Source organism: Salmo salar, chromosome ssa14, assembly GCF_905237065.1.
Source record: "Salmo salar chromosome ssa14, Ssal_v3.1, whole genome shotgun sequence".
NCBI classification, from domain to species: Eukaryota; Metazoa; Chordata; class Actinopteri; order Salmoniformes; family Salmonidae; genus Salmo; species Salmo salar.
This window is the reverse complement of record NC_059455.1, coordinates 54,927,343-54,999,431: the sequence shown is the minus strand read 5'-3', so window position 1 is coordinate 54,999,431 and position 72,089 is coordinate 54,927,343. Positions and strand designations below refer to the sequence as shown.

At 41.7% G+C, this 72,089-nt stretch overlaps 1 protein-coding gene across 1 annotated transcript; it reads left to right on the top strand.

Moving 5' to 3' along the window:
* Positions 1–17,593: 17,593 nt before the first annotated feature.
* LOC106569782 (low-density lipoprotein receptor-related protein 12) lies at positions 17,594–64,140 on the top strand. The gene is made up of 10 exons (XM_045694584.1): positions 17,594–18,804; positions 28,061–28,117; positions 29,710–29,845; positions 31,688–31,890; positions 32,428–32,606; positions 34,952–35,182; positions 50,933–51,154; positions 57,939–58,408; positions 58,748–58,880; positions 62,110–64,140. Exons 1-10 carry the CDS (start codon positions 18,726–18,728, stop codon positions 63,046–63,048), a joined length of 2,649 nt encoding a protein of 882 aa, XP_045550540.1. The 5' UTR covers positions 17,594–18,725; the 3' UTR covers positions 63,049–64,140.
* The last annotated feature ends 7,949 nt before the right edge of the window (positions 64,141–72,089 follow it).

Genomic DNA, 72,089 nt, shown 5'->3' with positions numbered 1-72,089 from the left:
ACACCACTCTACCGAGGTCGACCTGCCCCAGGAATTAAAGGGACAGTTCGGCACCTCGCAGCATAGAGACCCAGACCTAAGGGAGGCCATGAGGAAGGTGAAGGTGATCGACGGGAGGAACGTCGACGGATCAGGTGAGCCCCCTCTTCCTTACTCTTCCTTACTATGCAATCAGGCTTATGCAATCAGGCCCCCTCTTATATTGGGTCGTGCAACGAAGGGGGAAATCCAGGAATTACTAATGGTGCCTAGAACATACAGGGATACAGTCCTATAGTTAGCCCATTCCCACGTCCTAGGAGGACACCTGGCACGGGACAAGACTATCGACAGAATCATGCAGAGATTCTATTGGCCCCGTGTCACCCGGGATGTGGTAGAGTGACACAAAATGACTTGGTCCGCTCACAGGTATCTCAAAAAGCCTTGCTGTTCATCAGTCCATGGTAAGACAACTTGTCTATAAATGTAGAAAGTTCAGTACTGTTGCTACTCTGCCTATGACTGGTCGTCCTGCAACGATGACTGCAAGGAGTGGCCGTCCTGCAAAGATGACTGCAAGAGCACAGCGCAGAATGCTAAGTGAGATTAAAACCTGTTTGGGATAGGGGGCAGTATTTTCACGGCCGGATAAAAAATTTACCCGATTTAATCTGGTTACTACTCCTACCCAGAAACTAGAATATGCATATAATTAGTAGATTTGGATAAAAAACACTCTAAAGTTTCTAAAACTGTTTGAATGGTGTCTGTGAGTATAAAATAAATCATATGGCAGGCCAAAACCTGAGAAGATTCCATACAGGAAGTGCCCTGTCTGACAATTTGTTCTCCTTCTGTGGCATCTCTATCAAAAATACAGCATCTCTGCTGTAACGTGAAATTTTCTAAGGCTTCCATTGGCTCTCAGAAGGCGCCAGAAAGTGGAATGACGTCTCTGCAGTCTCTGGGCGAAAAACAGCAGGAGTTTTTGTGAGTGGTCAGGCTGAGAACAGTGACACTGGAGATGCGCGTCCACGAGACGACTCCATTTTTTTCTTTCAGTCTTTGAATGAATACAACTTCGCCCGGTTGGAATATTATCGCTATTTTATGAGAAAAATAGCATAAAAATTGATTTTAAACAGCGTTTGACATACTTCGAAGTACAGTAATGGAATATTTTGAAATTCTTTGTCACGAAATGCGCTCGCGCGTCACCCTTCGGATAGTGACTTGAACACACGAACAAAACGGAGCTATTTGAATATAACTATGGATTATTTGGAACCAAAACAACATTTGTTGTTGAAGTAGAAGTCCTGCGAGTGCATTCTGACGAAGAACAGCAAAGGTAATCCAATTTTTCTTATAGTAATTCTGAGTTTGGTGAGGGCCAAACTTGGTGCGTGTCAAATTAGCTAGCCATGAAGGCCGGGCTATGTACTCACAATATTGCAAAATGTGCTATTTTAAAATCGGACATAGCGATTGCATAAAGGAGTTCTGTATCTATAATTCTTAAAATAATTGTTATGTTTTTTGTGAAGGTTTATCGTGAGTAATTTAGTAAATTCACCGGAGGTTTTCGGTGGGTATGCTAGTTCTGAACATCACATGCTAATGTAAAAAGCTGTTTTTTGATACAAATATGAACTTGATTGAACAAAACATGCATGTATTGTATAACATAATGTCCTAGGAGTGTCATCTGATGAAGATCATCAAAGGTTAGTGCTGCATTTAGCTGCGGTTTTGGTTTTTGTGACATATATGCTTGCTTAGAAAATGACTGCGATTATTTTTGGCAGGGTACTCTCCTGACATAATCTAATGTTTTGCTTTCGCTGTAAAGCCTTTTTGAAATCGGACAGTGTGGTTAGATTAATGAGAGTCTTGTCTTTAAAATGGTGTAAAATAGTCATATGTTTGAGAAATTGAAGTTATAGCATTTTTGAGGTATTTGTATTTCGCGCCACGCTCTACCGTTGGATATTGGTGAGGCATTCCGCTAGCGGATCGTCTGTCCCTGACTGGTTTTAAGAAGAATCCTGGTGTGTCAGCTAAAGACTTACAGAAATCTCTGGAACATGCTAACATCTCTATACAAGAATGGTGTTCATGGGAGGACACCATGGAAGAAGCCATGGTTTGGGGCTGCATTGTTGCCTAAGGGCCTGGACAGCTTGCTATCATCGACGAAAAAATGAATTCCAAAGTTTATCAAGACATTTTACAGGAGATTGTAAACCTCTCTGTCCTCCAAATTGAAGCTCAACAGAAGTTGGGTGATGCAACAGGACAACAACCCAAAACACAGAAGTAAATTAACAAAAGAATGGCTTCAACAGAAGAAAATACGCCTTCTGGAGTGGCCCAGTCAGAGTCCTGACCTAAACCCGATTTGGGATGCTGTGGCATGACCTTGAGAGCGGTTCACAACAGACTTCCCAAGAATTTTGCTAATCTGAAACAGTTTTGTAAAGAGGAATTGTCCAAAATTCCTCCTGACTGTTGTGCAGCTCTGATCTGCAACTACAGAAAACGTTTGGTTGAGGTTATTGCTGCCAAAGGAGGGTCAACCAGTTATAAATCCAAGGGTTCACATACAATTTCCACCCCACACTGTGAATGTTTACATGGTGTGTTCAATAAAGACATGAAAACGTCTAATTGTTTGTGTGTTATACATTAAGCAGACTGTATATGTCTATTGTTGTGACTTCGATGAAGATCAGATCACATTTTATGACCAATTTATGCAGAAATCCAGGTAATTCCAAAGGGTTCACATACTTTTTCTTGCCACTGTACGTAATTGATCAGATATATCATGAAACATATTTACAATTAAACATTTCAGGTTTTAATGTAGTTATTAATGCTAGCACACACTGAGGAATCAGTCTTAACTTACAATGACAATGCAAGTCCAGATATTTCCCTCAACCTTAAAGCCAAGGTAACTTATGACCTGCCCTGCTGGTACTTAGTGGTCATCATCCAACCCTGCCTATAATAAGTAGGCCTAGTTTTCTTACCATATCTGCTCTTATACTTCTTATACCTGTAGCTATGTCGAGTAATTATATAGCATGCCTACCTGCAACAGGACATGAAACACTATTTAACAATGTGGAGCTGTGTGTTAAGCAGTGGAGTCAAGCCCAACACTTACAAACCCTCCAGTGTATTAGTCCTCATAGTGTTAGCTGGGACAGAAGCCTGCTTGCCCTGTGGCTCTCCAGGAACATAGTTGGTGAGCAATGCATATATGCCACGACAGGTCAGGAAAGACTGATCTGGACTAACCCTAGTATAGGCAGGCTTACTATACTTAATAGCACAGATAGTATCATGTTATTGTGGTGTTGGCCATTAGACCAAATGCACTGTTGATCTGGGACTAGACTCCGAGCCCAGGGTCTTGGTCCATTGGCACTAATCCCTGAAACCAAAATAAACCCATAGCCCTTGGAGCTACACAAGAAGTTTCTATCTTGACCTCTGATAGGCCAGGTGGGATTAAGGAAATGTCCTGTAGTGGTGTGTTGTTTTTGTATGGGTATTGGTACACACCGTTAGCTAAACAATCGCCAGCAGATCTCTATCTGAATAGGACTCATGTGCATTGCATTCAGATTAAGAGATATAAAAAAAATATGTTTTGTTGTAAACTAAGTAGATATACACTTAACTATCTATATGTAGCAGTTTATGATGATCCATAGATCTCATACAAGTATTTAATTTTTTCACCTTTATTTAACCAGGTAGGCTAGTTGAGAACAAGTTCTCATTTGCAACTGCGACCTGGCCAAGATAAAGCGTAGCAATTTGACACATACGACACAGAGTTACACATGGAATAAACAAAACATAAGGTCAATAATACAGTAGAACAAAAGAAAACAAAACGTCTATATACAGTGAGTGCAAAAGAGGTAAGCTAATAAAGTAATAAATAGGCCATAGTGGCGAAGTAATTACAATATAGCAATTAAACACTGGAATGGTAGATGTACAGAAGATGAATGTGCAAGTAGAGATACTGGGGTGTAAAGGAGCAAGATAAATAAATAAACACAGTATGGGGATAAGGTAGGTAGATAGATGGATGGGCTGTTTACAGATGGGCTATGTTCAAGAGCAGTGACCTGTGAGCTGCTCTGACAGATGGTGCTTAAAGCTAGTGAGGGAGATATGAGTCTCCAGCTTCAGAGATTTTTGCAGTTCGTTCCAGTCATTGGCAGCAAAGAACTGGAAGGAAAGGCGGCCAAAGGAGGAATTGGCTTTGGGGTGACCAGTGAGATATACCTGCTGGAGTGCATGCTACGAGTGGGTGCTGCTATGGTGACCAGTAAGCTGAGATAAGGTGGGGCTTTACCTAGCAGAGACTTGTGGATAACCTGTAGCCAGTGGGTTTGACGACGAGTATGAAGCGAAGGCCAACCAACAAGAGCGTACAGGTCGCAATGGTGGGTAGTGTATGGGGCTTTGGTGACAAAACGGATGGCAATGTGATAGACTGCATCCAGTTTGTTGAGTAGAGTGTTGGAGGCTATTTGTAGATGACATCACCGAAGTTGAGGATCGGTAGGATGGTCAGTTTTACGAGGGTGTGTTTGGCTGCATGAGTGAAGGATGCTTTGTTGCGATATAGGAAGCCGATTCTAGATTTAATTTTGGATTGGAGATGCTTAATGTGAGTCTGGAAGGAGAGTTTACAGTCTAACCAGACACCCAGGTATTTGTAGTTGTCCACGTATTCTAAGTCAGAGCCGTCCAGAGTAGTGATGCTAAACGGGCGAGCAGGTGTGGGCAGTGATCGATTGAATAGCATGCATTTAGTTTTGCCTGCATTTAAGAGCAGTTGGAGGCCACGGAAGGAGAGTTGTATGGCATTGAAGCTCGTCTGGAGGTTAGTTAACCTCTATGGGGCAGGCGGGACGAATTCGTCCCACCTACGTAACAGCCAGTTGAATCCTGTGGCGCGATTTTCAAATACCTTAAAAATCCTATTACTTCAATTTCTCAAACATATGACTATTTTACAGCTATTTAAAGACAAGACTCTCGTTAATCTAACCACACTGTCCGATTTCAAAAAGGCTTTACAACGAAAGCAAAACATTAGATTATGTCAGCAGAGTACCAAGCCAGAAATAATCAGACACCCATTTTTCAAGCTAGCATATAATGTCACAAAAACCCAGAAGACAGCTAAATGCAGCACTAACCTTTGATGATCTTCATCAGATGACACACCTAGGACATTATGTTATACAATACATGCATGTTTTGTTCAATCAAGTTCATATTTATATCAAAAACCAGCTTTTTACATTGGCATGTGACGTTCAGAACTAGCAAACTTCCGGGGAATTTACTAACAATTTACTAAATTACTCACGATAAACGTTCACAAAAAGCATAACAATTATTTTAAGAATTATAGATACAGAACTCCTCTATGCACTCGATATGTCCAATTTTAAAATAGCTTTTTGGTGAAAGCACATTTTGCAATATTCTAAGTACATAGCCCAGCCATCACGGGCTAGCTATTTAGACACCCGGCAAGTTTAGCACTCACCAATATCAGATTTACTATTACAAAAGTTTGATTACCTTTTGTTGTCTTCGTCAGAATGCACTCCCAGGACTGCTACTTCAATAACAAATGTTGGTTTGGTCCAAAATAATCCATCGTTATATCCGAATAGCGGCGTTTTGTTCGTGCGTTCCAGAAACTATCCGAAATGGTAAATCAGGGTCGTGCGCATGGCGCAATTCGTGACAAAAAAAATCTAAATATTCCATTACCGTACTTCGAAGCATGTCAACCGCTGTTTAAAATCCATTTTTATGCCATTTTTCTCTTAAAAAAGCGATAATATTCCGAACGGGAATCTCCATTTAGCTAAACAGAGGAAAGAAAACAAAGCTTTCGGTCGACGCGGGCACGAGCCTGAGTCTCACAGTACTGTAACCAGCCACTACCCAAACGCGCTACTTTGTTTCAGCCAGAGCCTGCAAAGCCACGATTCAGCATTTTGCCGCCTTCTGAGAGCCTATGGAAGCCGTAGGAAGTGTCACGGTACAGCTAAGATCCTCACTCTTCAATAAACAGAGACAAGAAGAACGACACCTTGTCAGACAGGCCACTTCCTGCATGAAATCTTCTTAGGTTTTTGCCTGCCATATGAGTTCTGTTATACTCACAGACACCATTCAAACAGTTTTAGAAACTTTAGGGTGTTTTCTATCCAAAGCCAATAATTATATGCATATTCTAGTTACCGTTCACGAGTAGTAACCAGATTAAATCGGGTACGTTTTTTATCCAGCCGTGTCAATACTGCCCCCTAGCCCTAACAGGTTAAGAATTATAGATACAGAACTCCTTTATGCAATCGATGGCTGAAACACATTATCGCCTTTCTCAAGTGGCCGATCAAGGGACTGTGGGCTTAGGCGCGTGCACTGGCCGCCCCTGTCTTTGTGATTTTTCCTCTGTTTGCCGAAAAGGAGATTCCCGGTCGGAATATTATCGCTTTTTTACGAGATAAATTGCATAAAAATTGATTTTAAACAGCGGTTGACATGCTTCGAAGTACGGTAATGGAATATTTAGAATTTTTTTGTCACGAATTGCGCCATCCAAATTATCAATGAACCTACCATGTTCAACCCCAAATCCGTAAACACGGGCACCCTCATAGATATCATCCTAACTAACTCGCCCTCCAAATACACCTCTGCTGTTTTCAATCTAGATCTCAGCGATCACTGCCTCATTGCCTGCATCCGTAATGGGTCTGCGATCAAACGACCACCCCTCATCACTGTCAAACGCTCCCTAAAACACTTCTGCGAGCAGGCCTTTCTAATCCACCTGGCCGGGGTATCCTGGAATGATATTGACCTCATCCCGTCAGTAGAGGATGCCTGGTTATTCTTTAAAAGTGCCTTCCTCACCAACTTAAATAAGCATGCTCCATTCAAAAAATGTAGAACCAGGAATAGATATAGTGCTTGGTTCACTCCAGACCTGTCTGCCCTTGACCAGCACAAAAAACATCCTGTGGAATTCTGCATTAGCATCAAATAGCCCCCGTGATATGCAACATTTCAGGGAAGTGTCATGACGTTGCCCTCTCTCTGGGTACAGAGAACACAGTTGACCCCCTCCCCCTTGCACCATCCCCCTACCTACCTCTCCCTACCCAGGCCCTGTGAAGGCGGTCGTAAAATTCTAAAGGAGAATGTCCTGCCGCGTGGCCCAGTTGAGACAGAGGGGTTTCATAGAGAGACAAAGGAAATTCTTCCAACTCACAGAATTGGGGAACCGAACGACATTTATGTTCTGGAGAAGGTATAAAAGATCGGTGAAGAATCCAGCTATGAACTGGTCCACTTGGTACAATTTTGTGATACCCATTGGAGACAATAGTACCATATTACCATACTAAGGTTTATATAATAGCCTCAGCTATGGGACTTGCATCTAAATGGTTGTATACAATGATTTAATGAATGTCACTTTGAAAGATCCATTCTAACCGAGAGAGAGAGAGAGAGAGAGAACGCGGACAAAACTCTCCAACAGAACTCTCCAACAAGGATCCCGACACACACTGAGCGTAAATATATATTGATTGCAATTGTTCCCGAATGAGTGAGCATTCATGTGCAAAGGTTTAGCATATCAATTGTTAATATTAATGAACTCTGTGTGCCTCCTCAGCTGCCCTTTATGACCCTTTGTAAAATACAGTAACGCTGCCATGCCGGTTTAGCCCACTAAGGCACATTTCTCTACCAATTCTTTGTAACGATACCAACTGTTTTGTATGCTTTCTGTGAATTACTTAGTTTAGTAAATAAATGATTTTAAGACAATTGATGTATGGATGATTTAGTAAAGACTGGGTTCGTGCAGATACAACAATTTTCGACGTTTGGAATGAGAAGGACGTGAGGTAAAATACACCATTTAAACCAGAAGATAATCGGCCTATACTATACTATAATATAATATATAATGTTATAATATAGGAAAGTTATATTAGGAAAATGATAACTTTGTAATCTGAATATTTTCCTTGGTGCCCCAATCTCCTAGTTAATTACAGTTACACGATTAATCAGTTTAATCGTGTAATAATAATAACAGGGAGTTATTTTGATAAACATGTCTTCAGTTTAATGGTGCCCAAAGACACGACAGAAGTTAGGAACAAATATACACAGGCTGTTAGGAAAGCTAAGGCTAGCTTTTTCAAACAGAAATTTGCATCCTGTAGAACAAACTCAAAAAAGTTCTGGGACACTAAAGTCCATGGAGAATAAGAGAACCTCCTCCCAGCTGTCAACTGCTCTGAGGCTAGGAAACACTGTTACCACTGATAAACCCACTATAATTGAGAATTTCAATAAGCATTTCTCTACAGCTGGCCATGCTTTCCACCTGGCTACCCCTACCCCGGTCAACTGCCCGGCACCCTCCACAGCAACCCGCCCAAGCCCCCACCATTTCTTCTTCACCCAAATCCAGATAGCTGATGTTCTGAAAAAGCTGCAAAATATGGACCCCTACAAATCAGTCGAGCTAGACAATCTGAACCCTATCTTTCTAAAATTATCTGCCGAAATTGTTGCAACCCCTATTTCTAGCCTGTTCAACCTCTCTTTCGTATCGTCTGAGATTCCCAAAGATTGGAAAGCTGCCGCGGTCATCCCTCTCTTCAAAGGAGGTGACAGTCTAGACCCAAACTGCTACAGACCTATATCTATCCTACCCAGTCTTTCTAAGGTCTTCGAATGCCAAGTTAACAAACAGATTACCGACCATTTCGAATCCCACCGTACCTTCTCCGCTATGCAATCTGGTTTCAGAGTTGGTCATGGGTGCACCTCAGCCACGCTCAAGGTCCTAAACGATATCATAACCGCCATCGATAAGAGACATTACTGTGCAGCCGTATTCATTGACCTGGCCAAGGCTTTCGACTCTGTCAATCATCACATTCTTATTGGCAGACTCGACAGCCTTGGTTTCTCAAATGATTGCCTCACCTGGTTTACCAACTACTTCTCTGATAGAGTTCAGTGTGTCAAATCGGAGGGCCTCTCGCAGTCTTTATGGGTGTGCCACAGGGTTCAATTCTCGGGCCGACTCTCTTCTCTGTATACATCAGCTCTTGCTGCTGGTGGTTCTCTTATCCACCTCTACGCAGACGACACCATTCTGTATACTTCTGGCCCCTCTTTGGACACTGTGTTAACTAACCTCCAGACGAGCTTCAATGCCATAGAACTCTCCTTCCGTGGCCTCCAACTGCTCTTAAATGCAAGTAAAACTAAACGCATGCTATTCAATCGATCACTGCCCGCACCTGCCCGCCCGTCCAGCATCACTACTCTGGACGGCTCTGACTTAGAATACGTGGACAACTACAAATACCTAGGTGTCTGGTTAGACTGTAAACTCTCCTTCCAGACTCACATTAAGCATCTCCAATCCAAATTTAAATCTAGAATCGGCTTCCTATATCGCAACAAAGCATCATTCACTCATGCTGCCAAACACACCCTCGCAAAACTACCGATCCTCAACTTCGGCGATGTCATCTATAAAATAGCCTCCAACACTCTACTCAATAAATTGGATGCAGTCTATCACAGTGCCATCCGTTTTGTCACCAAAGCCCCATACACTACCCACCACTGTGACCTGTATGCTCTCGTTGGTTGCCCTCGCTTCATACTCGTCGCCAAACCCACTGGCTCCAGGTCATCTACAAGTCTCTGCTAGGTAAAGCCCCGCTTTATCTCAGCTCACTGGTCACCATAGCAGCACCCACTCGTAGCACGCGCTCCAGCAGGTATATCTCACTAGCCACCCCCAAAGGCAATTCCTCTTTTGGTCCTCCTTCCTTCCAGTTCTCTGCTGCCAATGACTGGAACGAACTGCAAAAATCTCTGAAGCTGGAGACTCATATCTCCCTCACTAGTTTAAGCACCAGCTGTCAGAGCAGCTCACAGATCACTGCACCTGTACATAGCCCATCTGTAAACAGCCCATCTATCTACCTACCTTATCCCCATACTGTGTTTATTTATTTATCTTGCTCCTTTGCACCTCTACTTGCACATTCATCTTCTACACATCTACCATTCCAGTGTTTAATTTCTATATTGTAATTACTTCGCCACCATGACCTACTTATTGCCTTAACTCCCTTATCTTACCTCATTTGCACTCACTGTATATAGACTTTTTGTTTTCTTTTTTTCTACTGTATTATTGACTGTATGTTTTGTTTATTCCATGTTTACCTCTGTGTTGTTGTATGTGTCGAATTGCTATGCTTTATCTTGGCCAGGTCGCAGTTGCAAATGAGAACTTGTTCTCAACTAGCCTACCTGGTTATATAAAGGTGAAATAAACAAATAAAAAAACACAATGCCTGAATGCATAAACTTGCCTTTGTGACAACTGAAAATATTTATTTATCATAAAAAAATAAGATATTTCCAGTCAACCTTTTTGTGAGATTATGATAACAACCATATTATTTCCCTATCTAAAACAAATCAATCAATGTAAATTATACATAATATACTAATTTAGCTAAAAAAATATGGGTGTGGTGGAAATGACAAGGTGTGGTGGAAATTACATCTATTTAAAAAAAACTTATGAAAACAGTATTTTATTGCATACATTTTGAAGAACAACCATTATTAAACATTTAAGGGGCATGTCCCCCCCCTTCCCCAGTGAAAGTTGCACCCCTGAGTTCTCTGCAAAGTCAATATGCACGATGATCTCTTTTTGCAGATTCTCTTTTAATTCTCTCAGTTTGGAGTATTGCTGTCGAATGTTGTACATGTGTTTCCCCAACTTCTTCTCTTTCAATCCTGTGGAGAAGTTCTCCAGCAGAATATGCAGTGTGCCACACACCTTTTTTATACTGTCAAATGTACAGTGAACCTCTCCATGTTTCCCTCTTTGCTTTGTTTCAAGACTCAATAAGGTTCTCATTGTTGCTGCAGCTGATCACTTTGAGATGCTGTAGTTTGTCCACCATGAACTGGAGGTTGGTGTGGGTTTTGCAGAAGCATGTGTCCCTATCCTGGAGTGTTGGCTTGACAACCCAAAAATACATATTTTGCAGAATTCATAGTAGGACATTTTAATCTCTGAATATTCCCTCTTAAAATCCTGATCAAGGTTCTGAATTGTGCCATTCAAGAAGCGCTTCTGCATTTTGTTCTTTTTTCCCTGTTGTTGCTCTACTGTTGACATCATGTTCATAGAATATAGTGATTTTCTCTTCTGTGGCGGTTATCTTACACTGCTTTTTCCTGGGGTATTGAAGAATTGTTGGCTTGTTTTCATTTGCCCTAAAAGCTTTTGCTGAAAATCCAAATTCTCTGTTTGCAGGTTTGACCAGGCCATACTTTCTCAGGATGTTGCCTCTGAGCATTTTTGAAGCCACTTGTTTATCCTTGGCACTACGCATTTTTTGATACTTTTGCTTTTGCTCTGCAATGATGGCATTTTGAAACAATAAAATTCTTCTCAAGTTCTTCGGAGTTCCCTTCATTTTCTGTTTTGTCTTTATCTTTGGGGAATCTTGTCTCTCCATTTTCTTCATCAGTTGATCATACCTTTTTTGTATTTTTCCATTTTCCATTAAGCTTTATCAAGTTTGACATTTGTCATGCAAAGATCTCTATGTTTTTGAGCTACTTCTTCCAACCTTTTCCCTTCCAGCAAGTATTAGACTTCTCAATCCTGTTGCAGATGATGAAGAAGGGGTATCAGGGTGTGCATCAGGGCAGGTAAGTTAGGGGCAGGTATGATGGCCTCATGTTCTGGCTACAAGGTGTTGTGTTGCCTGACAGGTAGCTCTCCATTGCAACTGTTCTCTTTAATCTATCTCTGAGCTTACAAAGCAAGAATAAAGAAGCAAGAGATGGCAATGGAAATGCAACCAACGGAATAGAAGACAGCTTCTATTCCGTTGGTTGCATTTCCATTGCCATATCCTGCTTCTTTGTTATTGCTTTGTAAGCTCAGAGATAGATATCACTTCTCCCTTCTCTTTTTTCTTCCAGTATCTCTCCCTGTCTTTTTGCAGATGTTCGTTTAGGTATCGTTTAGGATTCTTTTTTATTTTGTTTCTATGTCTGTGACCTCTGTGCTGTTTTATGTGGCATCTTCTAAAAACAAAGAAAAATGCTACTTAAGTTTTCCAATTGTACACACCTTGGAGTATTTTCTAGATTAAATTAATTTAAAACAATATTAAATAAGCCTAACTTTAAAAAAAAATGTAAAAGTAATAACATAAAGGATTTTTGTCATTTCCACCACGGTTAAGTTTCTGATGGAAATTACTGTGATGGAAATGACGCTTCTCCTGTTTTTGGAGAAAAATGACAGACTGCTTAGCATGCTTTCCGGAACTCCAATTTGAGCAGCAGCAGCTGAAAAATGAGCTCCTACAAATATTGAAATTTACATGGTTTTTAGAGTGAAGTACATCGGAAAAAAGCAAAAGAAAACTGCAAGACTGAATAGGAGAAAAAACAAGCAACAAACAAAGAAGATAGGCTTTTGAAAAATAACTATTTTTCATAAAATTGTAGTTATCTTAGCAAGCTGAATTGTTTACCAGTTGCTAAGCAGTTGCTAGGGACTCTTTTGGAAGAAGCTAGCTAGCTAACGAAGAACAACAAAGAATATCTAGTTAACAGAAGAAAAGAAAGAGAAAATCAGGACAGAAGAAAAAGGATATCAAAGTGAAACAGTTCTCTAAAGACACAGGAGACAATAATACAAGAAACAACACTTCTGTAGCTTGTCAACTATGTGTCTGTCTATCCCTGTTCTCTCCTCTCTGCACAGGCCATACAAACGCTTCACACCGCGTGGCCGCTGCCACTCTAACCTGGTGGTCCCAGCGCGCACGACCCACGTGGAGTTCCAGGTCTCCGGCAGCCTCTGGAACTGCCGGTCTGCAGCCAACAAGGCTGAGTTCATCTCAGCCTATGCTACCCTCCAGTCCCTTGACTTCCTGGCGCTGACGGAAACATGGATTACCACAGATAACACTGCTACTCCTACTGCTCTCTCTTCGTCTGCCCACGTGTTCTCGCATACCCCTAGAGCATCGAGCCAGCGGGGTGGTGGCACTGGAATCCTCATCTCTCCCAAGTGGACATTCTCTCTTTCTCCCCTGACCCATCTGTCTATCTCCTCATTTGAATTCCATGCTGTCACAGTTACCAGCCCTTTCAAGCTTAACATCCTTATCATTTATCGCCCTCCAGGTTCCCTTGGAGAGTTCATCAATGAGCTTGACGCCTTGATAAGTTCCTTTCCTGAGGATGGCTCACCTCTCACAGTTCTGGGTGACTTTAACCTCCCCACGTCTACCTTTGACTCATTCCTCTCTGCCTCCTTCTTTCCACTCCTCTCCTCTTTTGACCTCACCCTCTCACCTTCCCCCCCTACTCACAAGGCAGGCAATACGCTTGACCTCATCTTTACTAGATGCTGTTCTTCCACTAATCTCATTGCAACACCCCTCCAAATCGCCGACCACTACCTTGTATCCTTTTCCCTCTTGCTCTCATCCAACACTTCTCACTCTGCCCCTACTCGGATGGTATTGCGCCGTCCCAACCTTCGCTCTCTCTCTCCCGCTACTCTCTCCTCTTCCATCCTATCATCTCTTCCCTCTGCTCAAACCTTCTCCAACCTATCTCCTGATTCTGCCTCCTCAACCCTCCTCTCCTCCCTTTCTGCATCCTTTGATTTTCTCTGTCCCCTATCCTCCAGGCCGGCTCGGTCCTCCCCTCCTGCTCCGTGGCTCGACGACTCACTACGAGCTCACAGAACAAGGCTCCGGGCAGCCGAGCGGAAATGGAGGAAAACTCGCCTCCCCTGCGGACCTGGCATCCTTTCACTCACTCCTCTCTACATTCTCCTCTTCTGTCTCTGCTGCTAAAGCCACTTTCTACCACTCTAAATTCCAAGCATCTGCCTCTAACCCTAGGAAGCTCTTTGCTACCTTCTCCTCCCTCCTGAATCCTCCTCCCCCTCCCCCCCTCCTCCCTCTCTGCGGATGACTTCGTCAACCATTTTGAAAAGAAGGTTGACGATATCCGATCCTCGTTTGCTAAGTCAAACGACACCGCTGGTCCTGCTCACACTGCCCTACCCTGTGCTTTGACCTCTTTCTCCCCTCTCTCTCCAGATGAAATCTCGCGTCTTGTGACGGCCGGCCGCCCAACAACCTGCCCACTTGACCCTATCCCCTCCTCTCTTCTCCAGACCATTTCCGGAGACCTTCTCCCCTTCCTCACCTCGCTCATCAACTCATCCTTGACCGCTGGCTACGTCCCTTCCGTCTTCAAGAGAGCGAGAGTTGCACCCCTTCTGAAAAAACCTACACTCGATCCCTCCGATGTCAACAACTACAGACCAATATCCCTTCTTTCTTTTCTCTCCCAAACTTCTTGACCTGCCGTCCTTGGCCAGCTCTCCTGCTATCTCTCTCAGAATGACCTTCTTGATCCTAATCAGTCAGGTTTCAAGACTGGGCATTCAACTGAGACTGCTCTTCTCTGTGTCACGGAGGCTCTCCGCACTGCTAAAGCTAACTCTCTCTCCTCTGCTCTCATCCTTCTAGACCTATCTGCTGCCTTTGATACTGTGAACCATCAGATCCTCCTCTCCACCCTCTCCGAGTTGGGCATCTCCGGCGCGGCCCACGCTTGGATTGCGTCCTACCTGACAGGTCGCTCCTACCAGGTGGCGTGGCGAGAATCTGTCTCCGCACCATGCGCTCTTACCACTGGTGTCCCCCAGGGCTCTGTTCTAGGCCCTCTCCTATTCTCGCTATACACCAAGTCACTTGGCTCTGTCATATCCTCACATGGTCTCTCCTATCATTGCTATGCAGACGACACACAATTAATCTTCTCCTTTCCCCCTTCTGATAACCAGGCGGCGAATCGCATCTCTGCATGTCTGTCAGACATATCAGTGTGGATGACGGATCACCAGCTCAAGCTGAACCTCGGCAAGACGGAGCTGCTCTTCCTCCCGGGGAAGGACTGCCCCTTCCATGATCTCGCCATCACGGTTGACAACTCCCTTGTGTCCTCCTCCCAGAGTGCTAAGAACCTTGGCGTGATCCTGGACAACACCCTGTCGTTCTCCACTAACATCAAGGCGGTGACCCGATCCTGTAGGTTCATGCTCTACAACATTCGCAGAGTACGACCCTGCCTCACACAGGAAGCGGCGCAGGTCCTAATCCAGGCACTTGTCATCTCCCGTCTGGATTACTGCAACTCGCTGTTGGCTGGGCTCCCTGCCTGTGCCATTAAACCCCTACAACTCATCCAGAACGCCGCAGCCCGTCTGGTGTTCAACCTTCCCAAGTTCTCTCACGTCACCCCGCTCCTCCGCTCTCTCCACTGGCTTCCAGTTGAAGCTCGCATCCGCTACAAGACCATGGTGATTGCCTACGGAGCTGTGAAGGGAACGGCACCTCCATACCTTCAGCCTCTGATCAGGCCCTACACCCAAACAAGGGCACTGCATTCATCCACCACTGGCCTGCTGGCCCCCCTACCTCTGAGGAAGCACAGTTCCCGCTCAGCCCAGTCAAAACTGTTTGCTGCTCTGGCAGCCCAATGGTGGAACAAGCTCCCTCACGACGCCAGGACAGCGGAGTCAATCACCACCTTCCGGAGACACCTGAAACCCCACCTCTTTAAGGAATACCTAGGATAGGATAAAGTAATCCTTCTACCCCCCCCCCCTTAAAAGATTTAGATGCACTATTGTAAAGTGGTTGTTCCACTGGATATCATAAGGTGAATGCACCATTTTGTAAGTCGCTCTGGATAAGAGCGTCTGCTAAATGACTTAAATGTAATGTAAATGTAATGCTTTGGCTGGTATTACAGCTAGCATATAGTTTACACTAAATACATCAAATATATTTAAAAAATGTAAATTCTACCACAAATTAAAGAAATTGTAGCCTGTTTGGAAATTACTGACAATACAAATATCCTCTATGCAAGCAATATTTACCTAGATTTTTCTTCAACTTCTGGGCATCACTTCAGGAACAACTGTCCTCTGCAGCCATGTGCTTCAGTGTCACAATAAGTTTCCATGGTAACTAAGTTAACATTCTATTGACAAAACTGTATTAATGAGGAATTTGCCCTCAGTGGTGGAAATGACACTACCAAAGGACAGGTATATTTTGTGTAAATAACAATATAAAGGGCATACTCACAATAAAAATTGATATAGATTTTATTTAATTGACTCTTTCTCTAGAAGATAACATTACATAATGTGTAATTATTCATGTTTTCTCATAGAAAAACATAGTAGAAGTTCAAAAGTCTACGTCAGGGACAAGGGCAAAACAATGGCATTGAGGTATAAAATGCATATGAAAAGTAGCTAAAATACTTGATAGAGAGGTGTTAAAAAGAATATGGGGTGACTGTAGTGTGAACGTAACATATAAAGAATAAATACATATATTTTTTAATAAAATCCCCCAAATTGACCCTGAGGACATAGAAGTTCCCATAGTTGCAGAATCACCCTGTTATAGGTGTCAAGCTTATGGGCATGTGGCAGCCGTGTGTAGGAGGGAGGAACCTAGGTGTGAGAAGTGTATGAGACAAAGGAATGTGTAGCATTGGGGAAAGTAGTGGTATATGTTAATTGTAGGGGTGCCCATGGGACTGGGGATCAGAAATGTCCCATGCGAGAGAGGCAGGTTCCAGGGTTAGAGTAGTGCAGAAGTTGTCATATGCTGAGGCAGTGAAGAAAGTAGAGGAAGGATCCTGAGAGGAGTGGTGTGAGTAGTAGATCTGTACTAGTACAGAGGGATAGGCCAACAAGTGGGAAAGGGAGTCAGTTGTACAACAATGCCTTCAACTGATATGTGTCTTCCACATTTTAACCCAACCACTCTAAATCAGAGAAGTGCAGGAGGCTGCCATAATCAACATCCACGTCTCAGCGCCCAGGGAACAGTGGGTTAACTGCCTTGCTCAGAATGACAGATTTTTACCTTGTCAGATTGGGAATTTGATCCAGCAACCTTTTGGTTACCGGTCCCAACTCTCTAAACACTAGGCTACCTGCCGCCCAAGTGACATACATTTCAGTAAGATTGGATTTTTAGCACTTATAGCAATGGTTATCAACTGTACTGCAGGGATGGAACGTAAGTTGCAGAAAATTGAGGTTGTGGTGGCAGCTGCAGAGGTATTTCGGTGTGCGAGACTTGACATCAGAAGAGTTACAGGGTGTGTTAAGTGGTGGTGTTCCATCCTTTCAGGTTGTTGGCCTGAGGTAGGACTAAATATATTTAAATAGTGGAGTAGGGTGGTGTACTTTTTTTATTTATTTTTTATTTTTGTGAGTGTAGTGTTAGATGATTTGTTTATTTATTATTATTTATTTTTTTCAAGCAAAGTATATGGGAGTTGTACTCCAGTCTAGTAGGTGGCGGTAATGCAACATGTATTGGATTCCAACCGCCGTTAAACCTCGTCAAAGAAGGAGTGTTTACGATACCCTGTCCGTAACAACATTCAGCCGATGTAAAGCTAGTTGTGGCTACACGGGGTGTAGTTTAGGCCCGGAGTATGTATTACGGACTTATGCTTTAGAACATTTTAGCCACTTTCATTAGAAGAAGCCAGTGGTGACATTTCAAGGATACCACAGGAATATTTTCGTTCTGTTCTGCCATTGCTTTGGAAGCTAGCTAACGGTGGCAGGCTAGCTAGCTCATTAGCGAGACCAGAGGTTGTTTCGGCGTTAAAACGAGAGAATAGACACTTGCAACGCTCGTTTGAGTTTTTTTAGTTCACCGATTTTTTCGGTTATATTGTATTTATTTAGTTTATATTTGGTGACATTTATTTTCGATGTCAATGTTGGTAATGAAACGTAATTGTGTTAACGCAGCTAGCTACCTAACTTTGTTAACGATGCCTAACGTTGCGTTGATCACTAACGGTATCTAGCTAACACAAAGGGTTAGGGTTAGCTGGAGTTCTAGCTGGTTAACTAAACCGGAAAGTTGACTATTGCTAGTAATGCCTTTGTCGTTTCCTTTGTTCTGGCACAATGCTTAACACGAAGGTTCATCTCATACTAGGAGATGGAGATCCACTCAGACTAATATATACACATGTAAATATATATTAATAGTGACTATGAATAGATAGATGGCTTACGTTAGCGTAATATTTAGCTAGCATTTTGGTTAGCGATAATTCAATTTTGCTCATTTGTTGTGCTAGCTAACTTGCCAGACAGTTTCAACGCACTGTTTTGTTTAACCGTTTGATTGAAGTATTTTGCCAAGACAGCTATTGCTTCTTCATTGTCATCTAGCTAGCATGATAACTTGATCTGTGTTGGCTCTGTAATTGATTGTCAATCACTGTCAGTTGTCTGACCAGAAAGGAATTGGCTAAAGTTAGCTAGAATAACTTTTTTTAATCCATATTCATCTCTTTTGTTGTTTTTGTTTTTGACACTGCTTATGTGTTTTTGGGACACCAAAGAGCGCTTGTTTAGTTACATTTTTGGGAACAGTGTAACAATCTGAAGCGAGTAACCAAGTAGCAACAAATATATAATTAGGGCTAGTTCATTAGCGATAATGGCCTACTACTACACTTTGGGCTCAAATGGGATCTCATCATGGATATGTCGACACATGGTTCTCCTCATATTCACTGGTAAGTATTTGGTAATGGCTAAATATTTGTTTCAACTCACATACAATCTATACCACAGCAACTCGAACACACTCAAGCACACAGCAGGATATGGTCATTTCCATCTAAAAGTACCCATGAGCACCAACATGAAGTTTATAGGAGCATATAACATTTGGTGTCAAATGAAAGCTGAGTCTATATTTTTGTATTGTGATTTGATGTTCCAAACATATTGCTCACTCTGTCTGCTGCAGAGAGATGAGAGAGCATGAGAAAATTAGTTTTGTATCAAGTCATGGAAATAAAAGTGCTAAAAACATGTTGGCTCACTATTTACAAAGAAGATGGAGAACATGCTATAGGATGAAAACTACTAGACTTTCGAAGCAGGGACAGCCGACTAGCGCTAGCTAATGTTACTTGCCAAAATGTTATTTATTTTTTACAACTCGATATTTGGAGTCCCGGTATCGATATATCATCCAAAATAATATTGCAATATGTAACTGTGTCAATCCCCCCCATGTTGATATTGCAATTTTATTGCCATTTGATGTTCCAAACATATTGCTCACAATATGTCTGCTGCAGATAGACAAGACATTGTCTTACAGGCACCAAAACATCTAACTGGAGTTCTCTTTGCAATTCATTCCATGAGTGTGGAGCATGATATTCAAGTGCCGTTTTGCCTAACTCAGTGAATCCGGGGTATCTCTAGTACTAGCATGTCCTGTGACTGAGTCTGATAAATACTGTTTGACCACTGGATTTTTGAATTAAGATAATTAGGAAGTTTCTGTAAGACGGCTTTATAAACAAATGTCAACCAGTGTCTGGCCCTTATAAAAGTCAGAGAGTCCCAGCCAACCGAAGTGTACAAAAGGCAATGAAAAAAGCAACCTGTAACAGCGCAACACTGCATGATACACTGCATCCAATTTCTTCAGTACTGATGCTGATCCATGGATATATAAAATATCACCATAATCAAGCACTGACATAAAAGTGGACAAGAAAGAGACAAGAAAGAGTGCAGCTGTACATTTTACCAATGACTCGAACGTTTTTGCAAGACAAGACAGCTTAGCGATTGGTCGATAACTATCAAGGTCACCAGTATCCCCACCGTTGTGCAGAGGCAGCACATAGGCAGTTTTCCAAATTTTAGGTATGACCCCAGAGGTCAGCGTGAGGTTAAAAATATGAGTAAGAGCACCAGAGATGAGTGGTGCAGCTCGAGCCAGCAACCCTCGGTAAAAGTTTGTCAGCCCCTGTAGCTTTCTTAGTGTCTATGGCTAGCAATGAATCAATAACTTTCTCCTCTGAAGAGGCTTAGTGAGAAACCCTGACCATCAGCATACTCATGGACAATCCCTTCATATATATATTTTCTTCCTTCATGTGTGGTTGACATTTTCTCAAAAAGATTGCCTGCTGCAATGAAGTGATTGTTGAAGGCATTAGCAATGGTGTTCTTATCAGTAATGAGTCCAGTATCCAGCCCTATCTGATTTGGGAGTGTGGAGTGCATATTGTTCTTTAATGTTTTAACTAATTTCCAGAATTTGGCTGGATTCCCATAAGTCATTTAAACTTGTCACATAGTAATCCGATTTTGTTCTTCTAACAAGTCTGACGCACAGGTTTCTCAGCTGCCTAGAAGTCAGCCAGTCAGAGCTAGAAGTTTCTCTAGCCCTAGCCCATGCTACATCTCTTTTACGAATAGCATCAGAAATGTCAGAATTAAACCATGGGTTTGATCTATTCTTTACTCTAACCTTAGTGTATGGAGCGTGTTTATCAGCAATAGAAATGAAAACACTAGTACATTTTTCTAACGCCAACTCGGCTCCAGAAGGTGGGTGGGCAATATTGCAGAAGGTGGGAGATGTATTCCAACAATTGTAACTTTACAGTTGTTATCTAATGTTAGACTTAGGGCTAACACTTCAAATTGATTTGGAATGGAGACAGATTTAGTTTGTGCAATGGAGAGGTAATTTTTTGCATAGATAGCTGCTCCCTCCTCCTCTCATCATCCTGTCAGCTCTAAAGACATTGTCCCATCCAGTGCAATATCTGCATCATTAGAATTCCTTAATAACCAAGTTTCAGATAAAACAAAGAAATCAGGACTAGCCTGAGAAACTAAAATCTTAACAAAATCAAAGTTTGACAATATATATATTCAAAGTAAAAACCCAAGTCCCTTACAGTTAAAAAAAAATGTGGATTGTTGATATCAACCGGGGTACTTGAGGTGTTCACACAAGTATTAATCGCCAGTGTGAACCAAGAGAATGGGGACAACATTACTAAGTACATTACCCCTACGCTTATGAAAACGTGGTTAACCTCTATGGGACCGGCGGGACGAATTCGTCCCACCTACGTAACATCCACTGCCAGCCTGTGGCGCGATTTTCAAAATCTTCAAAATCCTATTACTTCAATTTCTCAAACATATGACTATTTTACAGCCATTTAAAGATAAGACTCTCGTTAATCTAACCACACTGTCCGATTTCAAAAAGGCTTTACAACGAAAGCAAAACATTAGATTATGTCAGCAGAGTACCAAGCCAGAAATAATCAGACACCCATTTTTCAAGCCAGCATATAATGTCACCAAAACCCAGAAGACAGCTAAATGCAGCACTCACCTTTGATGATCTTCATCAGATGACAACCCTAGGACATTATGTTATACAATACATGCATGTTTTGTTCAATCAAGTTCATATTTATATCAAAAACCAGCTTTTTACATTAGCATGTGACGTTCAGAACTAGCATACCCCCGCAAACTTACGGGGAATTCGCTAACATTTTACTAAATTACTCACGATAAACGTTCACAAAAAGCATAACAATTATTTTAAGAATTATAGATACAGACCTCCTCTATGCACTCGATATGTCCGATTTTAAAATAGCTTTTTGGTGAAAGCACATTTTGCAATATTCTAAGTACATAGCCCAGGCATCACGGGCTCGCTATTTAGACACCCGGCAAGTTTAGCACTCACCATAATCATATTTACTATTATAAAAATGTCATTACCTTTTGTTGTCTTCGTCAGAATGCACACCCAGGACGTCTACTTCAATAACAAATGTTGGTTTGGTCCAAAATAATCCATCGTTATATCCGAATAGCGGCGTTTTGTTCGATGCGTTCCAGACACTATCCGAAATAGTAAAGAAGTGTCGCGCTTGGCGCAATTCCTGACAATAAAATTCAAAGTATTCCATTGCCGTACGTCGAAGCATGTCAACCGCTGTTTAAAATCAATTTTTACGTCATTTTTCTCGTAGAAAAGCGATAAAATTCCGACAGGGAATCTCCTTTTCGGCAAACAGAGGAAAAAATCCCAAAGGCGGGGCGGTCGGGGTCACGCGCATAAGCTAGTGTCTCTTGATGGGCCACTTGAGAAAGGCGATAATGTGTTTCAGCCTGGGGCTGGAATGACGACATTCTCTTTTTTCCCGGGCTATGAGAGCCTATGGACGACGTGGGAAGTGTCACGTTAGAGCAGAGATCCTTAGTAAATGATAGAGATGGCAAAGAAGTTCCAGAAATGGTCAGACAGGCCACTTCCTGTAAAGGAATCTCTCAGGTTTTGACCTGCCATTTGAGTTCTGTTATACTCACAGACACCATTCAAACAGTTTTAGAAAATTTAGGGTGTTTTCTATCCATATGTAATAAGTATATGCATATTCTAGTTACTGAGTAGGAGTGGTAACCAGATTAAATCGGGTATGTTTTTTATCCAGCCGTGTCAATGCTGCCCCCTAGCCCTAACAGGTTAAACGATAGTCTGATACAATGCTTGCTATAGCAAAACTGCGACTAGCCCTATATAATTTTGATTGTTTAAGTACCTTTTCAATGTTGAATGATAGCAGGCGGACGTCATTTTCACCCAGATGAAATTCATCATTGACGAAGTACCTCGGTTTTTGGAAAATGCAATCAAAATTGTAAACAAATGATGTGCCCATGTCTTTAGAAAGACACATTAGCCATAGATGAAAAGACCACATACGACTAAAACTCTCAGTCCCACAACGGCAAGGAGATGGGATTGGTCCTGAGATAACAATTTTTCCCGCAAGGCTTTGAGCTGTTTCCAAGAGCAACAAGTTGTTGTTTCTGAGTCTCTCAGACTTCACTCCCATAATGTAATTCGAACCAACGTGCAACACAACTGCGATCATTCGCAAATGGAAGAAACACAAAAGAACTGTCAATATCCCTCGGCCTGGGGCTCCATGCAAGATCTCACCTCGTGGAGTTGCAATGATCATGAGAACGGTGAGGAATCAGCCCAGAACTACACGGGAGGATCTTGTCAATGATCTCAAGGCAGCTGGGACCATAGTCACCAAGAAAACAATTGTTAACCTGTTATGGCTAGGGGGCAGTATTTTCACGGCTGGATAAAAAACGTACCCGATTTAATCTGGTTACTACTCCTGCCCAGTAACTAGAATATGCATATAATTATTGGCTTTGGATAGAAAACACTCCAACGTTTCTAAAACTGTTTGAATGGTGTCTGTGAGTATAACAGAACTCAAATGGCAGGTCAAAACCTGAGAGATTCCTTTACAGGAAGTGGCCTGTCTGACCATTTCTTGAACTTCTTTGCCATCTCTATCTTTTACAAAGGATCTCTGCTCTAACGTGACACTTCCTACGTCTTCCATGGGCGCTCAGAGCCCGGGAAAAACCTGAATGTCGTCATCCCAGCCCCAGGCTGAAACACATTATCGCCTTTCTCAAGTGGCCGATCAAGGGACTGTGGGCTGAGGCGCGTGCCCTGGCCGCCCCCGTCTTTGTGATTATCCTCTGTTTGCCGAAAAGGAGTTTCCCGGTCGGAATATTATTGCTTTTTTTACGAGATAAATTGCATAAAAATTGATTTTAAACAGCGGTTGACATGCTTCGAAGTACGGTAATGGAATATTTAGAATTTTTTTGTCACGAATTGCACCATGCGCGCGACCCTGATTTACCATTTTGGAACGAACAAAACGCCGCTATTCGGATATAACGATGGATTATTTTGGACCAAACCAACATTTGTTATTGAAGTAGTAGTCCTGGGAGTGCATTCTGACGAAGACAACAAAAGGTAATCAAACTTTTATAATAGTAAATCTGATTTTGGTGAAGGCTAAACTTGCCGGGTGTCTAAATAGCTAGCCCGTGATGGCTGGGCTATGTACTTAGAATATTGCAAAATGTGCTTTCACCAAAAAGCTATTTTAAAATCGGACATATCGAGTGCATAGAGGATTTCTGTATCTATAATTCTTAAAATAATTGTTATGCTTTTTGTGAACGTTTATCGTGAGTAATTTAGTAAATTGTTAGCAAATTCCCCGGAAGCTAGTTCTGAACGTCACATGCTAATGTAAAAAGCTGTTTTTTTTATATAAATATGAACTTGATTTAACAAAACATGCATGTATTGTATAACATAATGTCCTAGGTGTGTCATCTGATGAAGATCATCAAAGGTTAGTGCTGCATTTAGCTGTCTTCTGGGTTTTTGTGACATTATATGCTAGCTTGAAAAATGGGTGTCTGATTATTTCTGGCTTGGTACTCTGCTGACATAATCTAATGTTTTGCTTTCGCTGTAAAGCCTTTTTGAAATCGGACAGTGTGGTTAGATAAAGGAGAGTCTTGTCTTTAAAATGCTGTGAAATAGTCATATTTTTGAAAAATTTAAGTTTTTGTATTTTTGAGGAATTTGTAATTCGCGCCACGCCTATCATTGGATATTGGAGCAGGTGTTCCGCTAGCGGAACGTCTAGATGTAAGAGGTTAACCTCTTGACGGTCGCCTAGTATAGGGGGCGCTACAGCGATTTTTGAAAAAAAATGGTGTCCATTTTAAACGGCCTCCTACTCAAACTCAGAAGCTAGGATATGCATATAATTAATACTTGTGGATAGAAAACACCCTAAAGTTTCTAAAACTGTTTGAATGGTGTCTGTGAGTATAACAGAACTCATATGGCAGTCAAAACCCCGAGACCGATCGTAACAGGATGTGGAATTCTGAATTGCGGACTCAACTTCACCACTTTGCCTGTAATTCACACAGTGAGCAATGGTTCATTGAGCACTTCCTATTGCTTCCACTAGATGTCCCCAGTCTTTACAAAGTAATTTGAGCCTTCTACTGTGAAAACTGAATGAATGAGACACAGTGGAACGTGTTCACATGAGGAGGGCCATCACCATTATGACGCCGGCGCCCCTGGCTACCCTCCCCTTTCGAAACGTTTTGAAAGAGCGCTGTGTACTACTCCCTTCACAGAACAGCTCAAACTGTCTCTAACCAGAATAGAAAGTGGGAGGCCCCGGTGCACAACTGAGCAAGAGGACAAGTACATTAGTGTGTCTAGTTTGAGAAACAGATGCCTCACAAGTCCTCAACTGGCAGCTTCGTTGTTCTAGGCAGAGTTGCAAAGAAAAATATATCTGACTGGCCAATAAAAAAATACCTGTTTTGCGTTGTCATTATGGGGTGTTGTATGTAGACTGATGAGGGAAATAAACAACTTAATCCATTTTAGAATAAGGCTGTAACGTAACAAAATGTAAAAGTCAAGGGGTCTAAATACTTTCTGTAAGCACTGTAGACCTAGCCATTGGCCTTAGTTCAAAGAGTTGATTGATGAGGCATGAGCCATGAAGTTTTCAAAATAGCATGCCGTAGGCTTATACCTCTAAGTACTTTTTCTCGTCAAGAGATTCAGTCCTTCAAAAGCCTTGTCTTCTTTGCATTTAGTCAGTTCCTAGGCTAAACGGGTAAGGAGCAGAGGTTCTGTAATCAAACTAGTCATTTCCCAACATTGTTTTTTTTGTTGGGTCACTTTGGAGGGTTTATCTTAAGATTATTGATGCTCTCTCATAACTGTTCTCAAGCTGCACACACAGCAACACACACCCGACATTGCCTAGATAGCCTCAGCTCACAGCTTGTCTAATAACAAGGCATAAGCCTTGGGCCAGGCAGCCATAGCTGGACAGAAATCATTTCAACTATTAGTAGGATGCAGGTCAGAAGAAGCCGCCAAGGACTTCAAGCCTTCCATTAGCCTCCCCTATTCAGTTATACAGTTGAAGTCAGAAGTTTACATACGCCTTAGCCAAATACATTTAAACTCAGTTTTTCACAATTCCAGACATTTAATCCAAGTAAAAATTCCCTGTCTTAGGTCAGTTAGGATCACCAGTTTATTTTAAGAATGTGAATGTCAGAATAATAGTAGAGTGATTTATTTCAGCTTTTATTTCTTTCATCACATTCCCAGTGGGTCAGAAGTTTACATACTCAATTAGTATTTGGTAGCGTTGCCTTTAAATTGTTTAACATGGGTCAAACGTTTCGGGTAGCCTGCCACAAGTTTCCCACAACAAGTTGGATGCCTTTTGTCCCATTCCTCCTGACAGCTGGTGTAACTGAGTCAGGTTTGTAGGCCTCCTTGCTCGCACACGCTTTTTCAGTTCTGCCCACACATTTTCTATAGGATTGAGGTCAGGGCTTTGTGATGGTCACTCAAATACCTTGACTTTGTTGTCCTTAAGCCATTTTGCCACAACTTTGGAAGTATGCTTGGGGTCATTGTCCATTTGGAAGACCTATTTGCGACCAAGCTTTAACTTCCTTACTGATGTCTTGAGATGTTGCTTCAATATATCCATATAATGTTCCTTCCTCATGATGCCATCTATTTTGTGAAGTGCACCAGGCCCTCCTGCAGCAAAGCATCCCCACAACATGATGCTGCCACCCCCGTGTTTCACGGTTGGGATGGTGTTCTTCGGCTTGCAAGCCTCCCCCTTTTTCCTCCAAACATAACGCTGGTCATTATGGCCAAACAGTTCTATTTTTGTTTCATCAGACCAGAGGACATTTCTCCAAAAAGTAAGATATTTGTCCCCATGTGCAATTGCAAACCGTAGTCTGGCTTTTTTTCTTCCTTGCTGAGCGGCCTTTCAGGTTATGTCGATATAGGACTCGTTTTACTGTGGATATAGATACTTTAGTACCTGTTTCCTCCAGCATCTTCACAAGGTCCTTTGCTGTTGTTCTGAGATGGATTTGCACTGTTCTGAGATGGATTTGCACTGTTCTGGGATTGATTTGCACTGTTCTGGGATTGATTTGCACTGTTCTTGGATTGAGTTGCACTTTTCGCACCAAAGCACGTTCATCTCTAGGAGACAGAACGCGTCTCCTTCCTGAGCGGTATGACGGCTGCGTGGTCCCATGGTGTTTATACTTGCGTACTATTGTTTGTACGCACAGATGAACGTGGTGCCTTCTGGCGTTTGGAAATTGTTCCCAAGGATGAACCAGACTTGTGGAGGTCTACAATGTGTTTTTCTGAGGTCTTGGCTGATTTCTTTTGGTTTTCCCATGATGTCAAGCAGAGGCACTGAGTTTGAAGGTAGGCCTTGAAATACATTCACCGGTACACCTCCAATTGACTCAAATTATGTCAATTAGCCTATCAGGAGCTTCTAAAGCAATGACATCATTTTCTGGAATTATCCAAGCTGTTTAAAGGCGCAGTCAACTTAGTGTATGTAAACTTCTGGCCCACTGGTATTGTGATACAGTGAATTATTTCACTTATAATCTATCTGTAAACAATTGTTCGAAAAATGACTTGTCATGCACAAAGTAGATGTCCTAACCGAATTGGCAAAAACAATAGTTTGTTAACAAGAAATTTGTGGAGTGGTTGAAAACAAGTTTTAATTACTACAACCCTAGTGTATGTAAACTTCCAACTTCACCTGTACGTATGTCTCTAGGCATATCTTTTCAACTAGTTCTTTCAGTCATATTATATATTTTTTTATCATTTTGTATGATCCTCGTAACCTACAAGAATGTTTAGCCTAGTTTTCCATTTTCCACTTTTTTTCACTCAGTTGTTGACTGAAGTTTACGTGTGACATTTTGGGCTAGTGTAATCATCCTCTGTAACTGCCCCTTGTTCTTACACATCAGCCTACACACTGTATCAAAGCTTCTCAAATTCTCCTGCTGCAAGACTACAGATGTAATTGCCCTAGAACCAGTGGACTTGTCTCCGAGGGGCCAGAGTTGTTATGAATAAGCCCCAGTTCCAAATCATGTTTACACAAAAGATATGAGTCCAAAGCTCCATCTTCTGATCCCACGGTCATTCATAAGAAAAAAAATGTGTTTTTTTTGTCTCATCTTTTCTAGGAAATGCAGTTTTCTCCCAGCACAATGACAATGTTTACGTGTCAGGGATTTCTAATGGTAAGTTGGTTTCATCAAAAATAATCTGATCTCTCAGCTCGTTATGTTGGCAGGAACTACAACTCAGCCCATGTTTTTGTTTTGCGAAGAACCAAACTGTACATTTGTTGCCCACAGCAGACTTTCAGAATAGCATTTTTGCATGAACAGAACACTGTTCATTTCCTATACCACTGGGACACTAGAAATGGAATACGTTGACACATAGTATTGTGTGTCAGTGGTGAGTTACTACTGTGTTTTTAGCCAGGAGAGTGGGATAAGCCTACTCTCTTAGCTTGCTGTGCACTCTTCCAATGCACATTACGGAAGCCTGAAAATGACTTATGTATTTTTTTTTTTTTAAACCTCCCGTTTTCGTTGCAATGTATTTTATACATTTTTCTTAGTGTTTTAACGGAAAAACGATTTAAAATAAAAAATTGTCTGTTTAAATGCTAAAAACAATTGTCCATTTGTCACATCCCTAGACTGGACCGTGCTTCTACACCTGCATTACTTGCTGTTTGGGGTTTTAGGCTGGGTTTCTGTACAGCACTTTGAGATATCAGCTGATGTAAGAAGGGCTAATAAATACATTTGATTTGATTTGGACCAGAAATAACAATCAAAGTGAAATGTGTGGGCATTTCAGCCACAAATACATTAGATCATTTTCAACCGGATCAGAAACAGTGGTCACAAAATTATTTCCTAAATGGTGTCACTGATGTGCCTTGTTGAATTTGGGGACTATTTTATAAGGATTTAAGCTTACTTACATTCATTTAAATATCCAGTTCGCGACACACATTTTATGTGTATTTAATTTTTTACCCCCTTTTTCTCCCCAATTTCGTGATATCCAATTGCGATCCAATCTTGTCTCATCGCTGCAACTCCCCAATGGCCTCGGGAGAGGCGAAGGTCAAGCCACGCGTCCTCCGAAACATGACCCACCATGCCACGCTGCTTCTTAACCCGGAAGCCAGGAAACAACGTTCAACTGACAACTGAAGTCAGCTTGCAGGCACACGCCTGCCATAAGGAGTCGCTAGAGCGCGATGAGCCAAAGAAAACACCCCAGCCAAACCCTCCCCTAGCCCGGACGATGCTGAGCCAATTGTGCCCCGCCCTATGGTACTCCAGCTCACAGCTGGCTGTGACACAGCCTGGGATTAAACCCCAGGCTGTAGTGACGCCTCAACACTGTGATGCAGTGCCTTAGACCACTGCACCACTCGGGAGGCCCGTGTCACGCACTATTGATAAAATTGTGGCCTACCTTCCTGATTCCATATTGTCCTTTTTGTCTTGTCAAAGGTAAAAGCGGTAGGCAGGATTGGATCAGCCCAGTATTGTCCAATGAGGTTGCTGGGTGGGCCCGAGCACATGCACACTAGAGTTAAAAAAAGATATATATTACTCTTTGTGCACATGTTGCAACGCTCGAACAATGACTTGATACACATGTGTAAGGTGGTACACAATCAGGGACCCGTTTGGCTTGCACTACTTTAGAAACTACCAGACAAAATTATTAAAAACCACTAACAAATGCTAATTTGTGTGTGTGTGCGCGTGACTGTCTGTGTCCGTGTGTCTCTGTCCAGCCTGTGGAGATGTGGCAGAGCAGGTCAGAGCTTCCAGTGGAGTGATAACCAGCCCTGGCTGGCCCTTCCAGTACCCCTCCAGGATCAACTGCAGCTGGAACATCAGGACCAACCCTGGGGAAATCATCACCATCAGGTGCAGCTGAACACCATCTCCTCTCCACAATCTATACCTCTCCTCTTCCTCCTCTCCTCCCTCAGTATCTCCCTCACTCAGTCTACCCTCATCAGCCTGGCTGGCTGCTCACACTTCCCACACACTAAAAGGGCCTGATTAATGCAGGGGCTGAAGCCCTGGGGTCCAAGCCAGTAGGGTGCCCTTGAGCAGAGAATTTTTTTGTTGTATTTTTTTTATATATAACCACCAACCACAGAAGCCTGCTCAAAGATTGTAGATAGCCTGCTGCCGCTCTCCAAATCATCAGATGGGGGAGGAGGTCGGGGGAGAGTGATTTTTGCCGTTTTAAAGCTAAATACCTGCAATTCTACACGTTTTGCCATGACATGCCATCTTAATGATATCTGAATGAGAGTGATTAACCAAATTAATGGGGACCCCCTGGAGGTCCAGGCCCCTGGGAACGTGCCCTGCGTGCCCAGTCGGTATTCGGCCATAATTTCTACAAGTTTAGATTACTGGTAGGGATGTGAAAAATGGTCTGTTTAGACTGAATGCTTCTCTCATGAAATGTCAGTGTACAGAGAAATTTTCCTCAGGTGCTGTATACAGCACATGACAATGCCCTTTCTCCCACTCATTGCTTGTTTTATTCAATTTATATGTCTCGGTCTGTCCATTGAACTAATGTGTTTTTTATTAATTTTGATGATGCTCTTCAGATGGGCTCTCATTGTGCTTGTAGTGTCCTGTTTGTTTGTGAAGCATCAGCTCAAGTATTGTGTTTTCTGTCTGGATCAGAGCAGTGAAAGGAACCTGCCTTTTATTTTTTCGAGTGCTATGTCCATGTTTACCAGCACAGAAATAGACCCTCTGTGTTTGTGTTGGTTTTTCTACAAGATGTGATTTAGTGGCAAGAACTGAAAACACAATCTATCAATGACCATAAATGGGCAACAGAGCTTGCATGCAAACAACACTTGATAAATTCACTAAATTTGTGAATGTGTTAGTAATAGGTTAGTAGTAAGTGTTTATACTCAAGTGGTGGTTATGCACATTAATAATATGTTATAGTCATGCTTTATTTTATTATTATTTAACCTTTATTTAACTAGGCAAGTCAGTTAAGAACACATTTTTTATTTACGATGACGGCCTAACCTTTTCAGGAGCAGAATTACAGATTTTTACCTTGTCAGCTCGGGGATTCGATATAGCAACCTTTCAGTTACTGGCCCAACGCTCTAACCACTGGGCTACCTGCCTCCCCTAATGTTTAAGTAAGTAGTGGTTATACTCAAGCTTTATTTTCAAGTAAAAGTAGTTGAGTTATTGGCTATGTCATTGATTTAACTGTTTTCACTGAGTCTCATCCAATGTACTCTAACCCTGGAGGAAAGTCACTCAGTTTTACCAGTGAGCATCTTTATTGTTGGGAAACTTCTTTCAACTGTTTGCTTTTTTACAGTATGTACCCTATGAAAAAAGCTCATATCGGTGACATCCAGTTTACGGATTTCAACTAGGAATTAGTGTGATATGTCGTTTTCTTACCTACTTTAGTTGAATGCACTTATTGTAATTCACTCTGGATAAGAGTGTCCAAAAGCTAGTTTGGGATATTACAAGAAGTTACTGCAAACAACAAACACTTTTTTTTTCTCTCGAGCATCAATGCATGAACCATAAAACAGCAGAATATGTACTGAAAAACAATAAAGGCGCTGGGGCAAACAGTGGTGCTGTTTCCCCAAATGCGTATTTAGCCTGTAACTTACTGAATGTCAAATATACAGTACATTAATCATTTTTACTGTCTGGAAACCTCTTTTACCCCTTTGCCATTTCTCCCCCCAGCTTCCAGGACTTTGAGATCCAGAACTCTCACCGTTGCGGGCTGGACTGGGTTTCCATCGGCACCTACAAGAACCTGGATGGCTACCGGGCATGTGGCTCATCCATCCCAGCCCCCTACATTTCTTCCCAGGACCACGTGTGGATCAAGTTCCACTCGGACGACATCATGACCAGCAAGGGCTTCAGGCTGTCTTATATAACAGGTAGCACCGCTCGCAGAGTCATGTATTGACCAAATAATTGAATTTGTCCCACTTGTGAGACACGCACATTTTAACTGGAAACAAATAGACATTTGTATCCTAACTAGCTCAGAGGAGAGAATGGTGTCGGGGTTGTAAATGGCTTACAGCTGCAGTGTGAGCCTCTATTCTCGAACGCTGCGGCCTCTGGAAAAACTGAAAATCAATAATTGGCTCGCTTGGCACTTTATGCACTTGAAGCAGCCTTTCGTTTTTTGTCCTCTCTCTCTCTCACTATGCCTTTCTCTCTGTTGTCTCCAAGCATTGGCTTTTTAAATGTGACAGAGGCTCATGGACTGTGAACGTCTATAAATGACTATCAGGCACTGCTTATATAATGTTGATGGTGCACAGCTTGATCAATAAGCATTAGCACTGTACATAATTAAACTAAATGATCCCACATTATTTTCCCTCGATTGTCACTAATGGTAAAATATTTGTAAGTGATCACAAAGTGCATTAAATGGCGGTATTTCCTAATATTCTCAATTTCAGGAAAATCGGCCATGATCAGCTGTGACTCGGACCAGTTCCACTGCTCCAACGGGAAGTGCATCCCGGAGTCGTGGAAGTGCAACACCATGGACGAGTGTGGTGACAACTCTGACGAGGAGCTGTGCGTCCAGTCCAACCCCTCCACAGCCTTCTCCTTCCAGCCCTGTGCCTTCAGCCAGGTAGAGATTACTGACTTTGTTTACTCTAGGTCAAGGGGATTGTGAATTTGTATTTATTTTATTTTTATTTAACCTTTGTTTAACTAGGCAAGTCAGTTAACAACAAATTCTTATTGACAATGACAGCCTACCAAAAGGCCTCCTGCGGGGACAGGGGCCTGGGATAAAAAAAAAATACAATATAAATATAGGACAACACACATCACAACAAGAGAGACAACACTACATAAAGAAAGACCTAAGATGACAACATAGCAAGGCAAAAACACATGACAACCCAGCATGCTAGCAACACAACATGGTAGCAACACAACATGGTAGCAGCACAAAACATGGTACAAACATTGTTGGGCACAGACAGCAGCACAAAGGGCAATAAGGTAGAGACAACAATGCATCACACAAAGCAGCCACAACTGTCAGTAAGAGTGTCCATGATTGAGTCTTTGAATGAAGAGATTGAGATAAAACTGTCCAGTTTGAGTGTTTGTTGCAGCTCGATCCAGTCGCTAGCTGTAGGGAACTGAAAAGAGGAGCAACCCAGGGATGTGTGTGCTTTGGGGACCTTTAACAGAATGTGACTGGCAGAACGGGTGTTATATGTGGAGGATGAGGGCTGCAGTAGGTAGCTCAGGGGGAAATGAGGCCTGAGGTTTTTTTTAATAAGCATCAACCAGTGGGTCTTGCGACAGGTATACAGAGATGACCACTTCACAGAGGAGTATAGAGTGCAGTGATGTGTCCTATTTTGTTTTTTTATTTCACCTTTATTTAACCGGGTAGACTAGTTGAGAACAAGTTCTCATTTACAACTGCGACCTGGGCAAGATAAAGCAAAGCAGTTCGACACATACAACAACACAGAGTTACACATGGAATCAACAAATATACAGTCAATAATACAGTAGAAAAAGTCTATATACAGTGTGTGCAAATTAGGTAAGATAAGGGAGGTAAGGCAATATAGGCCATAATGGCGAGGTAATTACGATATAGCAATTAAACACTTGAGTGATAGATGTGCAGAAGATGAATGTGCAAGTAGAGATACTGGGATGCAAAGGAGCTAAATAAATACAGTATGGGGATAAGGTAGTTGGATGGGCTATATACAGTTGCAATGATCTGTGAGCTGCTCTGACAGCTGGTGCTTGAAGTTAGTGAGGGAGATATGAGTCTCCAGCTTCAGTGATTTTTGCAGTTCGTTCCAGTCATCGGCAGCAGAGAACTGGAAGGAAAGGCGGCCAAAGGAGGAATTGGCTTTGAGGGTAACCAGTGAAATATACCTGCTGGAGCGCGTGCTGCGGGTGGGTGCTGCTATGGTGACCAGTGAACTGAGATAAGGCGGGGCTTTACCTAGCGAAGACTTGTAGATGACCTGGAGCCAGTGGGTTTGGCGACGAGTATGAAGTGAGAGCCAGCCAACGAGAGCGTACAGGTCGCAGTGGTGGGTAGTATATGGGGCTTTGGTGACAAAACGGATGGCACTGTGATAGACTGCATCCAATTTGTTGAGTGGAGTGTTGGAGGCTATTTTGTAAATGACATCGCCAAAGTCGATTGGTAGGATGGTAAGTTTTACGAGGGTATGTTTGGCAGCATGAGTAAAGGATTCTTTGTTGCGAAATAGGAAGCCGATTCTAGATTTAATTTAGGATTGGAGATGCTTAATGTGGGTCTGGAAGGAGAGTTTACAGTCTAACCAGACACCTAGGTATTTGTAGTTGTCCACCTATAAGGAGGATTGGTGGCAAATCTGATGGTAAAGAACATCTAGCCGCTCGAGAGCACCCTTACCTGTCAATCTATAAATTATGTCTCCGTAATCTAGCATGGGTAGGATGGTCATCTGAATCAGAGTTAGTTTGGCAGCTGGGGCTTAAGAGGAGCGATTACAATAGAGGAAACGAAGTCTAGTTTTAACTTTAGCCTGCAGCTTTGATATGTGCTGAGAGAAAGACAGTGCACCATCTAGCCATACTCCCAAGTACTTGTATGAGGTGACTACTTCAAGCTCTAAACCCTCGGAGGTAGTAATCACACCTGTGGGAAGAGGGGCATTTTTCTTACCAACCCACATGACCTTTGTTTTGGATATATTGTATGTATTTTCCAATTTAATTGAATATAAAGTGCCTTTGGCTGTTCATTTAACACCCCAATCTTGTGCAAGCTGTCCATTATTTTGCCCACCTGATAAAAACAAGGACCACAATTGAAATACGTTTGTAGACTTATTTGTGTTTTTAATCCTTTACGATTTTTGTTGTAAGTATTGTACTCTGATAGCCGAGGCAACTATATATGTTTTCAATTTGTCAAATAAAATTCCTTTATTAATTCAGTTTCCCTGCCTGTCCCGCTACACCCGTGTCTACACTTGCCTGCCCGAGTCACTCAAATGTGACGGCAGTATCGACTGCCAGGACCTTGGTGACGAGATTGACTGCGACGTGCCGACCTGCGGCGACTGGCTGCGGAACTTCTACGGCACCTTCAGCTCGCCCAACTACCCTGACTTTTACCCACCAGGCAGCAACTGCACCTGGCTCATCGACACGGGTGACCACCGCAAGGTTGGTACTGATTCTTTTGCCTTTCTGAGAAAGAGGACTGACCAAAATGGATGTGGCCAGGACTTTTAATTTCTTTGGGATCAACTCCCGTTAACTTCTTGGGGCTATGTGGGACGCTAGCGTGCCACCCGTGGTGCACCCTATCAACAGCAGGTGCATTTCAAGAGCGGCAAATTTGAAACCAAATAAATGTCAAAATTCAAATTTTTCAAACATACAACTATCTTACACCCTTTGAAAGATAAACATCTCCTTAATCTAACCACGTCGTCCGATTTCAAAAAGGTTTTACGGCGAAAGCATAAAGTTAGATTATGTTAGGAGAGTACATTGACAATAGCTGTGTGTAATGTTTTGTCAATTCAAAGACAGGGTCACCAAAACCATAAAACCAGCTAAAATGATGCACTAACCTTTTACAATCTCCATCAGATGACAATCCTAGGACATTATGTTAGACAATGCATGCATTTTTAGTTCTATCAAGTTCATATTTATATCCAAAAACAGCGTTTTACTATGGCATTGATGTTGAGGAAATCGATTCCCTCCAATAACCGGCAGTCAAGTCAGCACCACAAATTAAATAATTAAAATTAGAAAACATTGGTAAAATATTATATTGTCATTTAAAGAATTATAGATTTACATCTCTTGAACGCAATCAACTTGCCAGATTTAAAAATAACCTTACTGGGAAATCGCACTTTGCAATAATCTGAGCACTGCGCCCAGAAAAATATGCTTTGCTATACAGACAATCGGCCATGTTGGAGAGATCTAAAATCGAAAATACTATGTAAATAATCCATTACCTTTGATTCTCTTCATCAGATGTCACTTCCCGGAATCCCAGGTCCATAACGAATGTAGTTTTGTTCAAAAAAGCTCATCATTTATATCCAAAAAGATACGTGTTGTTAGCACATGATCTAAGCCAGCCGGACTTCTCGTCATGAACGAGGGGAAAAAATATATTTACGTTCGTTCAAACATGTCAAACGTTGTATAGCATAAATCATTAGTGCCTTTTTAACCAGAACATGAATAATATTCAAGGTGGACGAATGCATTCTCTTTTATAACGTATTGGAACGAGGGTACCCAACATGAACTCGCGCGCAGAGTCTAATCGGCCATCACCGTTCCATGGCTCTTGTTCGGTCAGATCTCACAGTAAAAGACTCAAAACACTTTGTAAAGGCTGGTGACATCTAGTGGAAGCAATAGGAAGTGCCAAAACATTAATCAACCCCTGTGTGTTTCAATGGCATAGGCTTAAAGGTAATTCAACACATCAGGTATCCACTTCCTGTCAGAAAATGTCTCAGGGTTTTGCCTGCCAAATGAGTTCTGTTATACTCACAGACACCATTCAAACAGTTTTAGAAACTTTAGGGTGTTTTCTATCCATATATAATAAGTATATGCATATTCTAGTTACTGGGTAGGATTAGTAACCAGATTAAATCGGTACGTTTTTTTATCCAGCCATGAAAATACTGCCCCCTAGCCCCAACAGGTTAACGGGATCGATTTGACAACATCTGGTGAAATGGCAGAGCGCCAAATTCATTATTATTATTTTTTTATATATATTTAAATTTCATACATTCACAAGTGCAATACACCAAATTAAAGCTGAACTTCTTGTTAACCGTGTCAGATTTTGAAAAGGGTTTACGGCGAAAGAAAACCATGCGATAATCTGAGGACAGTGCCCAGCATACCAACACATGAAAATCAGATTTCAACCCGCCAGGTGCGACACAAAAGTCAGAAATAACGATTTAATTCATGCCTTACCTTTGAAGAAGTTCTTCTGTTGGCACCCCAATATGTCCCATAAACATCACAAATGGTTCTTTTGTTCGATTAATTCCATCGTTATATCTCCAAAATGTCAATTTGGCGTGTTTGATAAAAAAAAACACTGGTTCCAACTCGTGCAACATGACTACAAAATATCTTAAGTTATCTGTAATCAAACAACTATCCTAATACAACTTTAGGTATTTTTTTACGTAAATAATCAATAAAATTTAAGACGGGATAAACTGTGTTCAATACAGGACGAAAAGAAAGTGGAGCGAGCTTTCAGGTCATGCGCCCCAACCGCAATAGTACACTAGACTCGAGCCTCGTTCTGAACGTTCATACTTCTTCATTACTCAAAAGAAAAACATCAACCAATTTCTAAAGACTGTTGACATCCAGTGGAAGCGATAGGAACTGCAAGCAAGTGCCTTAAAAAGCTAGATCCACACAGAAAACACATTGAAAACACTGTCACCTCAACAACAAAAAAATCCTGGATGGTTTGTCCTCGGGGTTTCGCCTGCCAAATAAGTTCTGTTATACTCACAGACATAATTTTAACAGTTTTAGGAACTTTAGAGTGTTTTCTATCCAAATATACCAATTATATGCATATCCTAGGTTCTGGGCCTGAGTAGCAGGCAGTTTACTTTGGTCATGTTTTTCATCCGGATGTCAAAATACTGCCCCCTATCCCAAAGAAGTTAATTGTATTTTGTTTGTGTATTGTTGTGCTGTATTCACATGGCTGAGACAACTATCGGTTTGTCTTAAAATGATATCCTGTCCTTATATTTCCCTATACATATATGTCCACGCCATGTTGCTCGCTCACGCCACGCTGCTCATTCGTAAGCGAATGCTCCTGCTACCTGTCTCTCCTTAACTTGTTGACTGGTGTTTTGGCTCAATGCCCTGCAATTTATTGCTTGCTTCTACAGCACCAACTTGCGAGTTGGACATCTCCTGCTCGAATAGTGTATGCCTGTGACTCAGGTGTGTATTGTTTGGGGTTTTGCCATTTCACAGACTGCTTGTTTCAGGAGGTGGGGTGCAGCCTGTATTTGCAAACCCACTGTAGCTTACAGCAAACTTTTAGTAAATTCCTGTCAAGAAGAGCGACACGGAAGCCCAGTTAGCCTAGCTAGCCTGGCGTTTGAAGTGGAGGTTGCTAACAAACGGTTTCAACGCAGCAGGTGCTGTGTTAATTTTGCTCTATTCAGGGGACAATGCGGACCACCCGGACTTTCAGTGTAGCAGCTGTTTCCTCGCGGAGGACTACAGAAGCGAAGTTGCTATTCTTAGTGAACAAGTAGCAAACCTATGATGGCGTGCTATCTATTCAGAATATTGCAAAATGTGCTTTCACCGAAAAGCTATTTTAAAATCGGACATAGCGAGTGCATAAAGGAGTTCTGTATCTATAATTCTTAAAATAATTGTTATGTTTTTTGTGAACGTTTATCGTGAGTAATTTAGTAAATTCACCGGAAGTGTTCGGTGGGAATGCTAGTTCTGAACGTCACATGCTAATGTAAAAAGCTGGTTTTTGATATAAATATGAAATTGATTGAACAAAACATGCATGTATTGTATAACATAATGTCCTAGGCGTGTCATCTGATGAAGATCATCAAAGGTTAGTGCTGCATTTAGCTGTGGTTTGGGTTTATGTGACATTATATGCTAGCTTGAAAAATGGGTGTCTGATTATTTCTGGCTGGGTACTCTGCTGACATAATCTAATGTTTTGCTTTCGTTGTAAAGCCTTTTTGAAATCGGACAGTGTGGTTAGATTAACGAGAGTCTTGTCTTTAAAATGCTGTAAAATAGGCAGTATTTTCACGACCGGATAAAAAACGTACCCGATTTAATCTGATTAGTACTCCTGCCCAGAAACTAGAATATGCATATAATTATTAGCTTTGGATAGAAAACACTCCAAAGTTTCTAAAACTGTTTGAATGGTGTCTGTGAGTATAACAGAACTCATTTGGCAGGCCAAAACCTGAGAAGATTCCAAACAGGAAGCGCCGTCTCTGACTATTTCTTGGCCTTCTTGATCATCTCTATCCAAAACAGGGGATCTCTGGCATAACGTGACATTTTCTAACGCTCCCATAGGCTCTCAGAAGGCGCCAGAACGTTGAATGATGCCTTTGCAGGCCATGGCGGAAAAACAGTAGCGCATTTGTATAGTGGTCGATCAGAGAACAATGACACTGGGGGCGCGTGCACGAGCCGACACCATGTTTTTATTTTTTCGTCTTTGAACGAAAACAGGGTTTCCCGGTCGGAATATTATCGCTTTTTTACGAGAAAAATCGCATAAAAATTGATTTTAAAGAGCGGTTGACATGCTTCGAAGTACGGTAATGGAATATTTAGAATTTTTTTGTCACGAAACGCGTCGGGCGCGTCACCCTTTTTTACCCTTCGGATAGTGTCTTGAACGCACGAACAAAATGCCGCTATTTGGATATAACTATGGATTATTTGGAACCAAAACAACATTTGTTAATGAAGTAGAAGTCCCGGGAGTGCATTCTGACGAAGAACAGCAAAGGTAATCCAATTTTTCTTATAGTAAATCTGAGTTTGGTTAGTACCAAACTTGGTGGGTGTCAAAATAGCTAGCCATGATGGCTGGGCTATCTACTCAGAATATTGCAAAATGTGCTTTCACCGAAAAGCTATTTTAAAATCGGACACCGCGATTGCATAAAGGAGTTCTGTATCTATAATTCTTAAAATAATTTTTATGTTTTTTGTGAACGTTTATCGTGAGTAATTTAGTAATTCACCGGAAGTGTTCGGTGGGAATGCTCGTTCTGAACGTCACATGCTAATGTAAAAAGCTGGTTTTTGATATAAATATGAACTTGATTGAACAAAACATGCATGTATTGTATAACATAATGTCCTAGGGTTGTCATCTGATGAAGATCATCAAAGGTTAGTGCTGCATTTAGCTGTGGTTTTGGTTTTTGTGACATATCGTCAGGAGTGTGAAGGGCGCTACTGGGGCATGGACCACCAAAAATGTCCCCATTCCAGCTGTTGTGAAGGACTACAACAAGTGCATGGGAGGTATGGACCTGTCAGGCGAGCTGATAGGTTACTACAATGTTCTCCACAAGACAATGAAATGCTACAAGACATTGTTCAATAATTTCATTGACATTGCTGTGGTGAATTCATTCATCCTCCAGAAGGAAATGGCTAAGAGCTGTGGACATACCCCCATCTCACAGCTAGCCTTCAGAGAGCTGCTCATCCAGGAGCTTGCTAGCTACAGCAAGTCCACTGCATCACCTTCTGTCCCCTCTACCTCTGTCCCTTCTGCTCCTTCAACCAGTGGTGTTCACATGCCAAATTCATCTCTGCAGACATGAATGTGCCTCAGGGCAAAAAGGGCACAGTAGGGAGGTGTCGTTGTGCTCTTTGCCACAGGAAATCCCCCGTCACCTGCACCACTTGTTCGGTGACCCTCTGCTTTAACCCAGAAAGCGACTGCTATGGGGTATGGCATCAGCAGCACAATATTGTGTAGAGGACTGAGGGTCTTCACAATATTGTGAATTGAAAGTGTGTAAATAGTTACCCATGTTATTAAAAAAAATATATGTAACTACATTTTTTGGGTGGTGTGTTAGAAGAGCATTTTAGTATTTTGTATATTGTTATTTGCATCAAAATGTATCACTGTAAAAATTCGGCCACTTGGGTACATTTGGACAACTTCTGTGGGACACCTGGGTGACTTCATGCTCAATGTCATGTAGCTCACTCATTCCTGAAGTTATCTGTCTGAAACTTTGCTCAACTACTGTTGCCCTCATGTTTTTAATTGAAATTATCCCCATCATCCTATGTGAATGTTTGGCTGTTCTTGATCATTTGAAAGATGCAACAACAATAAAAAAACAGAAAACATATGTTTCCTTGTATTTTCTTCTACCAGGTATATTGTCATTCTCCTACACTCAATTAACATTTCCACAAACGTCAGAGTGTTTTCTTTCAAATGATACCAAGAATATGCATATCCTTGCTTCTGGGCCTGAGCTACAGGCACTTAGATTAGGGTATGTCTTCAGGTGGAAATTGAGAAGGGGGGCAAGCCCAAACAGGTTAAAGAACACCCTCTGTGTTCTGTTAGACAAGTAACTCTTTATCCATATTATAGCAGGGGCTGTAAAGCCATAACACATACGTTTTTTTCCAACAGCAGACTATGATCGATAATGTCAAAAGCTGCACTGAAGTCTAACAAGACAGCCCCCACAATCAGAAGTCATTTGTGTAAGTGCTGTGCTTGTTGAGTGTCCTTCCCTATAAGCGTGCTGAAAGTCTGTTGTCAATAGCATTGTATCTGGTCAAACACTTTTTTCCAGAAGTTTACTAAGGGTTGGTAACAGGCTGATTAGCTGGCTATTTGATCCAGTAAAGTGGGCTTCACTATTCCCGGGTAGCGGAATGACTTTAGCTCCCATCCAGGCCTGAGGGCACACACTTTCTAGTAGGCTTAAAAAAGAAGATGTGGCAAATAGGAGTGGCAATATCGTCTGCTATTATCCTCAGTCATTTTCCGTCCAGATTGTCAGACCCTGGTGGCTTGTCATTGTTGATAGACAATAATTGTGTCACCTCTTCCACACTGACTTTACGGAATTCACAAGTACAATTCTTGTCTTTCATAATTTGGTCTGATATACTTGCATGTGTAGTGTCAGCATTTGTTGCTGGCATGTCATGTTTGCTAATCTTGCTAAAGAAAGAAAACATTACAGTAGTTGGCAATATCAGTCGGTTTTGTGATGAAGGAGCCATCTGATTCAATGAATGATGGAGCTGAGTTAGCATTTTTCCCCAACATTTCATTGAAGGTGCTCCAAAGATTTTTTACTATCATTTGTTATGTAATTTTTCTTTGTTTCATAGTGTAGTTTCTTCTTTAATTCAGTTTAGTCATATGATTTTTCAATTTGTAGTATGCTTGCCAATCGGTTGTCGAACGGCAGACTTATTTGCCATTCCTTAGGTTACTTACCAATGCCCCTGGTATAATGTACATTTGTTAAAGCATTATGATGACTCAGCAACACAATGGTAGGGATTAACTGAGCTGGGCTTGGGTCATTGACAAGTCATTGTCTCAACACAGCCTTATAATACTGTGAAAGGATCCATGGGCCCAAATAATATGGGTGGATCCCATCCTCCTTATAAAACGTGTTTTGTTTCCAAAAGATATTGAAATTGTCAACAAAGGTTACACCATTGAGCTGCAATAATCACGTAGCCAGTTGTGAAGAGAAAGAATCCTGCTAAACCGTTCAATTCCATGATTCAGAGAGGGCACAGGGCCAGATATGACTTCCATGTCCTGAAGTACCATAATTTCCGGACTATTAATTATGGCGCCGGAGGGGATGGCTGCTGTTTTTACGGGCTCCTAACCAACTGTGCTATTTTGTGTTTTTTTCGCATAGTTTTTGTAACTTATTTTGTACATAATGTTGCTGCTACCGTCTCTTATGACCGAAAATAAATAACTTCTAGATATCAGAACAGAGATTGCTGGACAAAGGTTTTTTATTTAATGAGTCTGACGTGAAGGATGTACTGGTTTTCCGAGACCAGGCCCAAATCCCTGTCATTCGCGTGAAGAAAAGCTGAAAGTACAGGGGGCGGAGATCGGGGTGCCTTGTGAGAATTTGTTGACGAGTGGGTAACCCGCTTCTACCGTCCATTCTATTGGCCAACGTACAATCACAGGAGAATAAACTTGATAATCTTAGTTCGAGACTATCCTATCAATGGGACATTAAAAACTGTAATATCTTATGTTTCACTGAGTTGTGAAATGCATTGTTGGTTAAACTTCTTATGGATGGTGGCAGTATTGAGTAGCTTGGATGACTGACGTGCCCAGAGTAATCTGCCTGCTACTCACGCCCAGAAACTAAGATATGTATATTTGGATTGAAAACACTGACGTTTCTAAAACTGTTTGAATGATGTCTGTAAGTATAACAGAACTCTCAAAAACCTGAGAAAGAATCCAAACAGGAAGTGGTTTGTAGTTTATCAAGTGATTGCCTATCCAAACTACAGTGTCTGTGGGGTCATTTTGCACTTTCTAAGGCTTCCACTAGATGTCAACAGTCTTAAGAACCTTAAATGAGGCTTCTACTGTAAAGTGGGGATGAATAAGAGCTCCTGGAGTCAGATGACTGCCAGCAGGGCATGAGGCTCAGCCATGTGCACTCACGTGAGAGGTAGCTCAGTTCCATTGCATTTCTGAAGACAAAGGATTTCTCCGGTTGAAACTTTATTGCAGATTTACAATAAAAACATCCTAAAGATGTATAGAATCAATCGTTTGACTTGTTTCTACGAACTGTAATGGGATTTTTTGAGTTTGTCTGACCTGCGCGTCGTGAATTTGGATTTGTGAACTGAAGGCGTGAACAAAAAGGAGGTATTTGGACATAAAGGATGGACTTTATCGAACAAAACAAACATTTATTGTTGAACTGGGATTCTTGGGAGTGCATTCTGATGAAGATCATCAAAGGTAAGTGAATATTTATAATGCTATTTCTGACTATTGTTGACTCCAACATGGCGGATATATTGTATGGCATGTTTTTGTGTCTGAGTGCCGTACTCAGATTATTGCATGGTGTGGTTTTTCGGTAAAGTTTTTGTTTAAATCTGACACAGCGGTTGCATTAAGGAGAACTGTATCTATAATCCTATGCATAACACTTGTATTGTCATCAACATTTATGATGAGTATTTCTGTAAATTGATGTGGCTCTCTGCAAAATCACCGGATGTTTTGGAAGCAAACATTACTGAACGTAACGCGCCAATGTAAACTGAGATTTTTGGATATAAATATGAACTTTATCGAAACAAAACATACATGTATTGTGTAACATGAAGTCATATGAGTGTCATCTGATGAAGATCGTCAAAGGTTAGTGATTCATTTTATCTCTATTTCTGCTTTTTGTGGCTCCTCTCTTTGGCTGGAAAATTGCTGTTTTTTTTTATGACTAGGTGCTGACCTAACATAATCATATGGTTTGCTTTTGCCGTAAAGCCTTTTTGAAATCAGAAACTGTGGCTGGATTAACAAGAAGTAAAGCTTTAAAATGGTGTATAATACTTGTATGTTTGAGGAATTTTAATTATGAGAATTGTTGTTTTGAATTTGGCACCTTGCACTTTCACTGGCTGTCATATCGATCCCGCTAACGGGATTCAAGCCATAAGAAGTTTTAAGGGCTTGTTGTAAGTAAGCATTTCATGGTAAAGATGTGTTCAGCGCATTTGACAAATTAAATGTAATTTGATTTTAGCTCTGCAACTTTAAATCGAATCAGGAAGCCTATTGTGGCTAGCTCTTCAAGTTATATTAACTCTTGTGTCACCATGGATATTTCTGCTGTTTTCAAATCTCGCAGAGGGCTTGGACTGTCACATATAAATGTGCTAAGCCTGATATCTAAACTGGACTTTCTGGATGCCTGGGTGCATGATAGGGATAGGGGGCAGTATTTTCACGTCCGGATGAAAAGCGTGCCCAAAGTGAACTGCCTGTTACTCAGGCCCAGAAGCTAGGATATGCATATAATTAGTAGATTTGGATAGCAAAAACTCTGACGTTTCTAAAACTGTTAGAATAATGTCTGTGAGTTTAACAGAACTGATTTGGCAGGCAGAACCCCGAGCACAATCCATCCAGGGAAATTGTTTTTTGAGGTCATTGTGTTTTCCAATGGTTTTCTATGGGAATCAAGATTATTTAGGGCCCAGATTGCAGTTCCTATGGCTTCCACTAGATGTCAACAGTCTTTAGAAATTGGTCGATGTTTTTATTTTGAGGAATGAAGAAGTAGTACTATTATTTCCATGTGTCACTCTGAAGGGCTCCAGTCTTTTGTTGCTCGTGAACATGAGCGCTCTCCGTGGTATTTATCTTCAGTTTTGAAAACAGATTGTCCCATCTTAAATTTTAGCATTTATTTATTATTTAGGATACCTGAGGTTGGATTAGGAACGTTGTTTGAAATGTTTGGGCCAAGATTACAGGTAACTTATTAGATACTTTGTAGTCATGTTGGGCGAGTTGGAACCGGTGTATTTCTGAATCAAACGCACCAAATAAATGGACATTTTGGGGATATAAATAAGCTATTTATCGAACAAAACAACAATTCATTGTGTCACGGAGACATTTGAGATTGCAGAAAGAGGAAGATCGTCAAAGGTAAGGAATTTATTATATGGCTATTTCTGACTTTCGTGTCGCACCTGCCTGGTTGAAAGTGGTTTTCATGTTCATGTTGTCATTTTGTTTGCGGGGCGCTGTCCTCAGAAGTGTCATGTCTGGAGGAAACATGGCACCATCCCTACGGTAAAGCATGGTGGTGGCAGTATCATGCTGTGGGGATGTTTTTCAGCGGCTCATCTCTAGGTTTCTTCCTAGGTTCCTGCCTTTTTAGGGAGTTTTTCCTAGCCGCTGTGCTTCTACATCTGAATTGCTTGCTGTTTGGGGTTTTAGGCTGGGTTTCTGTATAGCATCTGCTGATGTAAAAAGGGCTTTATAAATGCATTTGATTTACAACAACACAATTTGAGAGAGATAAGCAGTTTGTGCGTATGGAACATTTCTGGGATCTTTTATTTCAGCTCATGAAATATGTTGCGTTTATATTTTTGTTCAGTATTTTTAGGCAATTGAGAAATCGGTGCACTGCCTCTTTAAACATTTGGGGCTCCTGAGAGGCGCAGCGGTCAAAGGCACTGTATCTAGAGGCGTCACTTTAGATCCTGGTTCAATTCCAGGCTGTATCAACCGGCCGTTATTGGGAGACCCATAGGGCGGCGCACAATTGGCCCAGTGTCGTTAGGGTTTGGCCGTTGTAGGCCGTCATTGTAAATAATTCACACACTCTCACTACCGGTCAAAAGTGTTAGAACACCTACTCATTCAAGGGTTTTTCTTTATTTTTAAGATGTTCTACATTGTAGAATAATAGTGAAGACATCAAAACTATAAAATAAAATATATGGAATCATGTAGTAACCAAATATGTTATATTTGAAATGATTCAAATAGCCACCCTGTGCCTTGATGACAGCTTTGCACACTCTTGGCATTCTCTCAACCATCTTCATGAGGTAGCCATCTGGAATGCATTTCAATTAACAGGTGTGCCTTCTTTAAAAGTCAATTTGTGGAATTTCTTTCCTTCTTAACCTCTCTAGGGTAGGGGGCAGTATTTTCACGGCCGGATAAACGTACCCGATTTAAACTGGTTACTACTCTTTTCCAGAAACCAGAATATGCATATAATTGGTAGATTTGGATAGAAAACACTCCAAAGTTTATAAAACTGTTTGAATGGTGTCTGTGAGTATAACAGAACTCATATGGCAGGCCAAAACCTGAGAAGATTCCATACAGGAAGTACCCTCTCTGACCATTTCTTGTGCTTCTGTGGCATCTCTGTCGAAAATACAGCATCTCTGCTGTAACGTGACAATTTCTAAGGCTCCCATAGGCTCTCTGAAAGCGCCAGAAAGTGGGATGAGATCTCTGCTGTCTCTGGGCTAGGTACAGGAGCGCTGTTTGTGAGTGGTCAGGCTGGTGGCTCAGAGACAGGAGATGCGCGGCCCCGAGAAGTGGCCATGTTTTTCTTTCAGCCTTTGAACGAAAACAACGTCGCCCGGTTGGAATATTATCGCTATTCTACGAGAAAAATAGCATAAAAATTGATTTTAAACAGCGTTTGACATGCTTCTAAGTACGGTAATGGAATATTTTGAAATTTTGTCACGACATGCGTCACCATTCGGATAGGGACCTGAACGCACTAACAAAACTGAGGATATTTGAACATAACTATGGATTATTTTGAACCAAAACAACATTTGTGGTTGAAGTAGAAGTCCTGGGAGTGCATTCTGACGAAGAACAGCAAAGGTAATCCAATTTTTCTACTAGTAATTCTGAGTTTACTGAGCCTCGATGTTGGCGAGTGTCTGCTTAGCTAGCCTTGATGGCCGAGCTATCTACTCAGAATATTGCAAAATGTGCTTTTGCCGTAAAGCTATTTTAAAATCGGACACCGCGATTACATAAAGGAGTTATGTATCTATAATTCTTTAAATAATTATGTATTTTGTAAACGATTATCAAGAGTAATTTAGTAAATTCACCGGAAGTTTTCGGTGTGTTTGCTAGTTCTGAACGTCACATGCTAATGTAAAAAGCAGTTTTTTGATATAAATATGAAATTGATTGAACAAAACATGCATGTATTGTATAACATAATGTCCTAGGAGTGTCATCTGATGAAGATCATCAAAGGTTAGTGCTGCATTTAGCTGTGGTTTGGGTTTTTGTGACATATTTGCTAGCTTGAAAAATGTCTGTGTGATTATTTCTGGCTGGGTACTCTCCTAACATAATCTAATGTTTTGTTTTCGCTGTAAAGCCTTCTTGAAATCGGACAATGTGGTTAGATTAACGAGAGTCTTGTCTTTAAAATGGTGTAAAATAGTCATGTTTGATAAATTGAAGTTATAGCATTTTTAAGGTATTTGTATTTCGCGCCACTCGATTCCACTGGCTGTTGACTAGGTGGGAAGATTATTTTAAGAATTATAGATACAGAACTCCTCTATGCACTCGATATGTCCGATTTTAAAATAGCTTTTTGGTGAAAGCACATTTTGCAATATTCTAAGTACATAGCCCAGCCATCACGGGCTAGCTATTTAGACACCCGGCAAGTTTAGCCTTCACCAAAATCAGATTTACTATTAACAAAAATGTTATTACCTTTCTTGTCTTCGTCAGAATGCACTCCCAGGACTTCTACTTCAATAACAAATGTTGGTTTGGTCCCAAATAATCCATCGTTATATCCAAATAGCGGCGTTTTGTTCGTGCGTTCCAGACACTATCCGAAATGGTAATTCAGGGTTACGAGCATGGCGTAATTCGTGACAAAAAAATTCTAAATATTCCATTACCGTACTTCGAAGCATGTCAACCGCTGTTTAAAATCAATTTTTATGCAATTTATCTCGTAAAAAAGCTATAATATTCCGACCGGGAATCTCCTTTACGGTAAACAGAGGAAAAAACAGAAAGACGGGGGCGGCCTATGCACGCGCCTAAGCCCACTGTCCCTTGATCGGCCACTTGAGAAAGGCGATAATGTGTTTCAGCCTGGGGCTGGAATGACGACATTCAGGTTTTTCCCGGGCTCTGAGAGCCTATTGGAGCCGTGGGAAGTGTCACGTTACCGCAGAGATCCTAAGTTTTGGAAAGAGATGTCAAAGAAAGCCAATAAATGGTCAGACAGGCTACTTCCTGTAAAGGAATCTCTCAGGTTTTGACCTGCCATTTGAGTTCTGTTATACTCACAGACACCATTCAAACAGTTTTAGAAACTTTGGAGTGTTTTCTATCCAAAGCCAATAATTATATGCATATTCTAGTTACTGGGCAGGAGTAGTAACCAGATTAAATCGGGTACGTTTTTTATCCAGCCGTGTCAATACTGCCCCCTAGCCCTAACAGGTTAAGACATGAAGGTCAGTCAATCTGGAAAAATTCAAGAACTTTTAACGTTTCCTCAAGTGCAGTCGCAAAAACCATCAAGAGCAATGATGAAACTGGCTCTCATTAGGACCGCCACAGGAAAGGAAGACCGAGTTACCTCTGCTGCAGAGGATAAGCTCGTTAGAGTTAAACTGCACCTCAGATTGCAGCCCAAGTAAATGCTTCTGAGTTTTGTTTGTATTTATTATGGATCCCAATTAGCTGCTGCCAAAGCAGCAGCTACTCTTTCTAGGGTCCAGCAAAATTCAGGCAGTTTATACAATTTTAAAACATTACAACACACTGTGTGCCCTCAGGCCCTACTCCACCACTACCACATATCTACATTACTAAGTCCATGTGTATGCATAGTGCGTATGTTATCGTGTGGGCGTCTGTGTTGCTTCACAGTTCCTGCGTGCCGTAAGGTTTTTTAATCCGTTTTTTTTTTAATCTAATTTTACTGCTTGCGTCAGTTACTTGATGTAGAGTAGAGTTCCATGTAGTCATGGCTCTATGTAGTACTGTGTGCCTCCCATAGTCTGTTCTGGACTACTGTGTGCCAGTAGTTTAGACAGACAGCTCTATGCAATCAACATGTCAATACCTCTCATAAATAAAAGTACTGATGAAGTCAATCTCTCTTCCACTTTGAGCCAGGAGAGACTGACATGCATATTATTAATATTAGCTCTCTGTACATCCAAGGGCCAGCCATGCTGCCCTGTTCTGAGCCAATTGCAATTTTCCTAAGTCCTTTTTTGTGGCACCTGACCACACGACTGAACAGTAGTCAAGGTGTGACAAAACTAGGGCCTGTAGGACCTGCCTTGTTGATAGTGTTAACCTCTCTGGGCTAGGTGGGACGTTAGCGTGGCGCAAAATACAAATATCTCAAAAATGCTATGACTTCAATTTCTCAAACATATGACCATTTGAAAGATGAGACTCTCGTTAATCCAACCACATTGTCCGATTTCAAAAAGGCTTTACAGCGAAAGCAAAACATTAGATTATGTCAGGAGAGTACCCAGCCAAACATAGTCACACAGCCATTTTCAATGGAAGCATATATGTCACAAAAACCCAAACCACAGCTAAATGCAGCACTAACCTTTGATCTTCATCAGATGACACTCCTAGGACATTGTTATACAATACATGCATGTTTTGTTCAATCAAGTTCATATTTATATCAAAAAACAGCTTTTTACATTAGCATGTGATGTTCAGAACTAGCATACCCACCGAAAACTTCCGGTGAATTTACTAAAATACTCATCATAAGCGTTGACAAAATACATAACAATTATTATAAGAATTATAGATACAGAACTCCTTTATGCAATCGCTATGTCAGATTTTAAAATAGCTTTTCAGCAAAAGCACATTTTGCAATATTCTGAGTACATAGCTCAGCCATCACAGGCTAGCTATTCAGACACCCGCCAACTTCGGCGCTCACTAAACTCAGAATTACTATTAGAAAAATTGGATTACCTTTGCTGTTCTTCATCAGAATGCACTCCCAGGACTTCTACTTCAACAACAAACCGTTAGTTAGGATTCACTTCCTAAGGCTTCCACTAGATGTCAACAGTCTTTACAAAGTGGTTTGAGTCTTCTCCGGTAGAAACTGACCGAATGAGAGGCCTGGAAAGTTGGTCATAGGGGGAGGGCCATTACTACTATGACGCGGGCGCCCATGGGTACCCTTTCGTTCCGAAACGTTTAGTAAGACAATGCAATCGTTTTGCTTTTGCTGTAAAGCCTTTTTGAAATCGGACGTGGTTCGATTCAAGAGAGGTGTAGCTATAAAATGGTGTAAAATAGTCATGTTTGAGAAATTGAAGTTATAGCATTTATGAGGTATTTGTATTTCGCGCGACGCGATTCCACTGGCTGTTGACTAGGGTGGGACGCAAGCGTCCCAGGTTCCCAGAAAGGTTAAAAAGGAAAGAAGTTCCAGAAAGTAACTTTTAACAAGGCACGTCTGTTAATTGAAATGCATTCCAGGTGAAGGGTGGTTACTTTGAAGAATCTGAAAAATCTAAATATATTTTATAGATAATTTTTTTGGTTACTACGTGATTCCATATGTCATTTCATAGTTTTGATGTCTTAACTATTATTCTACAATGTAGAAAATAGTAAAAATAAAGATAAAATGTGTCCAAACTTTTGACTGGTTGTGTGTGTATGTGTGATATATATATTTTTTACAATGGCTCACCAGACGCAGACTAGGTATTTACCTTTTTAAAATCTTCATTCTTTCTTTAATGTATTAATTCCAGGTGATACTGCGTTTTATGGACTTCAAGCTGGACGGGACGGGCTACGGGGACTACGTCAAGGTGTATGACGGCTTGGAGGAGAACCCCCGCCTCCTACTTCGCGTCCTCACTGCCTTCGACTCCCGTGCCCCCGTCGCCGTGGTCTCGTCCTCGGGCCAGCTGCGCGTTCACTTCTATGCTGACAAGATCAACGCGGCAAGGGGCTTCAACGTCACCTACCAGGTAGGCATGAGTTAACCTCTTGGGGCTATGTGGGACGCTAGCGTGCCACCCGTGGTGCACCCTGTCAACAGCAGGTGCATTTCAAGAGCGGCAAATTTGAACCCAAATAAATGTCAAAATTCAAATTTTTCAAACATACAACTATCTTACACCCTTTGAAAGATAAACATCTCCTTAATCTAACCACGTTGTCAGATTTCAAAAAGGTTTTACGGCGAAAGCATAAAGTTAGATTATGTTAGGAGAGTACATTGACAATAGCTGTATGTAATGTTTTGTCAATTCAAAGACAGGCGTCACCAAAACCATAAAACCAGCTAAAATGATGCACTAACCTTTGACAATCTCCATCAGATGACACTCCTAGGACATTATGTTAGACAATACATGCATTTTTAGTTCTATCAAGTTCATATTTATATCCAAAAACAGCGGTTTACTATGGCGTTGATGTTCAGGAAATCATTTCCCTCCAATAACCGGCAGTCAAGTCAGCACCACAAATTAAATAATTAAAATTAGAAAACATTGGTAAAATATTATATTGTCATTTAAAGAATTATAGATTTACATCTCTTGAACGCAATCAACTTGCCAGATTTAAAAATAACCTTACTGGGAAATCACACTTTGCAATAATCTGAGCACTGCGCCCAGAAAAATACGCTTTGCGATACAGACAAACGACCATGTTGGAGAGATCTAAAATCGAAAATACTATGTAAATAATCCATTACCTTTGATTCTCTTCATCAGATGTCACTTCCAGGAATCCCAGGTCCATAACGAATGTAGTTTTGTTCAAAAAAGCTCATCATTTATATCCAAAAAGCTCCGTGTTGTTAGCACATGATCTAAGCCCGCCGGACTTCACTTCATGAACGAGGGGAAAAAATATATTTACGTTCGTTCAAACATGTCAAACGTTGTATAGCATAAATCATTACAGGTTAAACCAAAATTTCTCAGAATCGATCAGTTTCTATTGGTTTGGTTGCTAGGGCCAATTTAATTGATTCATCCAATAGTTCTCTTGGCAAAATATAGTAGGAGGTACTTACATCGTTGCACACTCGCTTCTGATTTATTGCAGGGGGAGAAAAGCTACACATAGTATAAAAATATATATACAGTAATCAAATCAAATGTTATTTGTAACGTGTGCCAAATACAACAGGTGTAGACCTTACAGTGAAATGCTTACTTACAAGCCCTTAACCAACAATGCAGTTTTAAGTTAAAAAAATTGAAGTAAAAAAAAAAAACATAATTAAAGAGCAGCAGTAAAATAACAGTATTGAGGCTATACACAGGGGTAACGGTACAGAGTCAATGTGCGGGGGCACTGGTTAGTCAAGGTAATTGAGGTAATATGTACATGTAGGTAGAGTTAAAGTAACTATGCATAGATAATAAACAGAGTAGCAGCAGCAGTAAATAGGCGGGGATGATGCAAATAGTCTGGGTAGCCATTTGATTAGCTGTTCAGGAGTTTTATGGCTTGGGGGTGGAAGCTGTTGAGAAGCCTTTTGGACCTAGACTTGGTGCTCCGGTACCGCTTGCTGTGTGGTAGCAGAGGGAACAATCTATGACTAGGCTGGGGTCTTTGACAATTTTTAGGGCCTTCCTCTGACACCGCCTGGTATAGAGGTCCTGATGGCAGGAAGCTCGGCCCCAGTAATGTACTGGTCCGTATGCACTACCCCTCTGTTGTGCCTAGCGTTCAAAGGCCGAGCAGTTTCCATACCAGGCAGTGATTCAACCAGACATGATGCTCTCAATGGTGCAGCTGTGGAACTTTTTTAGGATCTGAGGACCCATGCCAAATCTTTTCAGTCTCCTGAGGGGGAATAGGCTTTGTCGTGCCCTTTTCACGATTGTCTTAGTGTGTTTGGACCATGATAGTTTGTTGGTGATGTGGACACCAAGGAATTTGAAGCTCTCAACCTACTCCACTACAGCCCCGTCGATGAGAATGGGGGCATGCTTTGTCCTCCTTTTCCTGTAGTCCACAATCATCTCCTTTGTCTTGATCACGTTGAGGGAGAGGTTGTAGTCTTGGCCCCACATGGCCAGGACTCTGACCTCCTCCCTATAGGCTGTCTCATCATTGTCGGTGATCAGGCCTACCACTGTTGTCATCGGTAAACCTAATAATGGTGTTGGAGTCGTGCCTGGCCATGCAGTCATGAGTGAACAAGGGAGTACAGGAGGGGACTGAGCACGCACCCCTGAGGGGCCTCCGTGTTGAAGATCAGCATGGCGGATGTGTTGTTACCTACCCTTACCACCTGGGGGAGGCCCGTCAGGAAGTCCAGGATCCAGTTGCAGAGGGAGGTGTTTAGTCTCAGAGTCCTTAGCTTAGCAAATAAGGAGCTGTGGGAGGGGAAAAAAACTGACGAAACAGTTTGAGGGCACTATGGTGTTGAACGCTGAGCTGTAGTCAATGAATAGCATTCTCACATAGGTGTTCCTTTTGTCCAGGTGGGAAAGGGCAGTGTGGAGTGCAATAGAGATTTCATCATCTGTGGATCTGTTGGGGCGGTATGCAAATTGTAGTGGCTAAAGGGTTTCTGGGATAATGGTGTTGATGTGAGCCATGACCAGCCTTTAAAACCACTTCATGGCTACAGACTTGAGTGCTACGGGTCGGTAGTCATTTAGGCAGGTTACCTTAGTGTAGTTGGGCACAGGGACTATGGTGGTCTGCTTGAAACATGTTGGTATAACAAACTCAGTCAGGGACTAGTTGAAAATGTCAGTGAAGACAATTGCCAGTTGGTCAGCGCATGTTCGGTAATCCGACCTGGCCCTGCGGCCTAGTGAACGTTGACCTGTTTGAAGGTCTTACTCACATCGGCTGCAGAGAGCGTGATCACACACATGATTCAATCTTAGTCCTGAATTGATGCTTTGCCTGTTTGATGTTTCGTCGGAGGGCATAGGGGGATTTTTTATAACCTTACGGGTTAGCGTCCCGCTCCTTGAAAGCGGCAGCTCAACCCTTTAGCTCAGTGCAGATGTTGCCTGTAATCCATGGCTTCTGGTTGGGGTATGTACGTACAGTCACTGTGGGGATGACATCATCGATGCACTTATTGATGATGCCAGTGACTGATATGGTGTACTCCTCAATGCCAACATATTCCAGTCTGTGCTAGCAAAACAGTCCTGTAGCTTAGCATGTGCGTCATCTGACCGCTTCTTTGACTGAGTCATTAGTGCTTCCTGCTTTAGTTTTTGCATGTAAGCAGGAATCAGGAGGATAGAATTATGGTCAGATTTGCCAAATGGAGGGCAAGGGAGAGCTTTGTACACGTGTCTGTTTGTGGAGTAAAGGGGGGTCTAGTGTTTTTTTCCTCTGTTTGCACATTTAACATGCTGGTAGAAATTTGTTAAAATGGATTTAAGTTTCCCTACATGGAAGTCCCCGGCCACTAGGAGCGCCGCCTCTGGATATAAAGGTGAAATAAATAAAAAAATCAATGTGCCATTGGAACACAGGAGTGATGGTTGCTGATAATGGGCCTCTGTACGCCTATTTAGATATTACATTAAAAATCTGCCTTTTCCAGCCACAATAGTCATTTACAACATTAAGTGTCTACACCGTATTTATGATCAATTTCATGTTATTTTAATGGAAAATAAATGTGCTTTTCTTTCAAAAACAAGGACATTTCTAAGTGACCCCAAACTTTTGAACGGTAGTGTGTATATATATATTTTTATTTTTATTTTATTTATACAGGGGATCAACTCAGACCAAGGTCTCATTTGCAGTAGAGCCCGGTTTTCAATGCAAATAAAAAAATACATATGCACAAATACAGACACATATATTAAGACATATAGACATTAAGAACAATCACAATTAACATTTTAAAGATTAGAGATACATTTTTGCATTTCCCATGAGGCACCATAACATCCATTCTAAGAGCTTTTTGTAAATTGTTGCACTTCTAAGGTGCAGCATAGCTTGACACAACTGTGAGAAGCATTGGAGTCAACATGGGCCAGAATCCCCGTGGAACGCTTTCGACACCTTGTCGACCTTGTCTGACGAATTGAGGCTGTTATGAGGGCAAAAGGGGTGCAACTCCATATTAGGAAGGTGTTCCTAATGTGTTGTACACTCAGTGTATATAGTCAGAACAATATTATCAACATTATGTTTTCTCATAAACAAATAATCTCCTCACCACAGGGTAGAACAAGCGCATTTTCATTTCACCGATAGAATCAGGAAGTTTCGACTTTCTGTCTATTCATCTGCTCATAGTGTACCACAAGATCTCGCAGTCATAGCGAATGCACAACGGGCCAGAGAAGGACTGGCCCACACGAAGCTGTTTATTTCAGAGGCTGGAAAAAATGTCTTTATATATACACAAAACATTAGGAACACTTTTGCACCCCCTTTTGCACACAGAACAGCCTCAATTTGTCAGGGCATGGACTCTACAAGGTGTCGAAAGCATTCCACAGGGATGTTGACTCCATTGCTTCCCACAGTTGTGTCAAGTTGGCTGGATGTGTTTTGAGTAGAGGTCGACCGATTGATCGGCATGGCGTATTAACTAGGGCCAATTTCAAGTTTTCATAACAATCGGTAATCTGCATTTTTGGATGCCGATTACTTTGCAATCCACGAGGGGACTGTGTGGCAGGCTGACCACCTGTTACGCGAGTGCAGCAAGGAGCCAAAGTAAGTTGCTTGCTAGCATTAAACTTATCTTAGTTTTTTTCTATCTTCACATAATCACTAGTTAATTACACATGGTTGATGATATTGCTAGTTTAACTAGCTTGTTCTGTGTTGCATATAATCAATGCGTTGCCTGTTAATTTATCATCAAATCACAACCTACTTCGCCCAAACGGGTGATTTAACAAAAGCGCATTCGCTAAATTTTTTTTACTGAAAAGTGGTCCGTGCATATGTATTCACCCCCTTTGCTATGAGGCCCCTAAATAAGATCTGGTGCAACCAATTACCTTCAGAAGTCACATAATTAGTTAGATTGCACACACGTGGACTTTATTTAAGTGTCACATGATCGCAGTATATGTAGTCACCTGTTCTGAAAGGCCCCAGAGTCTGTAACACCACCAAGCAAGTGGCACCACGAAGACCAAGGAGCTCGCCAAAAAGGGCAGGGACAAAGTTGTGGAGAAGTACAGATCAGGGTTGGGTTATTTAAAAAAAAAACAAATGAAACTTTGAACATCCCACGGAGCACCATTAAATCCATTATTAAAAAATTGAAAGAATATGGCACCACAAACCTGCCAAGAGAGGGTTGGCCATCAAAACTCAGGGACCAGGCAAGGGGGGCATTAATCAGAGAGGCAACAAAGAGACCAAAGATAACCCTGAAGGAGCTGCAAAGCTCCACAGCGGAGATTGGAGTATCTGTCCGTAAAACCACTTTAAGCCGTACACTCCACAGAGCTGGGCTTTACGGAAGAGGCATTGCTTAAAGAAAAAAATAAGCAAACAGGTTTGGAGTTCGCCGAAAGGCGTGTGGAGACTCCCCAAACATATGGAAGAAGGTACTCTGGTCAGATGAAACTAAAATGTAGCTTTTTGGCCATCAAGGTAAACGCTATGTCTGGCGCAAACCCAACACCTCTCATCACCCCGAGAACACCACCCCCACAGTGAAGCATGGTGGTGGCAGCATCATGCTGTGGGGGTGTTTTTCATCGGCTGGGACTGGGAAACTGGTCAGAATTGAAGGAATGATGGATGGCTTGAAATACAGGGAAATTCTTGAGGGAAACCTGTTTTAGTCTTTGAGATTTTAGACTGGGACTGAGGTTCACCTTCCAGCAGGACAATGACCCTGAGCATACTGCTGAAGCAACACTCGAGTGGTTTAAGGGGAAACATTTAAATGTCTTGGAATGGCCTAGTCAAAGCCCAGACCTCAATCCAATTGAGAATCTGTGGTATGACTTAAAGATTGCTGTACACCAGCAGAACCCATCCTACTTGTAGGAGCTGGAGCAGTTTTGCCTTGAAGAATAGGCAAAAATCCCAGTGGCGAGATGTGCCAGGCTTATAGAGACATACCCCCAATAGACTTGCAGCTGTAATTGCTGCAAAAGGTGGCTCTACAAAGTATTGACTTTGGGGGGGTTGAATATTTATGCACACAAGTTCAGTTTTTTGGTCTTTTCACAAGAAAATATAATTTTTCATCTTCAAAGTGGTAGGCATGTTGTGTAAATCAAATGATACAAACCCCCCAAAAATGTGTTTTAATTCCAAGTTGTAAGAAAACAAAATAGGAAAAATGCCAAGGTTATGAATACTTTCGCAAGGCGGCACTGTAGCAGATAGGAACATCGCTAAAAGACGTCCAATGGCTCTATTGAACAAGGACAACCATATCTGCACACACACAAATGTGTAGTGCGATTAGTATAACAGAGGCCTCACGAAATGCCATAAAGCAGGACTACTTTCGTTTTCTGATCTCGTCCACCCCATCAGTACACCGTATTGTTGTCATCGGGTGTATCGTTCGGTGCACAAAACCCAGACCCGCTGCCTTTGTGGCCAATTATGTGTAAAACACATCTCACTGACCTAGAAGTTCTTCGGACAAGATCAAAAGAAACCCAGAGTCATATGTTTGTGAAATTTCCCTTTTAAGCCCTCCCTTGAAAATATCACTAAGCTTTCTTTGCTTTTTCGGTTTCTTGATTTTGGAATCGTTACGGACACCCTCGATCAACTACTTAATGAAATCTACCTCATCTCTCCTGCCAGGTGGACGGTTTTTGTCTGCCTTGGGAGATCCCGTGTGGGGGCAACTGGGGCTGCTACACGGGGCAGCAGCGCTGCGACGGTTACTGGCACTGCCCCAATGGCCGTGACGAGGTCAACTGCAGCATCTGCCAGGAGGATGAGTTCCCCTGCTCCAGGAACGGCGCCTGCTACCCGCGCTCGGACCGCTGCAACTACCAGAACCGCTGCCCCAACGGCTCGGACGAGAAGAACTGCTTCTTCTGCCAACCGGGCAACTTCCATTGCAAGAACAACCGCTGTGTGTTCGAGAGCTGGGTGTGCGACGCGCAGGACGACTGCGGCGACGGGAGCGACGAGGAGAGTTGTCCGGTCATCGTGCCCACACGGGTCATCACGGCGGCAGTTATAGGAAGTCTCATTTGTGGCCTGCTGCTGGTCATCGCCCTGGGCTGCACCTGCAAACTTTACTCCCTCCGGATGTTTGAGCGCAGGTAATAAACTTAGACCCCATGCTATTACCCTTGTTATTAAACAATTATACGGTCCCAAATAGTCATAAGACTTTGTTTCTGTCTGTGTGGTTTGCTATGACAGCTTTAGTATGTCTCACACATACTTTGAGAGATGATTGGTAATCCAGACTAGTCTTTAGGCCTTTATAAATGCTTTCTTTGGATTCATGTAGCTAGTTAGCTCTCTAATTTTTGTCTTTGATCTTCATCAAAAAAGATTAACTTTGAAATGCCATTTCTCAAGTCCCTCTAACTGATCTGGTGTGTGTGTGAGTTTACTCCAGTCCTTTGAGTCCCTCTAACTGGTTGTTTCCCCAGGTCATTTGAGACCCAGCTGTCCAGGGTTGAGGCTGAGCTCCTGAGGAGGGAGGCTCCCCCGTCGTATGGCCAGCTAATCGCCCAGGGCCTTATACCCCCGGTGGAGGACTTCCCTGTCTGCTCTGGCAACCAGGCAAGTCTATATCTAGATCACACTGCCCTCTCTTGTTCTCCTCAGAAGATGTGATCCTCTTATCCATACATGACTTACGCTTAATTCTGTGTTAAGAGTGCACATTTCAAGTAAGGCTGTGAATGCCTATCTTTGACATAGGATTGTTGACACCAAGGATCAACTGTGTAATATCTAACAACCGGACCTCTGTAACAAAAGAGATGTTGAAGAAGTTAAACTGTGATTCATTGTGAGGAAGTTATTTTTAACTTCCTTCTGAAGCACTGTGAATGAGTTATATCAGTGACTGTGATTGTATAGTTAAACACTAACTGCTTCATGGGGACTATTATGGCCTTTTACAGTATATAGTAAGGTTTATACAGTGCATTTGGAAAATATTCAGACTTGAAATCATTGGGCACTTTAATAAATGGAGCACTAGTCACTCTAATAATGTTTACATATCTTGCATTACTCACATATATATATATATATATATATATATATATATATATATATATATATATATATATATATATATATATATATATATATATATATATATATATATATATATATATATATATATATATATATATATATATTGCATCTTAGCCTATGCCGCTCTGTCATTGCTCATCCATATATTTTTATATTCTTATTCCATTCCTTCACTTAGATTTGTGTGTATAAGGTAGTTGTTGTGGAATTGTTAGATATTGCAGCACTGTCGGAACTAGAAGCATTTCACTACACTCGCAATAACATCTGCTAACTATGTGTATGTGACTAAAACAATTTGATTTGATTTTGATTTGAGAACCCTTCCCCTTTTCCACATTTAGTTACATTTTAGAATAAGGCTGTAACGTATTAAATAAATGTTTTCCTCATCAATCTACACACAATACCCCCTAATGACAAAGCGAAAACAGGTTTTTAGAAATGTTTGCAAATCTATTTAAAAAAACAAAGCACATACCTTATGTAAATAAGTATTCAGACCCTTTGCTATGAGACTTGAAATTGAGCTCAGGTGCATCCTATTTCCGTTGATCATCCTTGATGTTTCTACAGCTTGATTGGAGTCCACCTGTGGTAAATTCTATTTATTGGACATGATTTGGAAAGGCACACACCTGTCTATATAAGGTCCCACAGTTGACATTGCATGTCAGAGCAAAAACCAAGCCATGAGGTTGAAGGAATTGTCCACAGAGCGCCGAGACAGGATTGTGCCGAGGCACAGATCTGGGGAAGGGTACCAAAATATTGATGCAGCACTGAACACAGTGGTCTCCATCATTCTTAAATGGAAGAAGTTTGGAACCACCAAGATTCACCTTCCAACACGACAACGACCCTAAGCACACAGCCAAGACAACACAGGAGTGGCTTCGGGACAAGTCTCAATGTCCTTGAGTCGCCCAAACTTGAACCCGATTGAACATCTCTGGAGAGACCTGAAAATAGCTGGCAGCGACGCTCCCCATCCAATCTGACAGAGCTTAAGAGGCTCTGCAGAGAAGAATGGGAGAAACTTGTGGCGTGATACCCCAAATAAACTGCTGTAATCAGTGCCAAAGGTACTTCAACAAAGTACTAAGTAAAGGGTCTGAATACTCTTGTAAACGTGATATTTCAGTTTTTTTATTAGTAAAATTTGTTAAAAAAAAGTTTTTGCTTCGTCGTTATGGGGATTGATGAGGGGGGAAAATGATTTAATCAATTTTAGAATAAGGCTGTAACATAAAGTGGGAAAAGTCAAGGGGTCTGAATACTTTCCAAATGCACTGTATAGTAAGGTTTATTTGAGCTTGTACACATTCACAGCTGAATTACAGTATATAGACCAAAAGAAAAGTAAGATTTTAGGCGAAAATTAAGAGTTAATTAAAGTAGTTCGGGACTGCACCGCTTGCTCCTATACCCTCCTTTTTCTTAATATTCAGTAGTTTCCACAACCAAGTAAAATGTCTTCCACAGATCTGACTTCCCCTTTCCCTCCTGAGCAACCACTAAATAAAATCAAATCAAAGTTTATTTGTCACGTGTGCCGAATACAAAAGGTGTAGACCTTACAGTGAAATGCTTACTTACAGGCTCTAAACAATAGTGCGAAAAGGTGTGTGTGTGTGTGTGTGTGTGTGTGTGTGTGTGGGTAAGTAAAGAAATAAAACAACAGTAAAAAGACATTTGAAAATAAGAGTAGCAAGGCTATATACAGACACCGGTTAGTCAAAGTTAGTGACTATGCATATAAGATTAACAGAGTAGCGGGGGGGCAGGGGGAGGGCATACAATGCAAATAGTCCGGGAAACCATTTGGTTACATGTTCAGGGGTCTTATGGCTTGGGGGTAAAAACTGTTGAGAAGCCTTTTTGTCCTAGACTTGGCACTCCGGTACCGCTTGCCATGCGGTAGTAGAGAGAACAGTCTATGACTGGGGTGGCTGGGGTCTTTGACAATTTTCAGGGCCTTCCTCTGACACCGCCTGGTGTAGAGGTCCTGGTTGGCAGGCAGCTTTGCCCCTGTGATGTACTGGGCCATACGCACTACCCTCTGAAGTGCCTTGCGGTTGGAGGCCGAGCAATTACCATACCAGGCAGTGATGCAACCGGTCAGGATGCTCTCGATGTAGCAGCTGTAGAACTATTCACCCGTTTCAAGTTTATTTTTCACATCCTCCACATCCATGTTGCTGTCATGTGTTACGATGTTCGGAATTTATTGAAGGGACCTATGGCGGTCAGGCCCTGTTGGTCACATGCATGCAATGTTTCACTTAAAGAGAGCAAGGGTTGAGGGGATAGACAATGTTTTTCCTAAACAAATGAGGGATTTCGGTAAAATAGCTTTTCAGTCAAAGAAACATTTAAGAAACAAAATGGCTGAAATTATGTTGTAGCTTCAAAACGGACAGCGCGATAAACACTTGCTGTGCAACATTTTTTTTTAACACAGCATGGCCATCGGGCTCCCTCTTGAGTCATTTGTGTGTCCTTAATTATTTAAACAAACAGTGCACTTTAAAATTTCAATCAATTGGTCAAAAGAACAGTCAACCAAGATTTTTCTTTTTTGTCAGGGTCAGCCCTTCAGGAGTATGATGTTTATTGTCGTCTGTAATAGGCTGGGTTACTGTAAAGGACTTTGTCACAACTGTGGTTTTTAAAAAGGGCTTTATTATTTGATTGATTGATGATACTAACAGTTTTGCTGTTCTCTCTGTATGTGGTCCAGGTGTCTGTGTTGGAGAGCCTGAGGTTGGCGGTTCGCTCCCAGCTGGGTTTCACCTCCATCTGCCTGCCCACATCCGGTCGCCACAGCAACATCTGGCGACGCCTCTTCAACTTCACACGCTCACGGCGGTCCGGCTCGCTGGCCCTGGTGTCTGCTGACGCCGAGGATCAGAACACCAGCAGCGGTAACGGCGGTAGTTCGGTCCGCGAGCCCGAAAGGACTGAACCCCACCGGGGTCTGCTGCCCCTCGATTCGGACGATACAGATACGGAGAGCGAGCGCCGGGACGTCCCCGGGGCCATGGGGGGCCTTGTAGCCCCCCTCCCCGCAAAGACCCCTCCAGCAACCGCAGTGGAGGCCATCTCGGTGTCGACGAGCTCCACCACCCCAGCCCCTCTGCCCAGCAGCAGGAACAGGCACAGGGCCAGCCCAGGAGTGGTGGAGACCCACACCATGGACACCCCAGGGGGAGAGGCAGCAGAGCCTCAGTGTGCTTTGGTCGGGAGGAGCCAGCTGAGCAGTGCTCTGAACCGGGTCACCCGCACCCTGCGCTGGGTACGTTTCTCCCTGGGCCGCTCCGGAGACTCTTCAGGTGGGGCGACCCACAATCACAGCCCTCTTAGGCACCTAGAGCATGGAGCTGGGACCAGGGAGGACGAAGACGACGTGGAGCTGCTCATCCCCTTGTCGGATGCTGCCTCGGACACGGACTCCACAAACGAGGCCTCCAGGCTCCTCAACCTGGAGTTAGGCCCTGATCAGGCTGCCTGCCGCCTATCATCCCCAGCCTCCCTTGGGTCAGGCCGGGTATCCCTGGGCCGGGACGGGCCCTGTGAACACTGTAACATAGTTCACACTGCACAGATCCCAGACACCTGTCTGGAGGCCACAGGCAAGACGGAGACCAATGGTGATGACGAGTTACTGCTGCTCTGCTAATAGCTAATAGTATGACTCAACTGACTGTCAACATGGGCCTTCCCTGTCAAAGCTTGCCATTTCTTTTCTCTGGGATTTCAGGGGGTTCCGAAGGGGAGACAATGTCATTTTTATTCCCCTTTTTAAGATGTTTAAGTCAAGTGTTTTTTGAAAAGCCTGTAGTTCGTACTGTATTAGTCTTCTTTCTGTATTTATCAGATGGCACGATCTCGCCCAACCTCCACCCTCTTCCAGTTCGACTTTTCCCTTGGGAGTTCCAACTCAGCCTAGGGACTGGGAAGGAGCACCAGCAGCGGTAATGCCAGTGGTAACGGCGGCTCGAACTACTCAACCTTGACTTTGTCTAGTTGAGGAAAAGTTGAACGGCCTCCATACAATGCAGCCACAGCAGCTGCCATTCTGTTCCTCTTCTTCTCAGTAATTTGGCATTAAGCAGAATAAATAAGATGCCTTTTTATGTTTAAGAATTATCTTACGAGATACAACTATAGAGTACAGACAAAATTAAGATCTAGAGCCTGTGAAAAGCTGGACGAGATTTAAAGATGTCTGTCAGATTTATTTAATGTCAGTTCCTTCTCCTTCACCATAGGGAATCTGAGGGTGAGGGCTCTTGAGTATCTGCGGCTTATCTTGTGATGGTATTTTTATTTCAGTTCAGTGGGAGGCAGTGTAACTCCTTTCCTATTGAAAGGTACTGATGTGTTCTCAACGCGTGATCATGGCAAGAGCATTTTATAAAAAGGAAAATTTAATTGCAAATAACCTTTTTCTAAAAACAAATCATTTTAAAATGCTACAGATGTTTGTTGTATTTATTGTTTTCGTAACCTCAATGTTTTGGTACTGAGAATACTTGTGACTGTATATTTATTTTAATTCCACTAGCTGTTACTTGAGAAGATGCATGTAGGCCGTCATTGTAAATAAGAATTTGTTCTTAACTGACTTGCCTAGTTAAATTAAGGTTCAATGAAAAATTAATGTAAAAAATTGCTATTTTTTGTAAAAGTGATATGGTGTTGGGGGAAAAAAGTATATAAACTTAATTGTTTACTGCATGAAGAAAATATAAAGCATTCATCCTGCTAACTTGCTTGTTTCTTCTTTGGGATATGAGGTGACATTTATAATACTCAAAGTCAACTAAACATTGTGGTTAAAGAATTCAGGACAATTGTTTGCACCTGTAGCGCTATGCCAGAATAAAACTATTATTATAAGGGCCATCAACAGTACCTAGTAATGCTGTATACTACTAGAAAGGTCAAATCTTGAGCTTTCAGGTGATTTTTATTCATTTCATATGCTACGAACAACCTATTCATGAAAATTGGTGAAAAAGGCATGGCTTATTTTTTAATAATCTACATATATTTACAATCAACTTTACAAATTACGTCCTTACTGTAATAATTCATCTAACTAGTTTGTAGGGAAAGGTAGCTTTTCTTTTCAGGGGCACTGATTGCATTTGTTCTTGTCTTCCTCACCTCCTCAACCACACAGAGTTGGCTAACAACTCCACAAATTGTTTCACATCTACAATTTTTTTTAATTAAATTAGATATGGAACTAGTTGCGGAAGGTTCTTAGCTTTCCAACACTGTGCTGCAAATGTGTGAAGTATCCTTCTGCCAAAGGTTGACGGACAGTTCGACCAGCGAATTAAAAGTTTAGGCGGAACTTCCCAGCCTCCGATGGCTGTAGATACAGTGCATTCGTACCTTTTCCCTTTTTGTTAAAAATAAAAACATATGTAAATAAGATAAGTATTTTGACTCTGCTTTGAGAATTGAAATCGAGCTCAGGTGCATCCTGTTTCCATTGATCATCCTTGAGATGTTTGTACAACTTGATTGGAGTCCATCTGTGGTAAATTCAAATTATTTGGAAAGGCACACACCTGTTAATATAAGGTCCCACAGTTGACAGTGTATGTCAGAGAAAAAACCAAGCCATGAGGTCGAAGGAATTGTCCGTAGCGCTGCAAGACTGGATTGTCGGCACAGCTCTGGGGAAGGGTACCAAAGAATGTTCAGCAGTATTGAAGCTCCCAAAGAACACAGTGGCCTCCATCATTCTTAAGTGGAAGAAGTTTGGAACCACCAAGACTCTTCCTAGAGCTGGCCACCCGGCCAAACTGAGCAAGAAGGGCCTTGGTCAGGAATTTGCAAACATTTCTAAAAAACTGTTTTTGCTTTGTTGTTATGGGGTATTGTGTGTAGATTGATTAGAAAAACAAAACAATTGAATACATTTTAGAATAAGGCTGTAATGTAACAAAATGTGGAAAAAGTCATGAGGTCTAAATTCTTTCTGAAATCAGGGACTTAACTGGTTTTAATGTATGGCTGAATGTATTTAATGTGTGGCTGAAAATGTAGGCCTTATGCACTGCCTGTACTGTAAGTTGCTTTGGATGTGAGCCAATAAGTAAACTTTGGTTTGGTGTATGCTTTGTTTAGCCAATGTTCCATATGACATGTCATAGGCCTACAAGCTAGTATACTGGTGCATAATAAAGTCTGGGTCACATCTATCTAAATGTAGTCAATTTAACAGCAGCAGCAAAAAACACTCAGAGGGAAAAGTCAATGTCCAGTTCCAACTATGGGCAGGGACCAAAAATCGGCCCAGGCATTTTTTCCCCCTTAAGGTCCCCAGACCGGTAAATGTTTTTCCTCAAGGCTGCCATTAGCCAAGTAATGATCATTTTATGCAAAACCCCTTATTTTGACAGGCCCACAGGGCTAAAGATGAACCAACCCATCTGGCATTTGCCAGAATTTCCCTATGGCCAGAACACCCCTGACTCTGGGACATGTCCTCTGTTAAAAAAAAGCTAGGCTTGGGTACATGAACCTCTAGTTCCTGTCCCTTTGATATGCTACCAACACAGTGTATTGAGTGCATTTTTTGTAGTTGTTGCTGTACAACCTTAATATTGTATGACAGAACAGACTCGGGCAGCTGGCATTTGAGTACTCTGTACGTTAGCCTGGTCATGATGCATGCATACTGTGGGACGATATCTACTGCTCTCTAGTGGTAGGACACAAAAAACAGTTCGTTGAATACAAATCAGAGAAAGAGCAATACTATGCTCTCTTATGGAGGGACCTCAGAATCAGCAGATCTATCATATGAACAGGAGTTGAAGGATACATTCTGATATGTTTAAACAATTGCATTGTGAAACCAAAATGTATGCCCAGGAGCCCCCATTGATTTTGTTGAGTCAATCAGGTTTCATATGGACAACACATGGCAAAATGTGTAGAATTGCAGGAAATTCACTTTAAAACTGTCCTCCCCATTGAGACCAGGGTCTCATTCTCAAGGGAGCCCTGTGAACATGAACACACAATTCAATACAAGATTAAGAAAAATAACATCAACACAACACAGTATGTACAACTAGGTTAATCAAAACAAACACAATTATCACATTATCTTCCTCAAAATGTATTGGGGACCAGTGAGTCCAGATTCAAGGGGGCCTGAAGAAGGCTATTCCATGAGCTGCAGGCATAAAAACTAAAAGCATTTTTGCCCAGCTCAGTGGAGACCAGCGGGACCTCTAGAACAAGACAGTCCAGAGAACGGGTCTGAAAATTGCTGGAGCTCCAATTAATACGTGACCTGAAGAACTGCTTTATATACAAAAAGTAGCCAATGCTGGGCGATGTGTATGAACTTTGTCCCAAGTGATAAAATATAGTGCTGAGCTATAGACTGAGTCAAAAGGTTTTAAAACGGAGGCTTCCGCCTACATGTAGATTATCACCATAATCAAGTACTGGCAGAAGCATTGCTTGAACAATCTTCTTTCTACTTTCCAAAGTGAGGCAAGATGTATTTCTATAAGAAAAACCAATCTTAATTCTCAGGTTTTTTGTCCATTTTTAATGTGTGTTTTAAAATATTTGATCGCCAATCCAAATACCCAAGTATTTATAATGGGGAACTTGCTCAGTTTGGGCTTTCTTTAATCTACAGGTCCTCAGGGTCAATATTATGAGACATAGAGAACAAAATAAATGTGGTTTTATTAGCATTGAGCACTAGTTTAAGATCAGTAAGCGATTTATGAATTGAGTCAAAACCATGTTGAAGGTCGTGAATGGCCTGCTGTACTAAGGGAGGCACAGAAGTAAATAATGTATCATCCGCGTAGAGATGAATGTTACAGGTTTTGACAGAGACCAATATTATTCATGACTGGAATGAATTGCCAAAATCGCTGAAGCTGGAGACTTATATTTTCCTCACTAACTTTAAACATCAGCTATCTGAGCAGCTAACCGTTCACTGCAGCTGTACATAGCCCATCTGTAAATAGCCCAACCAATCTACCTACCTCATCCCCATATTGTTTTAATTTACTTTTCTGCTCTTTTGCACACCAGTATTTCTACTTGCACATCACCATCTGCTCATCTATCACCCCAGTGTTAATTTGCTAAATTGTAATTGCTTCGCTACTATGGCCTTACCTCCTCACGCCATTTGCACACACTGTATATAGCCTTTATATTTTCTTCTATTGTTATTGACTGTACGATTCTTTATTCCATGTGTAACTCTGTGTTGTTGTTTGTGTTTGCACTGCTTTGATTTATCTTGGCCAGGTCGCAGTTGTAAATGAGAACTTGTTCTCAACTAGCTTACCTGGTTAAATAAAGGTGAAATAAAAAAAATGTAATGTATATAAACAGAGAAAGAGAACAGGGCGCAAAATCGACACCTGCGGCATACCTTTCATATTATTGAGGAACATACATTTGATACCATCAGTAAGCACACATTGTGCTCTGTTCATTAAATAGTTATTGAACCAATTGCAAGATGCCTGATCTAGGCCTATCTCAGACCTTTGAACAAGTAAGAAATGGCCATCTGTATCAAGCGCCTTCGACAAGTCAATAAATAAGGAAACGTTAATTTTTATGGTCTATACAATATCATCATCTAAGACAGGTGTAGCAGTTGAAACAGTGCTATGTCCACGTCTAAAACCAGATTTGTTCTCATTAAGAATAGAATGAGAAGTTAAACAACTACTAAGCTGAGAGTTGGCCAGGGTCTCAAACTTTGGCAAGCAAAATAGCTTGGAAATTGGACAATAGTTATCCAAGTCAGAAGGATCTCTGCCTTTGTGTAGGGGAGGACTTGTGCCGTTTTCCAGATCTTAGGGAAAACCCCATGAACAAGTGTTGAGTGAAAAATATTGGTTTATGATTCTGCAATGAGTGGGGCAGAAAGAAAAAAGGGATCAAGTGAGTCCGCCCCAGTGGATTTTTTACATCAATATTCAATAAGGTACTTAGGACATCAAATGGTTAAAATGAAAATTATAAATGTGTCATTCTCTGCAGCCTGACTCGGGGTGAGTAAAGGACTCCCTTTGCTGGGATCAGTGTTTTCAGAAGCTATTTTATTAAATAAGTGGCGTGCTGAGGCAAAGTGGTTAAACCTGTTAAGGATAGGGGGCAGTATTTTCACGTTCGGATGAAAAACGTGCCCAAATTAAACTGCCTGCTACTCAGACTCAGAAGGTAGGATATGCATATTATTAGTAGATTTGGATAGAAAACACTCTGAAGTTTGTAAAACTGTTTGAATGATGTCTGTGAGTATAACAGAACCCATATGACAGGCAAAAACCTGAGAAAAATCCAACCAGGAAGTGGGAAATCTGAGAATTGTAGTTTTTCTTTTGAATCCCTATCGAAACTACAGTGTCTGTGGGGTCACGTTGCACTTCCCAAGGCTTCCATTGGCTGTCAACAGCCTTTAGAAACTTGTTTCATCCTTCTCCTGTTACTGGGCAGAGATTAGGAGCTCAGTCAATCAGTGGACTGCCTGAGGACAAAGGACTTGGTTATGCGCAAGCACGCGAGCACGCCGTTCCTTCTTTTTCTTCTGGAATGAATTCGCTATTGTCCGGTTTTAATATTATCGACGTTTTATGTTAAAAAGACCCTAAGGATTGATTGTAAACAACGTTTGACATGTTTCTACGAACGGTAATGGAACATTTAGACTTTTCGTGTCTGGATTTACGCTCGCGCGTTATGCCTTTGGATAGTGATCTGAACGCGCGAACAAAAGGAGGTATTTGGACATAAATATGGAGTATTTCGAACAAAACTAACATTTCTTGTGGAAGTAGGAGTCCTGGGAGTGCATTCTGACGAAGATCAGCAAAGGTAAGTGAATATTTATAATACTAATTCTGAGTTTAGTTGACTCCAGAACTTTGCAGGTATCTGTATAGCTTGCTTTGATGGTTGAGCTCTGTACTCAGAATATTGAAAAATGTGCTTTCGCCGTAAAGCTATTTTGAAATCTAACACAGCGGTTGCATTAAGGAGAAGTGTATCTATAATTCTTTCAATAACTGTTGTAAAGTTTATCAACGTTTATGATGAGTATTTTTGTAAATTGATGTGCTCATTCACAGGAAGTTTTGGGTGGCAATACATTTTCTGAACATCACGCGCCAATGTAAAATGGGGTTTTTGGATATAAATATGAACTTTATCTAACAAAACATACATGTATTGTCTAACATTGAGTCCTGGGAGTGTCATCTGATGAAGATCGTCAAAGGTTAGTAATTTATTTTAGCTGTATTTCTGGTTTTTGTGATGCCTCTCCTTGCTTGGAAAATGGCTGTGTGGTTTTCTTGTCAAGTTGATGTCCTAATATAATTGTATCTTTAAAATGCTGTATAATACTTGTATGTGTGAGAAATTTGAATTATGAGATTTTATTTTTTATTTGGCGCTGTGCTATTTCACTGGCTGTTGTCAAATCGATCCCGGTAACGGGATTCACGTGTTAACCTGTTTGGGATAGGGGGCAGTATTTGCACGGCCGGATAAAAAACGTACCCGATTTAAACTGGTTACTACTCTTGCCCAGAAACGAGAATATGCAAATAATTAGTAGATTTGGATAGAAAATTTGTGGTCCTTCTGTTGCCTCTCTATCGAAATTACAGTATCTGTGCTGTTACGTGACACTTCCTAAGGCTTCCATTGACTCTCTAAAGCCGCCAGAAAGTGGATTGGGGTGTCTGCTGTCTCTGGGCAAAGTATAGGAGCTCTGTTTGTCAGTGGACTGCCTAGGGACAGTGAGACTGGAGATGTGCGTTCACGAGACTTGGCCATTTTTTGTCTTTCCATCTTTGAATGAATACAACGTTGTCCGGTTGAAATATAATCGCTATTTTACGAGAAAAATCGCATAAAAATGTATTTTAAACAGCGCTTGACATGCTTCTAAGTTGCGGTAATGGAACATTTTGAATTTTTTTGTGTCGATATGCGCTCGCGCGTTACCCTTTGGATAGTGACCTGAACGCACGAACAAAACAGGTGTATTTGGATATAAATATGGATTATTTGGAAACAAAACAACATTTGTTGTTGAAGTAGAAGTCCTGGGAGTGCATTCTGACGAAGAACAGCAAAGTTAATCCAATTTTTCTAATAGTAATTCTGAGTTTAGTGAGCCCCAATGTTGGCGGGTGTCTGAATAGCTAGCCTTGATGGCCGAGCTATATCCTCAGAATATTGCAAAATGTGCTTTTGCCGAAAAGCTATTTTAAAATCTGACATAGCGATTGCATAAAGGAGTTCTGTATCTATAATTCTTTAAATAATTTATGTATTTTGTCAACGTTTATGATGAGTAATTTAGTAAATTCACCGGAAGTTTTCGGTGGGTATGCTAGTTCTGAACATCACATGCTAATGTAAAAATCTGTTTTTTGATATAAATATTAACTTGATTGAACAAAACATGCAGGTATTGTATAACATCATGTCCTAAGAGTGTCATCTGATGAAGATCATCAAAGGTTAGTGCTGCATTTAGCTGTGGTTTTGGTTTTTGTGACATATATGCTTGCTTTGAAAATGGCTGTGATTATTTTTGGATGGGTACTCTCCTGACATAATCTAATGTTTCGCTGTAAAGCCTTTTTGAAATCGGACAGTGTGGTTAGATTAACGAGAGTCTTGTTTTTCAAATGGTGTAAAATAGTCATATGTTTGAAAAATTTTAATTATAGATTTTTTGAGGTTTTTTGTATTTCGCGCCATGCGACCCCATTGGCTGTTGGCTAGGGGTTCCGCTGGTGGAATGGGGTTCCGCTAGCGGAACACCTAGATGTAATAAGTTAAGGGGTCACTAAGAGGTTAAAAGCACCTCAAATGTACATCTTATCAGTTATGGGACCAGAGGGTGTCATAACCTGCTGGGGTAATGAGGGTATGGAGTTTTGTTTCAGAGATTTGACTATCCTCCAAAAGGTAGCTAGATGCTTCTAGGTCCGAAGCAACTTTGTCCAGAATTTTTTGGTGTTATTACATATAGCCAGAAATTACTTTTGAATATCAGAGTGGCGGTAACTCACCAGCATCACGACCAGTAATAAAACTTACCAGAATTGGATCCTTTGTTCGTACCCCACTGGGCAATTGAACTTATTCCAGAGGCTGCTCCAAAACACCGCCGGTGGAGACGAGGTATTCGGAGTGGACTTCTAATCCGACTTGGGCGTGCACACCAACTACCGCTTCTGAGTATATTACTCGCTAATGTTCAGTCTCTGGATAATGAAGTAGACGAGCTCAGGGAAAGGATCTCCTTCCAGAGAGACATTAGGTATTGTAACATTGTCATGCCTGCTCTCGCTCCCTCTCCCTGGCGCTCAAAGGCGCCAGGCTCCCCAGCATTACACACTCCTGCCACCAACAGTACGCACACCTGCCTTTCCCCGTCACACGCATCAGCTTGTTATTGGACTCACCTGGACTCAATCAGCTGTTTATTACCTTCCCTGTATTTGTCAGTTCCCCAGCTCTGTTCCCCACAGCTGCATTGATTGTCATATGTCCTTGTTAACCCGTGTGCTGACGCTGTTCCTGTGCAAATGGGGCGGCAGGTAGACCAGGTGAGAAAGTTGGCAAACCTGACCTCTAAGCAAGCGGAGGACACCGCATCACTGAATCTCTCGCTCCACA

Bases quoted from the DNA above. Each gene is read 5' to 3' on its own strand.
- LOC106569782 (XM_045694584.1), top strand. From the start codon at position 18,726: ATGGCCTACTACTACACTTTGGGCTCAAATGGGATCTCATCATGGATA. The intron at 28,118-29,709 runs GTAAGTTGGTTT...GTCTCTGTCCAG, and splicing joins CGTGTCAGGGATTTCTAATG to CCTGTGGAGATGTGGCAGAG. The intron at 58,881-62,109 runs GCAAGTCTATAT...TATGTGGTCCAG, and splicing joins CTGTCTGCTCTGGCAACCAG to GTGTCTGTGTTGGAGAGCCT.